We start from the raw sequence: 72,089 nt of genomic DNA, 5'->3' as shown, positions 1-72,089 counted from the left end.
ATTAAGAAAAGTACAGAATGAATGTGAAATGCTATGTTTGTGGAAGATTTGGGCACTTATCTAATCAATGCAGAACACAAACTAGCATAGGATATGGAAAATTTATTTAGAGGAATAATGTAACTTGTTATGTTTGTAACAAAATTGGACATATTGAAAATTTTTGTTGAAGCAAGAATTCATCGACAAATAATAAAGGATCCATTTTGAAAGGCAAAGAAAAGGTAGATGAGGTAAAGCAAGAATTTTCAAAACAATGGATTAGAAAGATCAATCAAAATGTTGATGAGACCACTTTTCACTGGTAGAACAAAGTATTACTCCACTGGAAGGAGATTCTTCATCCAACTAAGAAGAAAATATTTGGGGGTATTGCAGCAAACTTAATATCATGCAGATTACCCTCGGTCAATGGTGAGAAGTTAGATTTATTCTCTACCAGCAGACGTGTTAAGTTTTCACTTAACCAGTGAGCATTTAATGCGGTTGTTGAAGGAAAAGTCATCATAAATCATCATTTTTCCCTCACTTTTGATTCATCGAGCATTCAAATTAGCAGAGAGCATGAAATCCAAGCAAAGGCATTCAAGGCAGAGGTGTGAAGCGATTTCTTTCAAGCATTCAAACATTATCAGGCAGATAAAGGTATTTTTCAAATGGCTTCTTCTTCTACTTCTAAATTTATTGTGAACCCTACTATCATGGAAAATATAAAACGCCCTAGGCCTATATTCAAAATTATTCCTGAAGTAGCTAAGCAAGATGATTCCATAGGCACATTCTCAAAGATTCCTAAAGGTGTAGCTTATGTTGAAGACCCTAGGATATATATTCATTGCAACATTAAGGAATTAGGTTATGAGGAGTTGCTTAAAATGTTTAGAACCGTAACTTGTGATGAAAATGGCATTGTCAAACCCAAGCACAAAATAGTGGAGACCTTAGGTTTTGTTGATATTTTGAATATCCCTAAATTTCTGGAAGAAGTAGTGAGAATGGTTATAAGCAGGGAACATGGAGAATTTATTTGGTTAGATTCAGTCTGCAAAATTACCCGGGAAGCAATTAGGGCAGTAACAGGTTTACCCTCCATTGACAACAGACTAGACAAAACTAAGAAGGTTCCTAACAAAAAAGTGATGACCTTAACGAGAGCAACATATGATAGCAGATTTCTAAGAGTAAATGATATCAAAGACATTAATGTGAGATTCATAAGTATGGTGTTAGGTTATAAGACTACACATGCAAACATGCTTAATTTAGTTTCTAGTCTATGCATTAATAGTGCTTATGAAATGGTCAACAATAATGCATAAATAGATGTGTGTGAATGGCTGAAGGATGAACTAATAGATAACTTGAAAAAGATAAAAGGAGATAAGAAAGGGATATTTTGTTTTGGTAATCTCTTAGTATGCTTTATGTTGTATTTCACAAAGGAGATTACCGATGACAGAAAGATTTTGGAAATGACATACTGATAGGTAGAAAATTGCAAGAAGCTTTCACCGACATGGGTACTGCTAAGAAAGACAAAATCACTGAATACTTAAAAAATTTTCAAGCCAAAATGAAAACAAGAGAAAGACTACTAAAGAGTGTAGTGGATAAATATGACAAGGAAATATGTTTTGTGATCAAGAAGGATGAAACATGGATGGAAGTTGTATTGCCTAGAACTATATGGGTAACAGAAATGGATTATGAGGTAGATATCAACATAATTGAGATTTATGCTAAAGCATTATTAGATGCACTTAGAGAACCAATTGAACAAGTTTTTGGAAGTGCTAAAACCATTGAGAAAGATGTGAAAATGAAAAAACAAAGGAAGAAAAGAGAAACTTACATAAGGAATGCTTCTAAAAAGGTAAAAGAGATCAAAGAAGATGTCATGAACTTTGCTGGCATAATGGCAAGTGACTTTGAAGGACTGCAATCAGAGGCTCACATCTCACCGGTCAACACATCTTCTACAACTGATAGTGACAATAACAAGGCAGTTGTATTCAAGAGAGTTGAAAGGAAGAGAAAACCTTCACCGATACCCTCTCCTTCACCCAAAAGAAGAAGAACCTTGAGAAAGAAACAACAAGCGGTAAGGCAATCGACAAAGAAACTAACACCTAAGAAGAAATAGAAACAAGTTATACCACCATTGGATAATTTGCTTAATGAAATCATTGATGATGGTAATTTGGCTAATGTAAGCAAATTGTATAACACATTCAATGATTCAGAAAAGGAAAGTATTGAAAACACTATTATCATACATCTGGATATATACAAGAAAGTTTTAATTGAGGTTGTGGATGACTTGCCTAATGAATTATATAGAAGGTTAGATGCAAAGAGGATTGCAATAATGGAATTGGACAAGAAACTTAAAGTTGAAAAACTTCTTGCTGTACATCTTGTTAACTCCAAAGAGGAAATTGATGAACTAATTTGTGAGGCTAACAGATTAGTTTTTGCTAGTGGTCACGGGCAAGTGAGTTTGATGGCAGGTAGAGTGAATGAGATTGCAGAGGAAACATCTGATAAATAGGATATATTTTTTGTGGAAAAAGAAAAACTAGAAGAAATGAATAGGCCAAACAAAAATTTCAAAGTTTATCAGATGGATAAGGACAAAGGGAAAGGTAAAGTTGGTGGAAAACCAAACATCAAAATAATTGATAACTAACCACACCCTTGGATACTACACTGGTACATTCTGATGAACCACCTGCTATGGACACTGAAGGTATTGCATGTGATAACACCAATCTGGATTTTGAAATTTTATTTACCATGAATGTGGACACTCAAGAAGTGAACATTATTGTAGATAAAGTCAATAAAGAGGTCAAGGATAACATTGCTGACAGTGGTAACATTGAGCAACTGACAGAGACTGTAGAGGTTGAGATCCCGATAGAGAAATCATTACCAACAGAACAATCATTGGATACTAGGAAGAATATTGAAGGTATAGATGCTGACAAAGAGAAACCTATTGAGATACTGACAGTTGTGCATACAGAGAAACCGACAGAGGCACAGGTACATATTGAGGAAGTGAAACTGGTAATCACTTAGAAACCCAAACCATTGCTAGTTGAAATGCAAACTCAGACCGATCCACCGGAGATAAATACAAATAAAATGGTTACAAATATTGGAAGCACAGAGGTAGTAAAGGCCGTTGGTCACACATCTGATACTTCATTAAGGGAATTCAGGCCTACTAATGTGACAAAAGTACTCCTGAACTCTATCAAGAAGATAACTGAAAGTATTGCATTGGCTTACAAATATATTGATGACAAAATACTAGTTCTTAGTTGATTGTACCAAAATGTAATATAGATTATGTAAAGGATTCTTTAAGTCAATTGGACACATTGTCCAAATTCATTACCGACAATGTAATAATAGTTGATAAGGTGAATGAGGACACATTCAAAGAGAAAATTGAAATGGAGAAGGATAAATTCTTTGAGGATAGAATAAAGAAGTGCATAGAATATTTAAACACACTTTTACCGACACTGAATACTACAATTTTGGAATATAAAGAACTGTACAGAGAAACATGGAAACCACATCTGTTGAGATAGGACATAGAAAAGGAAATAGATGACATAGCTGATAACATAATTGGTTCATTCAAACCTATATCAGTTATTGAGTAGGAAATGACAATTTTTGAGGAGAAATTGGAGAAATATGAGAAAGAGAAAGCAAGGATTAAATCTCAAATCAGAGAACTTAAATATAAACTTGGTCCCAAGTTGGAGAATCTAATCTATCTGAGAAGTGAGATCTCTAAGGCATTATTTCAAGGAGAAAGATCACTAAAAGAGCATATGCATCATCTCACCAACACGATCTAACAAACTGAGGCAACCCTAAATGACAACAATACATTCATGCAGAGTTTAAATTTGGTCTTGGCAGACATATTTCAGATTGTAACCGGTGTAACCAACCGGTTACAAACTTTGAGGTAAATTTTTACACTCATTTGACAATTTTTTTAACAAGCTTTGTCATTGATGTCAAAGGGGGAGTAGTGGACAGAGAAAAATGACTAAACAAAGGAGATTATTTGCTGAGGGGGAATACATATTTTTGGTAACTTTTTGGACTTCAATTTTTGGAAACAATTTTTGGATTTTTCTCATGAGTGTTGCCATCAATGCCAAAGGGGGAGATTGTTGGCATTGCACACCAGAAGACACTTCACTGATAACAACAACAATGCATACAGGCACCCCAGCCGATAGGAAATAAACTTTTTTTTTATTGTATTTAAATGTAATTATCTTTTGTAAAGCCGACATGATATATTGTAAAAAGACTCATATATATGTATGAGATCTTGTAATGATGATAGAATAAGGGATAGGAATAAGAATTAGAGAAGGATGATATATGCGAATCCATAAGGCAGATTTTATATAAGGTTTTGGTTATAGAATGAGCTTAAACCGGTACTAAACCTGGCATAGTTGATGCAAAATTGAAGCAACACATTGTATTAGATTTCATAATCTGCCTTTTGTAGTTAGTGTGACTCTTATTGAGCAGTGAGCTCCGGGTAGTTGGCCTTCCTGCATGTGCAAGCCCCTTATTGTAAGTAATATTTATTCATTGACCAGTGAGTGAATATTGTGGGTCACAAATCCCACCAAGGTTTTTCCCACACTGGGTTTACTCATCAAAACATCTTGTATTATGGTGTGTTTTCTATGCTATCTTTATTGTTCCTGTTTACTGCATTAATTCTTATTTACCGGTACACTGTTATAGCATGCAAAGTTCTTAATAAGTTTAAATATTCTGTAAACTGGTTAGATACTGATTCACCCCCCCTCTTAGTATCTTTGGGACTATCATTAATCCTAACAACACAGACTGATCCACTGACAAAAATTGCTAGTAAAGTGGTTACAACTGATGGAAGCACATAGGTATTAAAAGAAAATGGTCAGACATCCGACACATCTACAAGTGAATTCAGACCTACCAATGTTATAGAGGTACTTTTGGATTCAATCAAGAAGTTAACAGATTACAATGTATTGGCCTATAAGGCAATCTATAATACTCTACCAGTTCTTAAATTGATTGCACCTAATTGTAACATAGATCATATTAAGGATTCTTTAGTTAAATTGGACACATTGTCCAAATTTATTGTTGACAATGTAATAACTGTTGATAAAGTGAATGAGGACACAATAAAAGAGAAAGTTGTAAAAGAGAAGGATAAATTATTTGAAGACACAATAAATAAGTGTATAGATCACCTGAACTTAACATTACAATTTTGGAGTACAAAGAGCTATACAAGGAGGCATGCAAACCATATCTTTTGATAGAGGATATTGACAAGGAAATTAGCAAAACACAGAGAGAAATAGATGACAACATAATTGGTTCATCTGAACCCATATTAATCATTGAGTATGAAATGTTAGTTTTTGAGGAGAAGTTAGAGAAATTGGAAAAAAAAAAGGCATCAATAAGATCTAAAGCTCGAGAACTAAAATGTAAACTTGGTCCTAAATTGGACAATCTTATTTCTCTGAGAGCTGAAATATCTAAGGCATTAATACAAGAACAAAGATCACTAGAGCAACACATGCACTATCTTACCAACATGATCCAATAGACTGAGGCAGTGATTACTGACAAAAACAAATTCATGCAAAGTTTGAACCTAGTTTTGGCAGATATCTTTCAAGTTGTAAACAACCGGTTACAGAGCTTAAGGTAAAATTTTGATACTCTTTTTGATATTTTATGACATCCTTTGTCATTGATGTCAAAGGGGGAGTAGTGGAGAGAAAAATAATAAACAGGTACAAAGGAGATCATTATCTCAGGGGGAGCATACATATTTTTGGAGGCACAGTTTTTGGAAACACATTTTTGGATTTTTGGATTTTTCTCATAAGTGTTGCCATCAATGCCAAAGGCGGATATTGTTGGAATTCTACAATCTCATGAGAATGGTGATGTTGTCATTGATGGAAACCACTGGCATTCATCTAGGAGATCAACTGGCAACCAACCGACAGACACAAACACAGGCACCGACAATGACAATGAACTTCTACATACATCGGAAAGCACTTAACTGACAATGACTACAATGCATACCGACACTCAAGACAACATGTAAATAAATTGTATTTATTGTAATTATCTTTTGTAAAGCTGACTTGGTATTGGAAAAGACTCATATATGTATGAGATCTTATAGGTCATTTGTATAGAGAATGATGTGATGTAAGGTAATAGGAATGATGCGAAATTGATAGAGACATTTTGTATAAGGATAGAAAAGGTTTTGGTTATAGATTGAGCTTAAACCGATATTGAACCTAGCAGATGCTGATTTGAGCAGTACATTGTATTGGATTTAATTATCCATGTTCTAAGTCAGTGAGACTTCTTTGTTGTAATTGAGCAGTGAGCTCTAGGTTGTTGGCCTTCTTACATGTGCAGGCCCCTCATGTAAAGTAATATTTTTTCATCAGCCAGTGAGTGAATATTGTGGGTCACAAATCCCACTGAGGTTTTTCCCACACTAGGTTTTCTCACCAAAACATCTTGTGTTATGGTGTCTTTCTATGCTGTCTCAGCTATTATTGTTTATTGCATTATTTTTGGTTTACCAGTACACTGTTTTGGTATGCAAGAAATTAATAAGTTTAAATATTTTTTCACCAGTTAGACACTAATTCACCCCCCCTCTTAGTGTCTTTGGGCTGTCATTGAATCTAACCATTTTTGGAGTAGTAATTTTCAAATTTGAGCAGTGCAACAAAGGCGATCTATCTTGCATTCGAAGAGATCCAAAAAGAAACCTTGTGCAACATTCAACAATCATCCAGAGTGGAAATAAGAGTGGTAAAGCAAGCTATTGGAGAAGTGTGGTGTGCTTGACATCGATGAAAACCCTAGTTTGGAGTAAAAAGGTATTTTTCATTGAATCTCTCTTGTCATTTAGAATTGTTTTGACATGGCTTCTACATCCAAAGCCTCATCTATTTCTTCTGTACCTGAGGATCCATCCAAATCACTTAGGAAGAGGTTGAAGTATGATGCCCTATCCCAAGTTCCTGTCGGAGTAATTGTCGAAGGGGATATTTCTGGTTATATTGATTGTAGATTAGAAGACCTAGGGTCTCTAGTAATTCACTCCCAATTGAGTTTGTTTTATGGAGAAGACAAAAGGATCAAACTGGAGTTTAGCGTGATCGAGGATAAGAAATTCCACAATGTGGTATATTTTTTCAAGGAATTTACAAAATATCACATAAGAATTACTCTTAGTAGGGTTCATGGTGACAAGATGTATCTTGAGAGAACCCATGATATAACTCCACAGGAAATCCATGTCATGACTGGTTTCTCCAATATTGGAGAAATCCTTATTCTTTGTAAGATCACAAAAAACCAAGTGGAAAAGCTCACTGATTTTGTGAGTGACAAGTGGAAAATGATGGTCAACACCATAAAAGATGACTTGGTGAAGCTTGCATGTATGGTGATCGGATACAGAGTATTCTATGCTAGCTAAATGAATTATGTTCCTACGGCTGCGGTGCATGCCTCTTACCATATGATCAAGGAAGATGCAGAGTATGATTTGTTTACCTGCATGCAAAAACAACTCATGGAGAACCTGAAATCCATCAATGAGGACAATATACTAAAGTTCAAGTTGGGTCAACTCCTTGTACGTTTGTTCTTCTACTTTCAATGGTATTTTCTAGGAGTTGGTGATGTTCAATGGTCAAGTGACCTAGCGATCTCAAGACAAATCAAGAAGAGTCTATAGGTAGTAGGACTGACTTATCCATAGATTCTGAATAGTTATTTTGATGAGTTCAAATTGAAGATGAAACAGAGGACAAGAATTTTAGGTAAACTTGTTAAGAAATATGAAGATGATATTTGCTTCACAATCAAAGTGGACCATTACATAATGGAAGTGGTAGAGCCCAGAGAAGAGGAAGTTGGGCCTATGGGCTATGAAGTGGTAAACAACATAATCATTGAGTTTGTCTCTACCCTAATTGCTTCACCACTTGATCCTAAGAAGAAGAGGACCGATACTTACATAGAAAGGGTCAATCCTACTAACGTACTGAAGCTGAAGAAGAAGAAAGTTGTTCTAGTAGCATCGGCACCGGTTAGATCTGTTGTTAGTCCTAAAGTGACCAGGAGGTCACCTAACTAGAAGAAACTAGAGGCTAATCCACCAAAGGTATTTGAAAGAAAGAGAAAAACCAAACATGGTGCACAGAATTTAGGAGACACTGAATCAGATGAAGAAGTGATAAAGAAAAGGCAACCGATTAAGAAGACCAAGCTTATCGGTAATGTATCTGCAACTTCTGCACTGGTAAATTTAGATATTTCTTCTTACAAGCCTATGACACATTGGTAAAGGACCATAAAGAATATTAGAAGGAAAGTTCTTGATGATTTAAAAGAATATTTTGATGATTTCAATGATGTTGAAAAAGAGGATGTTGAATAAGAACTTATCAGATATTTATGTGATAATGATCGGTCACCTACTGATATTAAATCTCTTATTTCTAAATCTTTGTATAACTCCTTGGACAATAAGTGGCGCATTTCCATTGAAAAAGAGCAAGTAATTAGAGAGAAAATTTTTGCTCAGTATTTTCCAGATGCCACTAATTATGAATTGCTTGAGATTCTTGATCATGCCAAAGGCACCTTTTTCATGAGAAGAAGAAGACTTCAGTTACTTGAAGGCAAAATCTCTGAAGTTGAAAAGGATACTCATCTGCGAGCTCAAGGAGCTGTCCAGATGAAAAAGGTATATGAAACAAATCAACAGGAAGAAGTCTTTCATGATCATGGAAAAGGAATTGTTAAGGAAATTATTTCTATTGATGTAGATTCACTAGATGTTGTATCAATGGATAATGCACTTGACATTCATGTAGAGAAAGAGAAGGAGAAGGAAGAAGAAGAAAAGTGGAAAGCAGAGAAATAAAATAAGGACAAAGAAGAAAAGAAGAAAGCGGAGAAGGAAGAAGAAGAAAAGAAGAAAGCAGAAAAGGAAAAGAAGAATAAGGAGGAAGAAGAAAATAAGAGAGCAGAGAAGAAAGAAGAGGAAAAGAAGAAGGAAGAAGAGAAGAAAAAGAGAAGAAAAGAATAAGAGAGTAGAAGAGAAGGAGAGAGTAGAGAAGGAGAGAGCAGAAAAGGAGAGAGTAGAGAAGGAGAGAGCAGAAAAGGAGAGAGTAGAGAAGGAGAGAGTAAAGAAGGAGAGAGTGGAGAAGGAGAAGGAGAAAGAAGAGAAAGAGAAGGCTGAAAAGGAGGCTAATGAAAAAGTAGAGTAGGAAAAGAGGAAACAAGAGGAGAACAAAGCAGAAGAGAGAGGATAGACTCCTAAGGAAACCAGAGATCACACTAAATAGATTGATCCCACCGATCACACAGATTTGACTCTGGCCTATCTTACAAAATTGGTAGATGAGAATGAGCTTCTGAGAAGAATTCAACTGGCTCAAGATAGATTGGAAGCACTGAGGAAAAAGAAAGAACATGATGTCATTCAATTTGTTTTTAACACTCTTTCCAATCTAGTACTTGGTACTAATCTCCCCAGCACCGATTCCTCATTGGCCAAGATAAAACTATTATGCATAGTAGTGGATGATCAAGTCAAATCACTGGAAGATGCTTCCTAGGCCACTGTAAAGAAAAACCATGGAAAACAACTGAATGTTGCATTGGTAAAGAAAATTGTTGAGGACAGGACCAAGCTGATTGTTGGCATTGTATGTGATTGAAGGTTTTGTCATTGATGGCAACCTTACAATCCTATGGCACCGGCAAGGCATTACACTAGCAAGGCATTACACCGACAAGTTAGTGCACTGGCATCAACAGATCACACTCTACACCGGCACTCAAGACACCAGCACTAGCATAGAGAAAGGAAGTATACCGGCATAGAGGTCGACAAGATTTTTGGTATATTATATTTTGATTATTATTGTAAAAACTTTGTAAGCCGACTTGGCAAATTGTAAAATGACTCTTATATATAAAAGAGATCATTGTAGACATTTAGGAAGCAGGAAGTAAGTAAGAAAAGTGATGTATGCAAAGTATTAAGGCAGACCTATTATGCAAAATATAGGTTGAAGGGTTTATGTAAGAAGCAGAGCAACAACCAGTACTGGATCAAGCATTATAGATGCTACTATAAAGCAATACAAGATATTGGATTTGTATAATCCACATTGTAAGTCAGTGAGACTTCCCATTGAGCAGTGAGCTCTAGGCAGTTGGCCTTCCTGCACGTGCAGGCCCCTATTGTAAGTAATATTCTCTTATTGGCCAGTGAGTGAATATTGTGGGTCACAAATCCCATTGACTTTTTTCCCACATCGGGTTTCCTCGTTAAATCCTTGTGTTATGGTGTGCTTTTCATGTGGATGCTCTTAATTCTATTTATTACATTATTTCTTGCATACCGGTACACTGTTATAATATGTTCTACATGTTTTAAGTTAAGAAATTTGAAATACCGATTAGATACTGATTCACCCCCCCCTCTCAGTATCTGTGGGATTCCTAACAATTGGTATCAGAGCTTGGTCCTCTATTTTTAGAAGCCTAATAGCTTGAGGAAGATCTTGACACTGGTAAAGATGGAAAATCTGATGAAGCAACTTGAAGTAGCTCTTTCAGACTATGATGCAGAAAAATTGAAAAATATCAAACTAGAAGATGATTTAAGGGCAGCTCAGGATATCATTCAGGCACTTCAAGAGAATCTTACTGTTGCAAGAAACAAGAGAAGAGAACTTTGTGAAAATTTGCAAAATGAGAATGATGAAAAGGAATCACTTAATGATTAGATAAGCAAGTTGAAACAAGAGAACATGACAAAAAAGAATGAGATGCAGGATATGACTATGAGATTTTGTAAAGAGATTGAGAATAAGAAGAAGAGTGAAGAAGAATTGAATAGAAGACTAAGTGATGCAGCAAATGAGAACACAAGACTTAGCTATGAAAATGACATGTTGAAGACAAATCTGATGTATACTCAGAATGACTCCAATGAACTGATGAGATAGAAAGAGGTCTTAGAAAGAGAACTAGAAACTACAAATCAACATAAAGAAAAATTCAAGAAAAGCTTAGAGGTACTTGGCACCTTACTGAAGAATCAAAAACCTAAAGGTAACACTTCTGGAATTGGCTTTGAAGTTGGTGAAAGCTCCAGTACTGCAAATACTCAGGATCACAACAAACCAGTAAGACAACCTAATGCTTATAAATTCAATGGAAAATTCTTTAACTGTAATAAGTATGGTCATAGAGAAAATGAATGTAGATCTAGAAATTATCAGAATATCAACACACCCACCGATCAATGTTCTAAATGCAACAAAGTTGGTCACTACTCTGAGAATTGCAGAATGAATGTGAGATGTTATGTTTGTGGAAGATTTGGACGTTTATCTAATCAATGCAGAACAAAAACTAGCATAGGTTATGGAAAAGATATTCAAAAAAATAATGTGACTTGTTATACATGTAACAAGATTGGCCATATTGCAAAATTTTGTAGAAGTAAAGGATCATTGGTAGACAACAAAAGTTCTAGCTTGAAAGGTAAAGAAAAAGTTGAAGAGGTTAAGCAATAATTCTCAAAACAATGGATTAGAAAAGTTGATCTAAATATTGGGAATACTCCTCCACCGGTAGAACCAATCAATGCTTCACCAACAGGACAGAGTGATGCTCCATCGACAGGACAGAGCAGTGCTCCACTGGCAAGAAGTTCTTCATCGAATTAAAGAAAGTTTCCTTGAGGGTTTGGCAATCTAATGACACATGTGATATTATTCCCGGCAGACAATGTTAAGTGAATACTTAACCAGCATACATTTAATGTGGTAGATGGCAAAAAGACACTATAAATTTGAGGTTTTGGCTCCATTTCATTTCACTGAGATTTCAAACCTACGAAGAGCGCGAAGATTCTGAGCTAAGGCATTTCAAGCAAGAGGCAAGAACACTTCAAGCAATCATACATCCTAAAGGCAGTAAAAGGTATTGTATCATGGCATCCACCTCTACAATTGAATATATAGCAAACCCTACTATTGTCGAAGTTATAAAAAGACCTAGGCCCGTATTTCAATTAGTTCCCAAGGTAGAAAAGAAAGATGATACCTTAGGTGCTTTTTCTCAAATTCCTAAGGGAGTTGTTTATGCTGAAGACCCCAAAATTTACATTCACTGTAACATTGAGGAACTAGGAGATGAAGAGATTAAGACCATATTTAAAACTATCATATGTGATGAATCTGACAATGTAAAAGATGAACATAAGATCATTGAAACCCTAGGATTTACAGAGATCCTTAGCATTCATGAATTCCCCAAGGATGTGATTAGGATAGTCTTAAGCAGGGTACATGGTGAATTTTTCTGGTTAGATACAATTCACAAAATCACCAAGGAAGCTATGAAAGCTATCATAGGGTTACTGACCACCAGTAAAAGGCTGGACAAAACTAAGAAGGTTTCCAATGACCTAGTTACTCAGTTAATTGGCGCAACATCTGATAAAAGGTCCTTAAGAGTAAATGATGTAACAGACATTAATCTGAGATTTATCAGCATGGTATTAGGAAATAAGGCAACTCATGCAAATAGACCCAATTCAGTGTCAAGTCTATGTATTAAAAGTGCTTATGACATGGTCATAGATAATGCAAAGACTGATGTTTGTGAGTGGTTGAAGGACAAATTAATTGACAACTTAGGCAAGATTAAGAAGGACAGGAAAGGAAATTTCAGGTTTGGAAATCTGTTAGTATGTCGGATTCTACATATAACCAAACAGGTTCCCGATATAGGCTACAAAGAACTTGGATATGATATACCAGTAGGTAAACAGTTAATAGAACTATTCAATAATATGGGAGAAGATAAGGAAAACAATATCCATGATTTCTTTCAAGCACTAAAGGCCAAAATGAAGAAAAGAATCTGATTATCACAAAATATTGTTGACAAATATAAGGATGAAATATGCTTTGTAATAAAAAAGGATGAGATCTGGATGGAAGCAGTCATCCCTAGGATAGTTTGGGTAACAAAGATGGGTTATGAAATAGATGATCATATAATTGAAACATATGCTAAAGCACTTCTAGAAACCCCTAAAGAACCTAAGGAAGAAATATTTGGTAGTGCAAAAACTATTGAAAGCCAAATACAATCTAAGAAAAGAGTGAAAAAGTTTGAGGTAGTTGTAAGAAAAGGTTCCAGACAAGCAAAGGCTATTAAAGAAGATGTGTTAAAGAAAACCGGTATAACAGAGGATGAGTTAGCAGCTCCACAACCTGAAACTCACCTGTCACCAGTAGGTACTTCTTTGGAGAGTGACATGCCTACAACTTTCAAAAGAGTTGTAAGGAAAAGAGATCCCTCACCAGAAACCACACCCTCACCTAGGAGGACAAGACAAAAACAACAAGCAATGAGATCTCCGGTAAGAAAGGTTACACCAAAGAAGAAGAAACTGACACCCAAGAAGAAGAAAAGGACAAATAAGGGCTTGGCCCCTCTTGATATACTATTAAATGAAATTACAGAGGAAGGAAAATTGAAGAAAATAGAGAAAATATATGACACTTAATAGCTGATGAAAAAGAACAAGTAGAAAACAGTGTTATATTGCATATGGATATGTATAAGAAATTTTTGATGGAAGTAGTAAATGAAGTTCCAGATGAACTATTTAAGAGATTGGAAGCAAGAAGACAAGCAGTAATAGAAATGGACAAGAAAATAAAGATTGAAAAGCTACTTGCTGTATATCTAGTGAATTCACCCAAGGAAATTGATGACTTAATTGCTCAAGCCAACCGGTCAGTATTTTCTACTGCACACCAGCACATTTCTTTAATGGTTGGAAGAGTTAATGAGGTGACTGAGGAGACAGAAAATGCATGGGACATTTTCCTAGTGGAAAAAGAAAAACAAGAAGAATACATGAGTCACAAACCTATAAAGGTATATTAGAAAGAAAGAGACAAGGGTAAAGGTAAAGTTGGTGGACCACCTAGTATCAAGGTTAAAGACAACTTACCCCCACCTCCTTTGATTACTCCACTGGTAAAAATAACAGTTACAAAAGATCAACCGGCAACTGAAAGTATGGATATAGAGGATGGTAATCCTAACCCTAAAGTCTTATATACTGTGGATGTTGATACTCAAAAGATCAACATTGTGGTAGATAAAGATACATCTGATAAGATTGAAATGGCTAGTGAGCCTTTGGTAGCCGAGCAAACTGATAACACACAAGAGAAACTGACAGATGACAAAGAACAAAAGGTAGAGACTCAAACTCAGACTGAGACAATGCAACAAACAGAGAAACCAACAGAGAAAAAGGCTCCTGAACAGGAACAACAACAAGAACAGGAACAGGTTCATAAGGAAATAGTGCCACTAGCAATTGGAAAAGTAGAAAAACCATTGCTTAAGGAAATGCAAACACAAACATACCTACCAGAGGTCAATATAGGCTTGGTTACTTCCACTGGCGGTACTCAGAATATAGGTTCATCATCAGAATACAAATCAACTAATGTGACTGAGGTACTATTAGATTCAATTAAAAAGATAATAGACTGCAACTCACAAGCTTATAAGGCAATAGATGATACCATACCAATTTTGAAGGTAATTGCTCCTAACTATAATATAGACAATAAAGATTCTTTAGGACAACTTGATACCTTGTGTAAATATATCACAGAAAACATTGAGAAAATAAAGGAAGAGACATTGAGGGATAAAGTAGAAATTGAAAAGCAGAAATTCTTTGATGAGCAAATAAAGAAGTATACTAGAGATTTTGACACACTTCTACCGGAATTGTGTAATTTATTGAAAGACTACAAAACTCTGTACAAAGACACCTGTAAGAGAAACCTTTTGACTTTAAAAATATATAAGAAGATGAGCAAGGTACAGGATGAAATCAATAAACTTGTGGATAATTTTGTTAACTCACCTGATACATTATCAGTTTTTGAACATAAGATAACAAATTTTGAGGAAGAATTACTTAAATTGGAAAGAGAAAAAGAGAGAATAGTGAATAAGGCAAAGCATCTAAGATTAAAACTGAGTCCAAGATTGGACTATCTAGCATCACTATGGAAGGAAGTATTTGAGGCACTAATATAGGGACATAAAACACCAACAGAGCATTTGCAGCATCTCACTGGTATAGTTAAGAGAACAGAGACAACAATAAGAGATAGTAAAAAGTTTATGGAGAGTATAAACTTGATTTTGGCGGATCTATTTCAAATTGTAACTACCCAATTACAAGATTGAAAATACAAACTCTACTGACATCTTGACAACCTTTGTCATTGATGCCAAAGGGGGAGTAGTGGGATGAGAAAATTCAACATCATAGGAATCATATGCTCAGGGGGAGCACACACATTTTTGGTAACATTTTTGACTTCACATTTTTGGATACACTTTTGAAATTTCTCATGAGTGTTGCCATCAATGCCAAAGGGGGAGATTGTTGGCATTGTATGTGATTGAAGGTTTTGTCATTGATGGCAACCTTACAATCCTATGGCACCGGCAAGGCATTACACGGGCAAGGTATTACACCAACAAGTTAGTGCACCAACATTAGCAGATCACACTCAAGACACCGACACCGACACAGAGAAAGGAAGTATACCGGCACAGAGGCCGACGAGATTTTTGGTATATTATATTTTGATTATTATTGTAAAAACTTTGTAAGCCGACTTGGAAAATTGTAAAATGACTCTTATATATAAAAGAGATCATTGTAGACATTTAGGAAGCAAGAAGTAAGTAAGAAAAGTGATGCATGCAAAGTATTAAGGCATACCTATTATATGAAATATAGGTTGAAGGGTTTATGTAAGAAGCAGAGCAGCAACCGGTACTGGATCAGACATTATAGATGCTATTGTAAAGAAGTACAAGATATTGGATTTGTATAATCCACATTGTAAGTCAGTGAGACTTCCCATTGAGCAGTGAGCTCTAGGCAGTTGGCCTTCTTGCATGTGCAGGCCCATATTGTAAGTAATATTCTCTTATTGGCCAGTGAGTGAATATTGTGGGTCACAAATCCCACTGAGGTTTTTCCCACACCGGGTTTCCTCATTAAATCCTTGTGTTATGGTGTGCTTTTCATGTGTATGTTCTTAATTCTGTTTATTACATTATTTCTTGCATACCGGTACACTGTTATAATATGTTCTGCATGTTTTAAGTTAAGAAATTAGAAATACCGGTTAGATATTGATTCAACACCCCCCCCCCCTTAGTATCTGTGGGATTCCTAACACCGATCCACCAGAAAGATGATATCAGTTTGGAAATCGTTGAAGGAAATATGATTTTGAGCAAAATATGTCAGCCCAATTTATTCTATGATGATGCTTTGAAGATAAAAGGTCAACTCTAATTAGAACTGAAGCAGTATGTGGAGACCTTCAAAGTACCATATGATTCTTTCATGGTGTATGTGCAGACCATCCCGACTTACCGACAATAGATTGCAAAGATTGAAGCAGAGATCTGCAAGCTGAGCCAACATCTGTAGGAGCTACAACTACTCCTATTACCTAAGTTGCAGGTTCTTCAAAAGTGCTTTCTAAATATGGAAGCTATTACTGTCACATAGGTGATGAGCACTATCGATGCCATGGAGGATCTAGTATTCCAGATGAAGGCCGAGAGTGAAATTGCTACCTCACTCTTAGAGTCTTGGTCTTTAGACATGAAGGACTTTTTGAAAATCTTTAAAATCATTTTTGAGAAGTTTTACTCTTTATTATCTTGAGCATATACTCTATTTTTATGTTATGCAATATGATTTTGGTTACTCTCTATGAAAAGAGGAATTTTGGATTACTTTGTCATTGTTGGCAAAGGGGGAGTGGTATATGAAAATATAATGCAAATAGAAGTTGTTCATGTTAGTATTTTTGGCAAAGGGAGTAGTGTATATGCCTAGGGGGAGTAATTTTGATTATGACATTTTATTTGTTCTGTAAACACTTAGTTGTCAAAATTTTCCTAAGTGTTGCCATCAATGCCAAAGGGGGAGATTGTTAGAATTTTGATAATGTTTGTACTGAGTTGTGATTGTCATTGATGGACACACACTTATTTTATGTATTCTCAATAGGCATTATGTGATGTATTGTGCAAACCGGTACTATGTATGTATAGTCTTTGTTTGTTGAAGACTATCGGTGTTTGTAGAAGGAGCTTACCGGTCAAAGAATGGTCGAGGACCTCAAGCGGTACGAGGACCTCAAGTGGTACAAGGACCTCAAGTGGTACAAGGACCCCAAGCGGCAGCCAAGAGATCGAAACACTATGTTCTAGTTTACTAGTCTTCATTTGTAAATCGGTAATCGGTATACTGTATTTTGTTAACCAACAAACTTGTAAATGTGTGATGAGTCTTCATCCATTGACACCATGGCGGTGATTCTATGTCACATCTCAATTATGTATTGACATGTTATACCTAGGGATTTGTAGTCTAAATCTCATTGGACTGACATAAAATTAGATTCTTATATGAGGACATCATGTCTAGGGTTTTATATAGATGTGTAGAGAGATGATAAGATTCTGTGCGAAAGGAATACTCATGATAGAAGATTGAAGGAACGAAGGACAGAAGACTGTAGTAATGCTGTGATGTATTGACTAAGAGTTATCAAGGATCTAACTAAGCATTGTGTGATACTTTGTAGATCATCAACTTATTGATTACTAATCCCTTTGACCAGTCTGAAATCCTTAACCGGGTAGGCTTAGTTAAGTTTGTTTTAAGTCCTCTAACAAGGTGGTTCATAGTTGTGGATCTAAAATCCTTTAACAAGGTAGTCTTTAATAGGACTTGTCTCTTAATAGAGATCTGGATTCCTAACAGGATCTGTTCTGGTGAAGAACATTGTAAGACCTTAACCGCTCTGACCTTAACCGGTTTGGTTGCTATTCTACAGATAGTAGACTTGTGAGTTTTACTCACCGTGGTTTTTCCCATTTGGGTTTCCATGTCAAAATATCTTATGTTATGGTGATTGTGTTATTGTGGGTGAATGATTTATTTTCTATTTGGTTTATTTGTGTATTAATCGGTTCACTGTTAAATAGGATACACCAGTCTGCAGTTAATTTGCTTAAGTATTTGTCAATTTTTTTGGGTATACTAATTCACCCCCCCCCTCTTATTATTCATCAATTCACAACTTTTTCATTTGTGCCATGGCTGATATCAGCACTAGAAGCAACTCATAGTGTTAGCGTACATACAAGACAATACAGCAGTTCATTATACCTAGCAACTTGTGGTGTTGTTGTTTATATTGGCTCTGTTGGACCTTGTAATTAAGATTCAATATACATTTTTTAATAAGATTAACTGTGAAACATAATGAAATATTGAAAATTTTGTTATCTTATTGAGCTTCACTTTGTTTCAAGAATAGTTTAATATTCTCTACTTAACAGGGCCAACCACATGAAGGTGGAAGCTCATTTGGCCTCCCCCTCCCTCCCTAACATCACTCTATATTCCTCTTTAACATATAACATTCATTCATTCTTTCTACCATTAATAAAATATAACATTTGTTCATTAGTATCACATAACGTTCATTAACACATAACATTCATTAACATTTATTAACACACAACGTTCATAAATATTCATTAACACATATCATTCATAACCATTTATTAGCACATAATTACATTCATTAACACATAAAAATCAGTATTATCAAATAAGGTAGATTACAATTAATTCTTTTTTTGTTTTTTCTTTGAAGCTATATAAAGAATAAGTGGAGCATCATTTTCCCCCTCTTTAATTGTTTTGCCCTCTATTCATGATCTTGATGTGTGCCTAGTCCTATACTGAGGACAAGGACACTGAAGCAAAGGAGGGTCCTCTGCAATAACAAAGAAATGGGTTAAATGCAATTTTTTTTATTATTGTTACAAGTATTTCATTAATTTAAAGAACATAATTGTGACACTCTTCACTTGATGGGGCCACATCATCTTCCACATCATTTTGTCTAGTCTCAACCTCAACATGTTGAATACCCTCTAGATCCTCTGGAGTTGAAATACTAAAGGTTGCATTAATGTTTAACACCAATTGTAATTAAATTTGTTTAAAGGAATAATAGTGGTCCTCTTTACCTAATTTGGGAATATCACGTTCCTGATGTTGTGTACCTAGATCATGCTCCACTTGATCACCACCAACCACATGTTCTAAAATATTAACAAAAAAGGTTACATTAACTACTACACTAATTACAATTTAAGATGTTTAATTATATTAATAATTATATAAATAAACTTGAATAGAAAATGAATACCTCCACTACTGGGATGCACATCTAGACCTTCATGTGCAGGTCATTTTTCATGATTAGCAGGCAACATTCCAATGTCATGTGCATTATTATCACTGCTTGCTTATTTAAAACAAATATAGTCACTTTATGTTGGAACTCAACACCAATTAGATTATTGGTAAAGTATTCAATTTGAAACAATTTTCATTTAGCTTATTTACCTATGTGATGGATGCACTGAAATCTTGTGTTTGCCCACTCAATTCTCATAGTCGTTCAGCCACGACTGTATAGCCTTATTGGTAGTAAATTCTCTTGTCATCTTTTGTGGGCACTCTCTTGAATTCAGAGCCCTGCATTTTTGCTTGGTATCATAAATTTTACTTGCATTGTTTGATAAAAAAAAAATTGTTTGCAATTTATAAATATTTTGATATAATATTTCATTTACTGATACTTACAATTCATGTGGCAAGTTTCATATAACCACCAGAGCCGAGTTTGTGTTGCCCATGCTTTTCTTGTCTTGCCTTGGTTACCTTTGATGTGTCACTCAGTATATGAAAAGTTTGAAATATATTAGATTATATAAATATAAAGAGAAATTAGTACATAATTACATTCTTAATAGTATCCCATACCTTCTTTTGGTGTTTGCTGGTGTGTTTCCTTTTTTCCTTTCAATTCTCTCCTTAGCATCCAAAATCAAGTCCTTCCACTCCCTCTCTAGAATCATGGGGGGACGTTCGTACTTTACATTCTTCTCTAAATGTGTCCTATATTGGTCCCTCACATACTTTAGATATGTGTCAAATTTTTCAAGGAGCTTGGTTCTGTCAAATGTGTCATTTCCAAACAACTCAACCATACGGTTTGTCAGTTCATCTTTTAACCTTTTTTCTTGGTGATTCCACCTTTTAAAGAAAAAACAAACCTGTTAGATTCATAAATGAATTGAAGCTACCTTTACTATAGTTCAAGAAATAGATCAAAAGAAAACCATTCTAGCAATGATATGCAATCAAAATAGTGGATTACGGTTATTTCACATATGATCTTCCACTTTTTACGTATGGTAGGCCCAAATATCTTCAATGCATTGTTATTAAGATTTTAATAAAAAATATCATTTCCTGCAAAAAAATCATTGGATCATTTGTCCAAAATGAGTGATCAGTAAGTAAATTACAATTAGACTATATATAATAATAATTTTAAAGTACCTAGAATGTTTTGTATCTTTAAGGGAATCAATTCTTTGTCACTTACCACCAATGTGGCCTGCAACATTTCCGTACTAGCAATATGGGAAGATCCAGGAAATGATGGTATGTTATCAGTAGTAGTCACCTCTAGCACATCCTCATGTGCATCTCTTGCTGCAGAAAATGAATCCACTATGAAATGCCCCCAGGAAAGAATGCTTCAAGGGAAATAGAAACAACAAAAGATAGAGCAAAAGAGGGATCTACCAACAGTTGGTGGGCCAACATGACATGCAGTAGAGGATGTCTACTTGCTACATGTTGTCGGTATTGTATTCGGTAATACAGGTGGGGCTAACCTCTGATGAGGCAACATTTGCACAGGAACATTGACAACACCTGAAGAATAATACATTAAATATACAAAACATTAAATATATCAAAACTACAAGAATTGTAAACAAGGATGAACCTTTATTTTGAACATTGACAGTATCAAGTATGATGTGTTTTGGGTAGTCAAAGTGATAAGACAATCAAGTTTCAATCTACTTGTTTGATCATGACAATCACAATGAATGGTAGTTTGGGTTCCTTATTTTGTAGTTTTAGAATTTGGGTTACTTATTGTATGAGTAAGTGTAGATTATGAGTACTTGGGAAGTTGGAGGACAGGGGTAAGTATATGTTAAGGTATGATGGTTAAAATAATTGGTATTTTCATAATGTTAAGGCTAATATGGAGTTGCTTGAACATGTAACTTGTCTTGTTGGAAGTTGACATTATGAGGAAGGTTGTAGATTCTTAATGGAGTTTGCATGTGTGAACATGTAAAAGAAGACTTAATTTGTGTCTCAGACAGTCAAAATAGTGGAAGGAAGTGTTTGTTGAATTTGTGAGTGACTGTCACAAAAAGGACAACAGGCTGAAACCTTTTCATTTTGTAGGACCAACCTGATTATTAGGAATGGTGTTGGAGTTTAATGTTAGGGGAATGTTTGGGTGAGTTCATTTATTTTTCAAGAACAATTGAAGGGTTAAAAAATAGTGAATGGATCAATGAAGTAAGACTATCCCATTGGTGTTTTTTATCTTTGTGAACAGTGTGAAGACAACAAAGGGTCAAGATGTTTCTTAGGGTGGTTGGGAGGGTTGAGATTTGCATTTTTCTTTCATGGGAAAGAAGTCCATTTATGTGTCCTTGGGAACCACTAGTTTGGTGTGTGACAAATGAGCATTGGGAGATGTGTCTTTAAAACATTAGTGGTCCTAATTAGAATTAGTACTGTATTGAAGTCAAATTGTGAGAGTTGGAGTGATTCAAAGAGTGGAAGTCCTCAAGATGGATTTGGGAAAGATGAGTATTCTAGTAGGACAGTTACATTAGGGATAGATGGTGATCTCATTGTTACTATTGTCTTGGCACATAGTGGAGTCAAATGTCAGAGCAAATGCACATGGAAATTTCCTTTGAGTCAGATAAATAGCCATGAAGGTATGAATGATCAGTCATGAAGAGAATTAACTAGATCTTTCTGCATCAACTGCATAATAAATATATGAGCAATAATACTAGCATTAAAAAAGCAAGTTCACAAGTCCAAAGAAGGAGTAGTTTTAATGTATATAAAATCATCATCACCTAAACTACGTACAATACCCTGATCATGGCCACCAGGTTGATGAGGATAAATAAATTTCTATAAAAACAACACATACATATTTTAGTTAATGACATAAAAGAGTATAAAATATAAACCATTATTGAACTTTTATTATAATTAAAGTTTTCATTACTACTTACTTGCAAGTTTTTTGTTGTCCGCATCATTTTTCGCACCCTCTCTTTCATCTCATCAATATGAGGCTCCATGGATGCCAAAGCAACAATCTCTCTACTAATTTTTCTAATAGAGTTTTTAATCAATTCTATAGGGTTTGTGGAATTTGTGATACCATCATCACTTAATCCTGTTGAGTCCATGTCCCTAGAGAGGTGCTTAGGTACTGCAGCTCCCTTTCCCTTTCCCTAAACATCTGTCTGTGATAAGAATATCATTAACACTATCAAAATTACTCCAAAACACTCAATAAAAGAACATAATAATGTAACAGTTTGCTTCTATCTAATTTGTACAATTACAATGAGGTTTACCTTCTTGGTAGAAGTCTCGTGCCCTACATCCCTATCTGTGATATGTGATGGATCCATGTCACCCTATGATAAAGGAAAAATATAAAAACGTTAGCGAAATGAAACCAATAGACTTAGAAAAAAAGATTAATAATAAAATGGTATATTAGAGTCATTAATTGGAGGTTGGTTAATTTGAATGGTATATAGTACATACCACCCCCATGATAGTAATTTTGTTTGTATCTATACGATTCAAATTGTAATCGATTAGTAGCTCTCCCTTGCACTTATTGATTTTATCACACATACGAATACATGATTTCCCTCGCGCACCTCAAATATGCAATTGGGTTGCTTATTAGTTGACCCACGTTGTGTACTATTTATAAAACCCACAATATTCCATGTTGCTTTTAGACTTCCATTAATGTATGCATCCACTTGTTTACTTTGATCATTATCTTTTTGTTGTATATAATTTGTTGACAATGCATACCTACACATACTTTTTTATATCGAACAATCTACATCCATTTTTTGTAATTTTAACAAGGTCTGACAAACTCCATCAATTCAGCAACTTTGTTGTAACAGACCTTTTTGTCATCCATGGAAAATAGGCCCAAACCATGTAATGATGATGGTGCTATGTGATATATCCTATCGTTATACACAAAAATTAGTGTTTATTGGAGGAAGTTCCTTGGGTACCTATTGTTTGTGTAGATGTTTGTATCTCAAGGTCACCTCGATGTTGCCTTTGGTCTCATCATCATAAGAACATGACCCTCGTTGAGCAAGGAAAAATTCCATGCGTTTATTGAATTTTCTTCTAATCTTTTGACCTCTAGTTGATCTCCCTACTGTAGACCTACTACATGTCTCACTTTCATTTTCTATTCCTGCATTTTGCTCACTCGAGGAAGACACATCTAACAAATACATATTTGGTGGTACCTGCACTCCATCAAATGAGAGAGTTAGCTGGTAATGAGAGAGATATTTTGCAAATCAGGGTAATGTTGATGAAGAAGTCGGCCCTAAAGTTGATTTTGAGATTAAAATTTGAATAATTCCAATTGGGGCCTCAAGTGTTGATAACTGTATTAGATTTGCTACTAATGTTGAGGTTTGAACAACTGAGGAAGTTTGTTTTCCAAGTAATTTTTTAAAAATAAACTATTTCTATGGGGTGTATTGACTTATACCTGTCGATCCATGAGACTGTGTAGGATCCTCGTCAAAGGGGTTCAGGTTCCTGCACATTTAATTCAATTATCTTATGTTAGCTAAAAATTGCATGATACATATACTAAAAATTACATAGTACACAACATGAACAACATGAACTTTGTAGACAAGAAGAGTAATAAAAAATAAATGTTATCATCATAATCATTGTAAATTTTTTAATTCCTTACCTTTACTTTATGTAGACTATGTAGGATCCTCAACTAAAGGGTTCACAATGTTTGTAGTCAATTACCTATTTCCAACAAGGGTGACAACATCACACAAAATATATACATGAATTTAGTACCATCAATTGAGCATCATAAGCATTACATTTGTAAGTTGGTAAACAATAAATACATATGTATCATAAGCATCATAAGCATCACATATGTATCATCATATATGTAATTGAGCATTATAAGCATCACATATGTGTCATCATAAACATGTAATTCATCACATATGTATCATAAATCACCATCCATAACATAGGTAATAAACAATCGACATTTTATAAATAAACACAAAGTTCAAATAATGTCACATGTATCATCATAAACATGTAATCCATCATATATGTATATTAAATCAACATCTATCACATGGCTAATAAACAATCCAAATTCCATAAATAAACACAAAGTTTAAAAAATGTCACATAAATAGTCACTCTCCCTATCTCCATCTCCTCGGGGTGGCATGGTTCTACTATTAGGACCTGCTAGAGGTGGAACATGAATTTAAAACATTAAAAGGTGAATCATGAATTAATTATGTAATGGCATTAGAATTCAAAACATAATGAATTAATTATGTAACCATATAAGTCAAATAAATTTCTATCAATAAATCACTATTAAATAGATAATATACTAATCGCATACCTCATACATTTCATTCATGTCATTGAACTTCTTCTCCATCCAACTCATCATCATAACCATCATGATCATCATCGCCATCATGATCATCATCACCATAATCACCACCACCACCACCACCACCACCACCACCACCATCATCATCTTCATCATCGCCATCACCATCACCATCACCATCACCATCACCATCACCATCAACATCATCATCATCATTGAGTAATTGTCGATCATGATCATCATCTATGTCATCTTCTACTTCTTTGGTATCTTCTTCTTCCATTACATTATACTTTATTGACCTTGCTCTTGGATCATGTCTAACAACAAATGACCAACCCAGTTTTATGTGGAACCTCTAAGTAAAATACATGCTCACATTAGCTTGGAAGAACATAGGGCTCATCCCCAAATGGTTCAAATGACTTTGTATTAACCATTGTAAACCCATTATCATGTTCAATAATATTTCTATCAGGATCATTTTTATTCAGTTGTAGCCTGTAACATTTGACGACAAACAAAACTAATTTGAAAGAATTAAAGTCACACTCAAGTATATCATCCAAAATGCCATAGTATCAATTTTTAAAACTCTTGAGGATGTATGTCATTTCTCGATGCAATATTTGTCACCTCAAAGACTACAGTTATCCCAGAATCATAAGTTTTCTTTGTGTCATCCAACTTTTTGATGCAAAATTTTGTTGGCATATGTGTAGAGTATGATGACATGATGATATTGTATGTTGTCATTGATGTCAATATGCTATAGTATGAACCAATATATTGAAGTAAGCAAACTAGCAAGAGAACCAGTATGATGATGTGAACCGGTATATGTGAAAAAGTGAAGCGGTATATTTGTCCAAGTGAACCGGTATGTTGGAATGTGAACCGGTATATAGAAAGTTTTGTATCAGGGTTTCATTTGGTATGACTACCGGTTGATAGTCTCAGCTTTGGGGTTTCTAGTTGATACACTCCAAGCTTGTGTGATTCAACCGATGACATCTTGTGATGAGTTAGCATTGTAATGAAGGTCAGACCATGTTGCCACATCAGTCTTGTGTGTGTGAAGGATTTCCTTGAGGATCTTGCATGAAGAAGATTGATCCTATCTACCTCAGGAATGTGCTAAGTCTCTGTAAACACTGGAGAACACATGATGGGTTATCAACCTCCAAGAAGTAGTAAAGAATGAACATTGGAGAACGTCTTGAGATCTATTCAAGACTATTGTATTCAATGCAATGTGATTAATAGTTAGGATTGAACAGACTGAATTGTTAAACCTAAATGTTTAGGGTTTAGGGTTTATGCTACCAACCTATCTGTTTCCTATAAGGTCGATGATGTTTTTCATTTTGAGGTTTTTGGCAAATGTTGTGTGTATCCAAGTGAAGAGATACATGATTCTTTCCAAACTAGAGAAGTGAATAGATACCTGTAGAGTGTGATTGCAGAAGTAAAGGAACTAAAGCGGATCTACATTGGCATTGAGTGCTATTATCAGATCATTGTATTACCTGTTGATTTCTAACCATTTTAGCAATTAGAAAATCCCTTAACAAGGTAGCTTTAATAGGCTTGTTGTAAATCCTTTAATAAGGTGACTCAAAATCATTGAGTTCTTCAAATCCTCTAACAAGGTAACCTTTAACAGTGTTTTAACACTTAACTAGGTATTTTAGCCGTCCCTTAATTGGGTGATCCTTAGCAGGATCGATTCCTAACAAAACCTATTGTAAAGTATTTAACCAGACTAGGCTCCTAGCAGAGTGAACTTCAGAAGAGTTCAAGAACAACTTGTGGGTATTCATCCCCACCGTGGTTTTTCCCAATTGGGTTTCCACGTGAAAAATAAGTGTGTTATGTGTGATGCTTTTTCATGTGATGGTTTAATATTTTTTGTCAAGTGGTAAAGCATGTTGAACCAGTGGTTATTACATTTATGATGATGTATTACTTGTGTATGTATTCGGGTGAAGTGGAAATAAGATATTAGGTTGTGTGGAGATCTAAGTGTTACCGGTTTAGGTCCTTCATAGTCTCACTGTGTGTTACCAGTAGTACCCTGATTTAGATCGGTGATATTGTTTACCAGTTGAGTACAATCTTTGCAGTCAAAGTGGTTTAAGGAAGGTTTTTGCCTATACTGATTCACCCCCCCCTCTCAGTACCGGTTTGGTACTAATTGTTCATCATTATTCATCAAATTTATGACTATTGCAACACATAATGTTGTGGTGTTTGACTTGTAATATGTTAAACATGTAAAAATTATTGCATCATGAGTTGATAAACATATGGGTGATTAATAAATTTATACATAAATGTTTATCTCTTAAACCATATGCTAAATCAATTTCTCTTTGCCTAACATTGGAATCTCCATTATGATGAGCTTCTTTAACCAATAAAGTCACCCCTTCCCATGTTAATGTGCAACCAGAATGTTGACAACATTCAATCCATACCATCATCCAATCAAGATTGTTTGCAATATACAAATGTAGTGCATCCCACTCTCGACCAACTATACAAAAAATAAATAGACAACTTACAACTGATTTATTTTGAAGATTAATAATTAATTAAGTACAATAACATCTTATAATTACCTCTCACTTTCCTCAATCTACCTTTCCTCATCAAGTACTCCCCTTCAAATTTGTTAATGGGGTTGGGATCCCAAATGTGATCCACATGGATCTTTGCTGCAAACTTAGGAAGATATTCAAAAATGTACACCATAGTTTGGTATACCATATATCCCTCCACCATAGAACTCTCAGGATGTGCTCTTTGTCGAACCAAAGCCTTCAAAAATTTCAAGTGCCTGTCAACCATCCACATTGACCTATTGTGTACAAGTCCACACAATTCAATTTCCTCAACTTGGTGTATGAGGTAGTGCTCTTGTGCATTGAAAATAGCTGAACGTAGACACTTTTTCATTTCGCACATTAGATGAGGAATTTTTCTCTTCCAATATTTTATATCTTCTTTATGGATTTCTTTACATGACAACCACCTACAAGATATTCAAGACGCAAAAATATATATTATATAACAAGTAAAACAAATCGCAAATATAATATCTATACAATGAATTGAACAAATATCACTACTTACCTCATGTATTTTCCAAGATCATATATGACTTGCTTGACATTATTGTCGAAGTGGTCTGGGAGAGATAGAGGTAGAACGTACTGCAACAATTATAAAATTATCTTTTCATTTTTTTCTAACATAATACAATGAAAAGTATATGGCCAGTATACAAATATATAGTAAATACACAAGAATATGATTTACCTTAATGAAGGTATGCCAATCATGTGTTTTCATCCCTATCCCAAATTCACTTTTCTTTGATATGAGATTGTTTATGTTCGCAGCAAATCCTGTGGGAAATCAATTTTTTTGTATGACTTCTTTTATTGCATTGCTTTGCTGGTCCATTAATAACTAAGGAAGGTCACTTATATTAATCTGGTCTCCATGGAGATTTGATTGAATGACATTTTTCATTGCATGATTGGATTCTTGAATGTCACTTCAAATTTTGACATTTTTTTCTTTGTCACACCTTCCATCCAATATTTTCCATAATGTCTCTATTATATTCTTTCCAATATGCATAGTATCAAACAAATGCACAATTTGTAACTTCTTGTAGTAGGGCAACCTACTAAATTGTTGGGGATAACTTTTTAGTCCCTTAGGAGGGTGGTCATTAATGCCTTGATGACCATCACAATCATCAATCACATCATCGGTAAAAGAAACACGATAGAAAAGATGTTTTATGACATAAACCATTAGATTGAATGACATTACCTTGACTATTAATTCTATTATATTCCAACTTCCACAAGTGAGGTGTCATTCTTTGTGGCTTTGATGTACTCTCTTCTTTCCCATTGAAAATATGTTTTTTAGTATTTCGATACTTATGATTTTTGTGGAGAAAGTGCCTATACTCATCAAACACCTACTTTCCTAAAGTTTTTGAATGACGAGATTTCATCTTTGGACCACAAATTGGACACGCAAATTTTCCCTTTATTTTAAGATCTACAAGATAATGTATAATTGGATTAAATATGTTAATTTTTTTTATTATAATTATCATGCGCAACTTGAACACTATAACATACCAAAAAAATGTGTTAGCCCTATGGCATCGTGTATTGTCCGTACAAGCATCACATGGAATTTAAATTGTCTTTGTCCTATTGGTATGGAGACATCATACATAGTAACACCATTCCATAACTCCAACAAATTTTTGATAAGAGGCTCAATATATATATTCATATCTTTAACTTGGTACTTACCTAATCGAATGAACAAAAACATTACAGAATTATTATGATCATTTTACTGCAATATTTATAATTAAATGTAGATGACTATTAAATGATAAAATACCTAGAACAATCATTGCCAACATTATGTGCTCCCTCTTTATTGACATCCATGGAAGAATGTTATTGTTGATAACAAAAACAGGCCACATCGAGTACACAAATCTCGACTCTCAAAATGGATTGACATTGTTTGCTGCCAATGAAAGCCTAAGATTACGAGGTTCTTCTTTAAAGTGTGGCCACTTTTCCTCTATGTTCATAAATGTTGAACCATCCTCAAACATTCGAATAATATCATCTTGACTTCTATTGCATGCATGGTAATCCATAAATTGTGCCAAGCTAGTGCACTTGAATAATCGTTGCATATGTAGAATAATGGGAATATAACAAAGAACCTTGCGAGGCACCTTTTTTGTTATTTGATCTATTCAATATCTACTGATATTACATTTAAGGCATTCAATTCAAAATTCATGTTGTTTGTGATATATAATATGATCATTGGGACAAGCATCTATTGCTTGATACTCCATTCCAATATCTTTCATAATGGTAGATAATTCTCAGTATGAGCAAGGTAGAATATTTGATGGTGGTAACAAAAACTCACCTATCAATCTACAAAAAAAATATAATTTGTTAATATAAAGAATATTTATAGTACATGATTCACCATTTATTAACTATAATGAGATATATGACATACCTTAACATACGTGAGATTGTTATGTTGGATAGACCATTCATAACCTTCAAGTTCACCAACAATAATATAGCGGAGAGAAGAGTTGTCTGGGAGCCTTCGTAAAGGGCCTCATATGCCTTCCCAAGTAGAGGTAAATCATGAACAACATCAAGGTCATCTTGATCATCATGATTAGCTACGCCAAGAATAAATGTGTGATGGATCAATGTATTTGTACCATCATCTCCAATTGTGTTTTGTGGCTCATGATCGTCATCTTCCATAGGATCATTATCTTTAGCTTCGATATTCACACCTCCATTTTCCTCCATTTTCCTCCACTTCAAAAACCATAGTCTTCAGGCTGTGTTGATCCATATCACGTGTTATGGGGTGCTTGACCTATATAAAAATGATCAACATAAATAAACCATGATCATGAACTCATCATCAAGTGATTTATTATGTATATAAATTGTTAAAACGATATAATAAAAACCTTACCAATGGATGATAATCATGTCCCACTTCAATGTGACCATGCAACCTACAATGTTTTTTTAATTGTTTTGATTAGAAGTCTTCTAGTCTTTAACCCCTTACAAATTTTGTAGGGACAATAACATTTTCCATCACATTTTCTTTTCAAGTTAGACCACAATCTAGCAATTGTATCCTTATTTTGTTGTTCATTGATATTATCTAGCATGGACTTTCTTCATAGGCAAAAAAATCGGGCTATAGAACTAGTTATATAGAAGTTGAAATGTTAGTTATGAAATGACATTTCATTATAATATACCGAATTAAATTACTTGAACATAGAAATAATGCAAATTGAACCAAAACCATTTAACTCTTCTTTTTCATCTCAAAACATATCTAATGGATTTGTGGTGATTTAGAGAAGGTGATATGCTAATGGATTTCTGGTATACAATCCTTACATCATATCTTAAGTTGACTATGCTGGCATTTGCATGAAGATTGTACTGATGAACTTTTATATTATCATTGATGTCAATTATAACTGGTAATGATGTTGTAATAATGTTGTTTGTAACCAGTAAGTGAGCTTGTGAAGGAAACCAATATTACTAGAGAAGAAGTGACTTCAAATGGTAAACCCTACCTGTTGATATGCTAAACCTTAACCGATGAAATTTTGTGAATTGGTTGTATTGGTTTATGATCAACTGATGAGTGGTAATGATTATGCCATGTATGCATGTTGTATGAGAAGAGTTTCAAAGGATTCTTAATGCATAGAGATAATGGTTTTTGTCTTGGGAATGAGAAATTTCATTGCATGTAATAAAAACCACATGATGAGTTATAGTGTTTGATGAAGTCGTGATCAAGGAGAGGTCGAGGTTGTCTTGAATGATGTGCAAGTAATTTATATGTAATCCAACATTCATACCTAAAATGATTTGTTTGTGATGCCCTCCTAAATGGCACAAGGTTAGCAAATGATGAATAACACAAAAGACACGAAACCGTTAGTGTTAGTCAATCAAAAACTAATCTAAAAAGGTATACCAAGAGAGACACTAGAAACATGCAAGCATTTTTAACTATCAAAGAAAACATGATGAGGCATCTCCAAATACCTCCTAACATGCTCTTAGTTTTTTCTCCCTTGTTCCTCTCCTCTCCAAGTTCCAAAATAGTGTAGCTCTCAGCAACTTTTTGCACTATGGATGCTTATGGAGGATTGAGATTGTAGTATAGCTCTAAATGTGAAATGAAAAGCTAATACTATGCTATTGATGCTAAAATGATATATTTTAACCAAAAAGACAAGATATTAGATAATTATGCTAAAATGCTCTCTAAAAATGCCTATAGCTTAAATGCATACAAGTTTTTAGGATCTGGATTATGAAGAAATGAGCTCTATTTATAGGAAAAATGGAGCAATGGATGGTTGAGATTGAGTAATCTCAACAAGGGTCAGGATTGAATGATTTCAAATCCATGTGAGGGCTTTCAACCCAATCCCAGGATGACAAGTGTCAATGTGAGATAGGTTGAGGGGGGAGGGAATAAGCATTAAATGCTTGATATGATCTTGGAAGTTAAAGTCAAGGTTGGTTGAATGAATAAACTCTTTATTCAAAGAATAAAGCTTTTATCCAATGGATAAACTCTTGTGCAAATGTGAAATGGATGAATATGGTCAAAACAATAAATATTTGGGGGGACAAGTTTGAAATAACCATAAATGGTTATATAAGAGCCATAAATGGTCATGTAAGAGCCATTAGTGGTCTTGGAAGACTTTGGGGGTTAATTTGTTGAACACACAAAGCATTAAATGCTTTTCAAAGACTTTGGAGTCTTTGAGAAGTGACTCCAATTTGCTTAGGAATGTGACAATAATTAAGGGATGGATTAGGCTAATTAGGAAGGGGTTAGAAGAATTAGAAGGGGATTAGATTTTGAAATCGGATTTGGTGGGTGAGGGAAAATAGGATTTTATTAAAATAAAGATTCATTTATTCCAATAAATGTGTGCAAGTTGCATTTGTAGAAAAATGCAAGTGGGGTGGGGATAATGATTTAAATAAATGTTTTATTTAATTTATTTAAAAGAGGAATAGGTGGATTTAATTAAATAAATAGATTTTATTTATTTAATTGATTGAAATTTGATTTAATGAATTAATTAAAATAAATTGAATAATTTATTTAATTAATAGAAGAATGTTTGGGGATGAATTAATTAAATATTAATTTAATTAATTGATGGCTAGTGGATTTTTAATCAAATAAATAGCGAATATTTATTTAATTAAGCTAGACAGATTTGTGTGACTACATTTGCCCCTCTTTGAGACGGTGCGGTTTATCGCGTCGTTTCAAAGAAAGAAAAATTGGTGTGAAGAAAATGCCCCATAAAATGTAAATTTAATGGGTGGTATGCCCCCTCGAGAGATGGGCCGAAAAATTTCAAAAAATCGGGCGATCTCTCGAAAAAGAAGGAAAAGTGGCAAGGTGGTAGAAGAGAATAAGTTAGCCATACGGGTGAAAAATAGAAGAAAACGGAGGAAACATGGAGAAAAGGGGGGCTCGAGAAGTTCACGGGGACCACGGCGGTGAGCAGGGACAAGTTACGGTGACAGTGAAGGGTATAAATGGGGTGAAAGGGGGGAAAACATGATCATTTGTGACCACGACCAGTTGAAAACGAGAGCTCTGATAGTGACGTTTGGAGGAGCAAGCAGCAGCTAGGATGCCAATTCTGATCACCGAGCACAGATTCGAGCGAGTCTGATGGTTCCAGCGTCTAGATGACTACGGACTAGCGGTACGCAAATTCGAAAACTTAAATTTTTTGCATTTTTGATAGGTTTTTAGCTAGGTCCAAGTCAAGTCAGAGCAAGAGCGCTGGAACTGTTGTTTTAGCCCTTTTGCTCCATAAACTATCGCTATTGTGCCGCAATGGTGCTATTGTGCCCTTGTTTGAGTGCTTTTGATTGGGATTAGCGCTATTGTGTGCAAGTTTTAGCGCTATTGATTAAGTAGCGCTATTGTGGGCTTAATTGAGCGCTATTGAGTTAAAGTAGCACTATTGTATAGTTGGTTTAGCGCTTTTACAGTTTGAGCGCTTTTGTATAGCTGATTGAGCGCATTTGTTAGGGTTGTAGCGCTATTGTTGAAAAACTAGCGCTTTTGTTGGTTAAATAACGCTTTTGCCTTAGGATAAAGAGATGCCCCAGTTTGGATGAAGACCAATCTCCTGATGCAAATGAATGACGGAGGGCGAGGTGAAGTGGGAGTTGTTTTGAACCATAACAACCTGATGAGACTTAGGTCATTTGTTTAGGATAAATGCCTGTTGAAGTCTAGGTGGCCATGATTGCTTACCTGTTGAGACCCGAAGATACTTGATCAAAGTATCTGATGATAGTCTAGGTTTAAACTTAAGAAAGTTTGAAAACAAACAATTGATGGTGATTGATGAATGTCCATGTGCAGGAGGATCTGCGCATGTTGCAGTTACGTGAGCGCCATCCTGTGACACAGGGGTTGCGGGATCGATTGACACAGGCAGAGATAGACTGTATTACCACGACTGGTCTTTATGAGGTGATGCACATGCCCGTGATTCGTATGAATCACGGATTGATCACAGCACTGGCAGAGCGGTGGCACAGTGAGACGTGCACCTTTCATTTGGCACAGGGGGAGATGACCATGACCTTGGAGGATGTGTGGTGCATCCTTCAGATTCCGATTCGAGGGGAGCTGGTCACATATGACAGATCCTGGGGAACTCTTTCGGTGCAGAGGATTTTTGATGAGGATGTGTTCATTGATGATGGCTCGATCGCGTGGGAGGATATAGCGGCACTGTATGAACTTCTTCCAGTAGTTTTGTCAGGGATTGTGGGAGGACTTCTATGTCCAGACAGACGTTCACATGGTTTGGTAGTGGGATGGGGACAGGTTATCGAGATGATGATGACCGAGGGGACCCAATTTGCATGGGGGCCATGCATGCTGGTGCACATGTATCAGGAGCTTCATGAGGTAGTGTACCGAGGGAGGGGTTCCTTAGCAGTGGGCATGACGCTGCTACATATTTAGGCTTGGGAGCACCTACCAGTGACTCGACCAGTGAGTCTGAGATTCCATGCAGTGGATCAGCCATACATGTTTATGTACAGTGGCATGATGAGTCAGCCCCACTTGGGGAAGTTAGAGTGGTGGCGACGGGCATTGGATGACCTAGATGCAGTGATATGGCAGCCATACTTGGAGTGTGAGCCATGGGATGATGATGCAGAGGCACTACCTTATGTGTTTATGACTCAATTCCTCATTGGGAGGATTGCATATCATGTGGAGAGACAGGTGCCCGGGAGAGTGATGAGGTAGTTCGGACGGCAGCAGGGACTGCCTAGCGGATCTGGAGAGTATGTGCGGGTGATTCGAGAGAGGTATGCATGGGGTCCAGTGCTACCTTATGATCAGGCACTGACAAAGTTTTGGACACTGCAGGCGAGGCCATGGGACCTATGACCGATGGTCATTGATGTAGGGGTGACAGATGAGTATACGTAGTACCGGGTAGCACACCCGATCCCACAGATATCGGATCTAGTAGAGCCAATCCCAGCGTTTGAGGATGAGAGGGGACGGGGACGGGGCTGGAGGAGGGTAGGAGGTCAAGGAGGAGGAGGAGGAGGAGGAGGAGGAGGAGATGGAGGTGGAGGAGGAGATGGAGGTGGAGGAGGAGATGGAGGAGGAGATGGAGGAGGTGGAGGTGGGGGAGGAGGATTGGGGATGTGGAGTCAGCGGAGAGGGAGAGGTGGATTGCCTCTATAGATATCAAAGGGACCACTGATACTAGGAGAAGTTCAGCTGAGTGGGAGGGGGATGGAGAGGGAGATACCGATGGATAGAGGGGAGGGGACTACTGGAGAGGGTGGTGCAGGGGAGGCAACGATGGACACCGGGGAGGGAGCCACTGGAGATCTGCGAGATCACATCATAGTACGCTTGCAGACCCGGATAGAGGATTTGGAGGCGGAGGTGGCAGCAAGGGATGTGCAACTATTTGCATAGGAGTCAGAGCTGACGGTGGTGCTGTGAGAGAGGGATACTGTAGTGGAGAGATTGGCGGAGCTACAGGAGAGAGTCTGGGCTGGAGTAGGAGCACAAGGGCCTACAGGGGAGGTTATGAGGCAGTTTGGATGAGCACAGGCTGAGATAGAGTACTGGCAGGGTTTATATGAGAAGGTGGTGCCACTCAGTCAGTGAGCTCTCAGTTATACTCAGATGCAGTAGACAAGATCAGAGCGATCGCAGAGGATGCAGAGCAGTGGGGGAGTGATGGGTCCTTTGAGGTGGGAGAGATCAAGGGATGCAGGAGGGAGTGGTGGTTCGATGAGGCCTCCACGGAGAGATGGATCAAGTGGTGCAAGCACCAGTGGTGGAGCAGGGGGTGCAGGTGGAGGTGTTGGGACAGCATCTGGCTAGAGCGGCATTTGAGAGAGCATTTATGCATATATGTATTTGTATCATTGTTTATTTTTTGGACTGTATCTTGGATGGCTCTTGGTAGCCGATTTTTTTTGTAGACTTCATTGTACTCTGATATATGAGATGATATATATGAGGAGATCCCATATTTTGATGATATGCATTTGATTTATATGGATGTTTATGCAGGATGATGAGTGATTGCTTAGATGGATGTGTGTATATGTATGCATTTTGATGAGATGTTTCTTTTATGCATGTTTTTATGATGATGCTGACATATGAATGCAGGTTTATATATGTATGATGTATGTGATTTTTGATGTAATGCTTTATGTATGTAATGCCATGATGATGATGTATGCTTATGATGATTTATGAATAGGATTTTGGTGTTTCCTATTGCAATATAGTGATGAGATGATTTATGTGATTATGTTAATGCAATGGTTGAATGAATGATTTTATGGATGGATATGCATCTAGATGTGTTTAGATGAATGTAATATGGATAAACAAAATGTAAAGTACAAATGTTTATATGATAATGTTTAAAAGAATGCGTATGTATAATGGATATTTATAAAATGGTAAGAACCAATGTGTTGTGGAAACAAATGGTTTTATGATTCTAAATGCCTTTAAATATGATTTAAATACAAATGACAATGGGATGATACTATAACTAATGGGTATAATAACTGCACCTTAATGCAATTAAAAAGATGATAATGAATGCAATGTGAATGAATCCTAAAATGAGCATAATATGATACTTAGTAATGAATGAATGCACCTTTTAACTATAAAGGAATGTATGCAAATAATAAATGATGAAAAGATGATAAAATGATAATGGATAATCTACACTGTATGAATGCTTAGTAAAGGATTTAAAACAATCAAAGACAATTTGATCCCATGAATGAATCTAATTATTTATGATTGATGCAATGATGTAAATGATTCAATGAAAACTAATGTCAACAATGAACTATATGCAATATTTTAGTTTTTTTTTTTTTAAATGACATGAATGTACTTAATGCAAGATGCAACTAAATGCGATGATGATATGACCATGAGAAATGCAAGGTTTTTGAGACTTTGCATGATGCATTGATGATGTATCAGAGTACTCGGTCGTGATTGTATCCAAGACCAGTTTTAATGGTCACTTTTAGCCTAAAAATTATACATATGAATGAGTGAATGGATGGGTGATATGCAACGGAATGCAATATATAAACAGATGAGATGAAATGATGATCCATAGTGCTCTATTTTCATCATTGAGTTTTAAAATGTTGGAAGAGAATACAAGCATCTTGACATAATGATTCAAGATGACCTGAGTATTCCTTTCATGGATTTGATATAGCAAGTTAATACAAACGACTTGATATAAGGGTCAAGTCGACCAGAGTATTGCTTGTAGAACAGACAAGGATTATCTCCATTCATGCATGACTTGGATCGTCCTCCTTGATCTTAGGCTAATCATATCCTGAGACAAGTGCATACTGTACTAAGAGATAAAAAAACCTTTGTCCAGTTTGGATGAGGTAGGAGGAACCAAAGGAAGAGCATTGTACCTGCAAACAAACAATATATACATAAAGAATAAAGAATATGGATCCTTGGTAATGGTTCATGCACATATGGTCGAGGTATACGTTGTAGTCAGCAAGCTGTAATGATCTATGACTGCATTTAGCATAAGATCACGTAGCTTGGTGAACCTCCCACACCATTAGTACATGCCCCAGAACTTCATCGAAAAATAATGCGCAAACAATACAAAACAATGCTGAAAGATCCCGATACAGATAAACGAATGAATTGCTCAAAAATCAACCAAGTATTTGATAGCTTAACATAATTTTCTTGTCAAAGAAAACATCACTTTTGTCTTTGTTTTGATAAGGAAGGATGCATCCTTGTTGAAGATAGTTTTGAGTGTTGATGTTGATTGTGTGATCGATTGGTAAATGGTCATTGTGTGAGTATTATGTCAATGTTTTCTTTGATATCTGCATGGATGAGTATGTACAAGGTGTTGTCATGTTTTTGTGTGATTTTTCAATGGTTTTGTCGATATTTTTGGATTTTGTGAGTCATTTTTGAATGTTTTTGGTATTTTGAATGAGACATTTTCCAATGTTTTTGGTATTTTGATGATTGCTTGAATGAAGGATTTTAATGAATCATAAGACAATGTAGAATCCACTTCCATCAATAGGTTAACAGCATTGCCCCCAGTTTAGAAATGACTATAAAAAAGTGGGATGCAAGACGCATGGAGTACTTTCTTAATTGCAGATGAATAACAAGCCATGGTTTTGGATGGATGGATGTGTGTATGAAGTAGATGTGATCACAACAAGTCTGAAAGACAATGGAGCCATAGCCTTTATGAGTGGTGCCTGTTTGCCAGGTTTTCACCATCGTACTTACCCAAGGTGCCACCAGAGTGGTTGTTCACCGTTTGGATGCATGATTTTTCTTTACTTTTTTGAATGTTTTTGTATTTCTTCAGGACATTTTTCTGAATGTTTTTGGTATTTTCTGGTATGTAGGGGTGCCTGATGCTCTGTATACCTTAGGTATAAAACCGTTTTAGGTGCATGCTGTTGATTGGATCTGCAAGTGGTTCTCCTTCTGATGTAGCCAACTGATATGCCCTGGACCCGAATACAGCAGTGACAACATATGGGCCTAGCCAGTTTGATTCAAACTTGCCTTGATGTTCTCTGTTTGGTTGGTTGCGAGGATTCTCTCAAAGAACAAGATCACCTACCTCAAACGTACGAGGTCTAACTCGGTGATTGTAACTTTTGCTCATGCACTGCTGATAGGCTTTGAGATGATTGTACACAGCTTGTTGTTTCTCATCAAGTAACTCTAAGTCCTGAAGATGGGATACTCTATATGCTTCATCATCGATGAGATTGTGCAAGGAAACCCGTAGTGATGGTATCTCAACCTCAATAGGTAAGATAGCTTCAGCGCCATAGACCAATGAATAAGGAGTTGCACCTATAGGGGTTCGAATGCTAGTTCGATATGCCCATAGTGTTGGATTCAGTTGAACATGCCAATCATGATCGACATCATTGACTGTCTTCTTAAGGATCCTTAATATGTTTTTATTGGATGCTTCGGCCTGACCATTGCCTTATGGGTAATAGGGAGTGGAAAAGCGGTGTTGGATATGAAATTTCTCACAAAGTTCATGGACATCCTGATTTTTGAAAGGAAGACCATTATCTGTGATGATGGACATGGGTACACCATACTGGCAGATGATGTAGTTGAGGATGAATGAGGCGATCTGCTTGCTGGTGACTTGGGTAAGTGGAACAGCTTCGATCCACTTTGTGAAATATTCGGTGGCAGTAATAATGACCTTATGGCCATTAGATGAGGATGGATGGATCTTACCCACAAGGTCAAGGCCCCATTGACAGAAAGGCCATGGTGTTGTGATTGGTTGCAGTTCCTAGGCCGGTGTATGTATCAGGTTGCCATGAACTTGACATTTCTTGCATTTTCTGACAAAGTAGTAGGAATCCTTTTCCATAGATGGCCAATAATATCTAGCTTGCATGAGTTTCTTGGCTAGTGACCGACCACTTGAGTGAGTCTCACAAATTCCTTCATGTACCTCTTCCAAAGCCTTGTTATCTCATCTTGTTCCAGACATCGAAGGAGAGTACCATCAAGACCGCGTCGGTATAGGGTTTCAGCAATAATGGTATATCGAGCAGTTTGGCGAATGAAGGTTTTACGTTGGTTATTTGATTGGTTTGGAGGAAGGGTGTGATTGCGGAGATAGGTGTAGAACTCACCATACCATGGGGATTCAGGACCGACAAGGCAACATATCATCTCAGATTCAGGGATATCATAAGCGGGGATCCAAAGCTGTTCTACCAAGAACTCGTAGTGTGTTGAATTTTGTGGAAGATCTAGGAGAGATGCGATGGTAGCCATAGCGTCACTAGCTCAATTCTGATCTCTGGGTATCTGCTCAAAAGTGATAGTAGTAAATGATGTCTTTAGAGTGTCCACCATTTGCTTATATGGCATGAGTTTGTCATCCTTTGTCTGATATTCATCGATTGCTTATCGAATGACCAGTTGTGAGTTGCCATATACTTGCAGTTCTTGTAATTTCCATTGTACGGCTAACCGGAGTCCTGTGATCAAGGCCTCATACTCTGCTATGTTGTTGGTGCAGGGAAATGTGAGCCTGTAAGACTTCGGGATGCTATCACCTTGAGGTGTGATAAACAGAATGCCTGCCCCCGAGCCATGCCTAGTGTACGAGCCATCAAAGTATAGTTTCCATGGTTGTGTTGTTGTGATCATGAATATCTCTTCATCTGGAAAATTGGAAATGAGAGGATGATTACCTATGAGTGGTGCATCGGCCAACTGATCTGCAATAACTTGACCTTTGATAGCTTTACGGTCCACGTACTCAATGTCAAATTCACTTAGAATCATCACCCATTTGGCCAAGCGGCCTGTCAATGCTGCTTTGCTAAGTAAATACTTGAGTGGATCAATCTTTGCAATGAGTTGTACTTTGTGTGTCAACAGATAGTGCCTCAATTTAGTAGTTGCTAGGATTACTGCTAGGCAAGCTCTCTCAATAGGGGTGTAATTGAGTTCATAGCCCACCAGTGTGCGAGAGATGTAGTATACAACACACTCTTTGCCTTCTGCATTATGTTGTGCCAGTAAGACACCCAATGCTGTACTTGTTGCTGAGATATAGAGTAACAACGGTCTACTTGGATCTGGTGGCATCAGTAATGGTGGATTCATGAGATAGTCTTTAAGCATCTGAAATGCTTGTTGGCATCGGGCATCCCACTGAAAGCGAATGTTCTTGTGTAGCAGATGTGTAAATGGGTGACACTTATCAGCCAATTGTGCAATGAATCTTTGGATGGATTGAAGTTGCCCTTGTAATGTCCTTAGTTGATTGATATTCTTTGGTGGTGGCATGTCCATGATTGCCTTAACCTTTGCTAGGTCAACCTCAATACCTTTGCTTGAGACAATGTATCCTAGAAGTTTCCCGGAGGTTACTCCAAAGACACATTTTTTTAGGTTGAGTCAAACATGGTATTGTTCCAGTCTATCAAAGATTTTATCTAAGATGTGGAGATGCCCTTCTCTAGTGAGTGATTTTGCTATTAAGTCATCCACATAATCTTCCATCATAGTATGCATCATATCATGAAAGATAGTGGTCATTGCTCATTGATAGGTCACTCCTGCATTCTTGAGACCGAAAGGCATTACATTCCAGCAGTATGTGCCCCATGGACATGTGAAGGTTGTCTTATGTTGATCTTCTGGTGTGATATTTATCTGATTGTACCCTAAAAAGCCATCCATGAGTGAAAGCATGGCATGTCCTGCTATCAAATCCACTATGATGTCAATATTGGGAAGGGGGAAGTCATCCTTAGGACAAGCCTTATTCAGATCTCTGAAGTCAGTACAAATATGGATTCCCCCTTTTGGTTTGCCGACAGGAATAATGTTGGAGATCCACTCTTCATAATCAATTGGTCTAATAAAACCAACATCTAGGAGTTTCTTGAGTTCTATTTTGACTAGCACTGCAATCTGAGGATGCATCTTTTGAAGCTTTTGCTTGACAGGTTTGGCTTCTTCTGCTATGGTAAGGTGATGCATAACTAAATCAGGATCAAGCCCAGGCATGTCCGCATATGACCATGCAAAGTTGATCTGACGCTTCTGGAAGAACTCTATAAATTTAGGCTGTTCCTCTAGAGTGAGAAGAGATGCCAGATGTATGATATGAGGATTTTCAGGAGTTCCCACATTGTATTCTTTGGTTTCCTCAATGAGAATCATTGATCGTTCCTGTTGTGTACTATCAGGGAGAATGTCAAACCCTTCATCCTCAGGTGCCTCAGAGAGGTTTTCACCATTAGATACGCTCTTTCTTTTTACTTTTGTCGGATCAAACAATGCCATAGTGTGGTTTTCATTGGAAGATCCATGCTTTATTGTTATATTTTTGCAGCTGAAAGGTTTGGCATCCACCCCGAAGTATGCTGCGCTATTAAGTTTGATGGAAAATCCTTCTTTGTGATCCCCGCTTGGTAGGTTATCCCTTAATTCCAAAAATTCAATGATGGCCTCATCATTTTGGAAGAAGTCAAGACATGGAGGATTTGGTTGGTTCCATTCAATGAGTTTAGGGTGGATAATGGGCATTACTTCATCGATTAGGTTAAGTTTGTTAGAGGTATTAGTGAGGGTTAAGACGTTATGGTGAAGGTCATTAATGGTACTCTCCCTGTCAGAATCAGGCGTAGGATGAGACGTAGGGTTTGTGGAAGATGTTTCCAGTTCAGGAACCCAAGTGGTCTTTATCTGTGCTTTTCCATAAATAGGGATGTCTTTGCATGGTGGAGGTGGTGATGTGTCTTCCTCATCTGAATTATTAAGCTACATAGAATCAAATTCCCATTCATGTGAGTTGGTCTCTGAGTCACTTTCCAACATTCGATTACTATACCATACTGGGATGTCCTTTGAGTTAAATACTATAGGTGTGATTGGTTGATGTACCTTTGTAGTGATTGGTGCTGCAGGAAGGTTGATGGGGATTAAGGAATCTGGTACGGGGAGTATCGGTAGTGTTGACTCAGTTGCTTTTGCTAGAACTGCTGGTGCCATAGATGCTGCTGCAGGTTCTGATATAGTTGCTACTGCGAATGGTGCTGCTGATGGGATTACTGGTTCGGTTGGTGGGATGATTGGCATTGGTGATAGTTGTGTTGGGGTTGTGAGCCTCGATGGGGCTATTGGGATGGTGCTTGATGGTGCTTTGATTATGAAAGGTATCCTTTTTGCAGTAGGTGGACAAAATGGTTTACTAGGTTTTCCTTTGAATTTGAGTTTAGGAAAGATCTTTTTTTCAAAACCTAAGCCTGTATTACCTTTGGGCTTTAATTCTGGTAGTAGAAGTTCATGTCATCCTTGTTTGCAATATCCCAAAGCACTCTGACCATCATACCCCATTCGTTGCATAATGAGGAGACCTTTTCCATACTGATCCGTAGGAAGTGTAACTCGCGGTATATCAGTGGTGATGGGATCTTTATAGATCCATTCCGCTAGGTCCTCATCTTGTGTCTCTTCCTCTTGACTCTTTCCAAGAATGAAAGGCATCAAAGCACATGCTATTATGTTTAGTGGTTGCTGGAGTACCTGCTGTGGTTTACCATGTGTTCTAGGAGAAGTGGGCATTTGTCCCACACAAAAGAGTTGACTCAAGTTGTATTCCCCAGGACCTTCCTCTGCTATCTTCATTTTAAGCTTTTCTTGCTTGGGTATAGTGGTGTTTGAACTGGCAAGAGAGGTGGGACTTATATATGATGTGGAAGAAATGACTTCTTTATTATTAGGAACGGTAATCTCTGGTTGATGGCTGATATTATGGCAATATGCAAAGGGATTTGCATCACCCAGAATTGTGATCTCTACGCCGTTATGTGGGAACTTGATACATTGATGGTAGGTAGATGGAACAGCTTGCATGGCATGTATCCAAGGTCTCCCTAACAATAGATTATATGGCAGAGGAAGGTCTAGAACCTGACAGATGATGTGCTTTACCATAGGGCCCACGTGGATTGGTAGTACCACAGCTCCTTTGGATGAACGCTCCGCATCGTCATAGGCTTTGATTGTGATCTTCTGATGAGGATCCACTGATTCTTCCACATATCCCAATGCTGTGACCAATTGTAGTGTGCAAATATTCAGGCCTGCTCCATTATCGATCAGGACTCGCTTGATCCTATGTTGGTTGATAAAGCCTTCAATGTGTAGCGAAGCGTTATGAGGTTGCTGGAATGAAGAGTTGTCACTTTCAGAAAAAGTGAGACAAGGTGATGACTTTAGACTTCCAACCATTGCTTGAAATTGGTCTGTATTCAGGTTTGCAGGGATTGACGCTTCTTGGAGTGCTTGATCCAAGATAGTTTTATGAGATGGCGATAGACGCAAAAGCTCTAAAATGGATATAAGCGTAGGGGTTTTGTCTAATTGTTCCACAAGATTGTATTGCTTTGGGATGGAGGTGGTGCCTTGTGGAGCTGCCTTTATGGTAACTTTGCCGCGACGCGTAACAACATTGCATTTTGAGTTGGGATTTTTGAAGGTTATGGTTGCAACTTGTTCACTGGCATCATACAGGTGATTTACAGTGTAGTTATATGTAGCTTGCGTATAATCAGTGGTATCAGTGCCTCGCTGGGAAGTGGAAGGACCCCTTTGATCTTGTGATGGAAGTGGATTTTTGAACAGCAGATGATCATTATTGGTTGTTTTTGGGTCATGTCCTTCAATTTCAATTTCTCCTCGATCAATAAGATCCTGAATGAGATCTTTCAATCGGTGACAATTACTTGTCTTGTGTCCTCTTCCTTGATGGAATTCACAGTGTTTAGTATCTCTCCACCATGCCAGTTTGACCTGAGGCTCATAGTTTGATAGTTTAGGTAGAGTGACCAAATTTTGAGAAATGAGTTGTCGCAATATTGTTTCAATAGGTTCCCCTAAGGGAGTGTATGTGCATTTCTATTTTTGCTAACGAGGTCTAGGTTCATCATGAGATGTGATGCGACCTTGATTCGAAGGAACATCTGTGCTATTCTGAGGTGGAGGATTTTGTCCTGCAAACTGAACCACAGGTTGTGCGTTTTGAATAGTTCGGGCATCCACAACCCCATCATTGATGATATTTTTGTTTTTATTCCAGAAGTTTGGTTTATCGCTATTGAAGCGTGGGCGAGGACCATCTTTTGGTACATTAAAGATTTTGATGAGTCCTTTCTTGATGAGTGCCCTTTCACATTTCAAACCCTTGGTGATCATATCATTAAAAGAGTCTGTGTCTTTGACATCCAGGTGAAATTTCATTTCTTCGTTTAAGTTGGAAATGAATATTTCCACTAGTTCTTGTTCAGGTAACTGAAGAGAACATCTGCTAGACATTTGGTGCCATCATTGTAGGAATACTGAGAATAGTTCACCTGGTTTTTGTTTAGTGTTGCACAGATCAGCCATGGTGATGTCGCGTTCAATGTTATGAGAGTAATGAGCTAGGAACTTCTGGATGAGTTCCTCAAATGTTCTAATGCCACCTGATAGTCGGGAAAACCATGATGTGGTTGGTCCTCCCAAGCTTTGGGGAAAAAGGTGCATTAGGTAGGTGTCTTCATATGCCACTTCGAGACAAGCGGAATGAAATTCTTTGACATGATCACGAGGATCTCCCTTTCCTCTATATTTTTCAAATTTGGGTGTTTCGAATCCTCGTGGAAAGGGTGGCATATAAAGATTTCTATCAAAAGGATAGGGACAAATGTCATTGAGTGAGAATTGGTTAGTCTTGACACCACTATGAAGTTGTTGGGCGAGATTCTCGACTTGTTGCCACAACATCTCATTTCATTTGGAGGAGGAGGTGGTGGGTTACCTCGAGGAATGTTATATTGGATGGGATCTCTGCCTCTTTCTTCTTCATGGTGACTTTGTCTTTCTGATGCTTGTCTTAATTGGGCAAGATCAAAGTCAGAGGGGAGTTTTGCTCCTTCTTGAGCGAGTCTTAAGAAGTGAGCATCCGCATTGCTCCTGAGTATTTCATCAAAAAGTCTGTTAAAGAGAGGGTTATGCTGAACCCTTTCTATTGTTGCAGGAGTAGGAGTACTTGGGTTTTTGTCATTCGCATTTCCTCCAAGTGCTTCTTGGAATTCATTGAGATTTTCCTCTTCTTCTTCTATTTTGATTTCTTGTTGCCTTGACTGTGATCAGGTTTGAGCCATTTTGTTTAGGAGTTTTTGTTGAAATTGCATGAAAATGATGATGAATTTGTGATGAAATGAGAGATTTGAGGATTGGCGAATTGTGTGGTATGTAGATCTCTAGCACTTTTAAGGTAGATGTAACTGAAATTCCTTCTTTGAATTGCTTGCGTGTTTGATAAGTTTGGATGTGATAAGGTGTAGAGAAATCTGAGATGTGTTACAGATTGAACTACCTAGTAATGAGAGGATTCACTCATGAACTAGTTTTAACCTGCATAGATGTGTCTCTTAGGATGAGCTTATCCTAGATGTAGAAACAATCTAAAAAGTGATGTGATGTTTTTTGATTTCAAGCAATATCTAAAAGAGAACTTGGGACAAGAACCTCTTAATGTTTTGAGAGTTGGGATGGATTGATGATGAAGTGATGATGTATGAGTGAGATGATGGATGAAAATGTTTTCAACTTCAATAAAAACTTTGTGTTACAAATGGGACAAACTCTATCTCTTCCCTTTCGGATGTTGGTGGTATTTCTCGAGCTGTGTTGTATGTGATACAGACATTTGGGAAGAAGTTGGGATTAATCTTTCTTCCTCGGTTTTTGTGATAACTCAGAGCTCTATATTGCATAAAAGATCTGCGGTTTAATGATTCGGAATCAAATTCGTTTGTTTTTCCTTGAAGGTAGAGATGCATGTGACGCAGAAAGACTCTATGTGAGACAAAGATTTGTCTATTTATATAGAAGAATTTCCTCCTTTTGATCAAAGCCTTTGAGCTCAATGGTCTTCTTTTCAAGTCGATATTCTGATGACACTTCTTCTTTCGCAAGATGTGAATAATGGTCATAAAATTTGACTCTTTGTTGTTTGCACTTTGTTTTTGATGTATTTGGTTTTTTTTTTTTTGAGAAATGTTTGGTTGGATGAATACTTTGTTTTTGGGATTGATTTTCTGATTTTTCTTTGACAAGAAAACAAAGCAAGCACACAAACACAAGAATGTTGCCCTCAAAGGCACAAATGAGTATGGGTCTAGATCAACCCAATCCTTAGACTTGTATATGACCCTTCCTTTAGATGTATTTTAAGGTGTATTTCCAAAGCCTGAAGTCAGCTCAATTTGTACTTGGTCTTTAAAATGAACACACTTCAAACACTTTTTATCCCTAAGGTCAAATGGCCAGTTGTGATAAATTTAACCCACATCTTGATATTTCTTCGACTTTGGTACTACATACCTTATGAATCCCGCCGTGGCAGGTAAGGATGTGATATACTAAGTCTTGCACGAGCATAACAAATAGATGATCCCTATGATGGGGGAGTCACCACTTTTATCAAGCCACAAGTGGCTTTTCAAAAAGTTATGTTTCTACTCAAGGAAATATGTATGGTGAGTATCTTGGGAGCAAAACCATCTATGCTTTTGCACTAAATTATATCGCAAATATTCTCAATCAATAGAACGGGTGGGCTACTACTTAAAGGTGTTTAGTCATGTTCGATGTTTTTGGACATAAGTTCATTCTGTAGTGACTCACTTAAGAGCCTTGTAACTGGTGGTGGGGCCCATTTGTCCTTTCGGCCAGTTACACTGTAGGAACAGCTATACCCAAGGCTACAGCTTTCGCTCTCACCTGATTTCTATAGTGGCTCGAAGGATTTACCGCTCGAGGTCATTCCCAAGAGTATCGATCCCTCGGTAGGCCTCTCTTAAAAAGATAAAATTTTGAGTGTTACTAACACTTTTCTCTTGCACCTAGGACCACGAAAGCCAAGGGAGAGGATAGTGTGTGTTAGAGGTAGGACCACTCGACCGACTTTTTGCACAAGCGTGCCAAGCACGAAAGACACTTGTTCTTTTTAGTCCACCATTTGCAAATGTGATCTAACTATTTGGAGATGTTGCTCCAACAGCCATGGTGTTCTTTTTAACTTCAAAGGCAATGTGTTTTGTAATCTAGAATTCGAAAATCCTGGTCAACTTAATGAAAAACACGTTTTTGCTTGAAGTAAAATTTGTTTTTGCAAAAATCAAAACAAGTGGATTGTTCTTTTTATTTGCACCCAAAATTTGAAGTGTGGCTTGTGATTTTTAAGTTTGATGCAAGGAAAGAAACTTTGTGTGTTGATTTTAAGCACCAAAATAAAGATGAATCCTAACTAGAAAGCAATACAATTTTGTGTTTTTCAAGTTTTTAAGCACCAAAAGTCAAGTTTGTGATTTTTATGGTGAGTTTTTAACCTGCACGAACAAAAACGTGTTAGTAAAATTGATGTTCAAGGGGGGCTTCCACAAGCCTAAGAATTTCCAATTTTGTGGTTACAAGGCGATTTGGATGACACTCTGTTGCAATAGCGCTAGTCTGCATTTTAAATAGAAGCGCTATTTCACACAGAAGCGCTGAAAGAAGGGGTAAAGCCAGAGAGGAAAAGGCGCTAAAAGATCTTCAATAGCACTAGAAGAAGGACCAAAGCGCTAAAATAGTTTCAAAAGCACTGAAACTTTTACAATAGCGCTATTGTAAGAACAATAGCGCTAAAAGAAAAAGTGTCGGTAGTGCTAGAATGTGTTCAATAGCGCTAAAGCGCAACCTGTGTGACACTTTCACCAATCAAACATGTTAGTAAAAAAAAATGATATGTTTTTGGTGCTTGGATTCATGTCGGTTTCACCAAATGATGCCCTCCTAAACGGCACAAGGTTAGCAAATGATGAATAACAAAAAAGACACGAAACCGTTAGTGTTAGTCAATCAAAAACTAATCTAAAAAGGCATACCAAGAGAGACACTAGAAACATGCAAGCATATTTAACTATCAAAGCAAACATGATGAGGCATCTCCAAATACCTCCTAACATGCTCTTAGTTTCTTCTCCCTTGTTCCTCTCCTCTCCAAGTTCCAAAATAGTGTAGCTCTCAGCAACTTTTTGCACTATGGATGCTTATGGAGGATTGAGATTGTAGTATAGCTCTAAATGTGAAATGAAAAGCTAATACTATGCTATTGATGCTAAAATGATATATTTTAACCAAAAAGACAAGATATTAGATAATTATGCTAACATGCTCTCTAAAAATGCCTATAGCTTAAATGCATACAAGTTTTTAGGATTTGGATTATGAAGAAATGGGCTCTATTTATAGGAAAAATGGAGCAATGGATGGTTGAGATTGAGTAATCTCAACAAGGGTTAGGATTGAATGATTTCAAATCCATGTGAGGGCTTTCAACCCAATCCTAGGATGACAAGTGTCAATGTGAGATAGGTTGAGGGGGGAGGGAATAAGCATTAAATGCTTGATATGACCTTGGAAGTTAAAGTCAAGGTTGGTTGAATGAATAAACTCTTTATTCAAAGAATAAAGCTTTTATCCAATGGATAAACTCTTGTGCAAATGTGAAATGGATGAATATGGTCAAAACAATAAATGTTTGGGGGGACAAGTTTGAAATAACCATAAATGGTTATGTAAGAGCCATAAATGGTCATGTAAGAGCCATTAGTGGTCTTGGAAGACTTTGGGGGTTAATTTGTTGAACACACAAAGCATTAAATGCTTTTCAAAGACTTTGGAGTCTTTGAGAAGTGACTCCAATTTGCTTAGGAATGTGACAATAATTAAGGGATGGATTAGGCTAATTAGGAAGGGGTTAGAAGAATTAGAAGGGGATTAGATTTTGAAATCGGATTTGGTGGGTGAGGGAAAATAGGATTTTATTAAAATAAAGATTCATTTATTCCAATAAATGTGTGCAAGTTGCATTTGTAGAAAAATGCAAGTGGGGTGGGGATAATGATTTAAATAAATGTTTTATTTAATTTATTTAAAAGAGGAATAGGGGGATTTAATTAAATAAATAGATTTTATTTATTCAATTGATTGAAATTTGATTTAATGAATTAATTAAAATAAATTGAATAATTTATTTAATTAATAGAAGAATGTTTGGGGATGAATTAATTAAATATTAATTTAATTAATTGATGGCTAGTGGATTTTTAATCAAATAAATAGCGAATATTTATTTAATTAAGCTGGACAGATTTGTGTGACTACAGTTTGTAATCTCTATGAGATAATTAGGTTTGTGATGTGTTACTAACCTATTGTTTTGTTTATAAGGTCAATTAATTGTTTTGTTGTAGTGTTGGCAATTTTGGTTGAATTTAAGAGTGATTGGTTGCCGAACCAGATAATGTATCTGCAGTATTTTTAAAGGTGGATAGGAGCATGAAAAGGATCTAATCAAGAAGAGTAGCACTATTTACCAGATCAGAAAACCCATGTTGTTCTCTAACAATTACAATAGTCAAATCCCTTAACCGAGTAATCTCTAACAAGCTTAGTGTTATCTAAATCCTCTAACCAAGTGATCCATTAGCTTGGATTTCAAATCCTCTACCGAGGTTACTCCTAACATGGTATTTCTTCTAGTGGGGCATTATAGTCAATCCCTTAACTGGGTGGTCCCTAACAGGATCTGTTTTTAACAGGACTTAGTGTAAAGCTTTAACAAGCTTGGCTCCTAATAGGGTGAACTTGAGAAGACTTCAGAATACTTGTGGGTATACATCTCCACTGTGGTTTCTCCCATTTGGGTTTCCATGTCAAAATCATTGTGTCAAGTGGTGGAAATTTTTGTGGTTATGTTTGATATGGTTAATTTTCTTAACTACTAAATTCACTTAGATATGATATGATGATCAACAACAATCTAAAATGAGCTTTTACTTTTGTCAACAAAGTATTTGGATATTTTGGTTAAAAGGTTTTGAGAGTTTCGGAGTTATTTTACTGTTATTCTATTATGGCATTCAACCGGTTTACTTGATAGTGATATTACATTCGATAGTTCAGTGTTTAAACTAGCCAGTTATGAGTTTGTCTTGAGAGGTTATTTTTGTTTGGTGAAAATTTTATATCAGTTTTCTATCTATTGATTTACCCCCCCTCTCAGTAGTTGACCAGATCCTTATTGATTCATCATACCATCAATTGGTATCAAAGCATTTTAGATCCTCTAAGGTATAAGCCTAATAGCTTGAGGTAAAAATCTTGAAGAACATGATGAAGAAAGAAGGTCTGAAGTTTAATAGGGAAAAATATAGAATATGGAGTGATAGAATGAAACTTTATATCAAGAGTCTAGGAAGTTAATACTAGGAACATGTTGGTACTCAATATGTTGCACCTTGTGGGACTATGACTAATGATCAAAAGAAAGACCAACAAGAAAATAATCAAGCATTTGAAGCCATTATCAGTTCTTTGTCTGATTCTGAGTATGTTGATGTCCATGGTCTGGAGACTGCTTATGAGGTGTGGAAAAAACTTGAAGAATTCTATTGCGGTGATGAGCGTGTGAAGATTTCCAAAGAAGGGAGTCTAAGATGTAAATTTGATGGCATGTGGATGGCTAAAGGTGAGAATATACAACAGTATGGTTAGAGAATCAAATAGATAGTTGGTGAGATCAAGAGTGATGGTGGTAAATTTGAAGATGCCATAGTGGTTAGTAAGGTGTTGAGAACCCTTCTACCGGTCTACGCTATCTGAGTTGTAGCCATTCAGGAGCTAAAGTCTATTAATAAAACTAAGATAACCCTTGGCTCCATCATTGGTAAGCTTACTACATTTGAATTAAATGGTTATGATGGTAATGTTCAAAAATCCGAATTTGCATTTAGAGCTTCAGTTTCTAACCCTTCTATGAGGAAAAGTAGAGATGTCAGTCACAGTTATTAATCTAGATCCAACAGAGAAGTTGATTATTAAGATAGTTTGATTGAGCTTGAAGCATTGTTGGCCAAGCGGTTGCCCAGAGGTACCGGTAAGTACATAAGTAAATTACCTTTGAAATGTTTTGCATGCAACAAGATTGGACACATTGTTTCTAATTGAACTAATGGTGACAATGAGCCTCCAAAAATGATGTCATTAACAAATACTTCAATAATTAGAATATCATCATCAGTGATCTTGTAATATAAATTACTATTAGCACTACCTTTAGTAAAACCAAGCTTCAAAAGATATTTATCCAACCTTGCATACCAAGCTCTAGGAACTTGTTTCAATCCATAAAAAACTTTCTTCAATCTGCAAACCATATATTTATCACTTGTCAGTGAAAATCCATCAGGTTTCTCAATATATACTTCTTCCTCAAGTTCACCATTAAAAAATGCACATTTAACATCCATTTGATAAACCTTATAGTTCTTATAAGCTGCATAGTCAAGAAATCATGTAACAACTTCAATTCTAGCTATAGGTGCAAAGGTTTCACCATAATCAATTCCTTCAATTTGAGAATATCCTTTACAAACCAATTTAGATTTGTTTCTTACAAATTGACCATTCTCATTCAGTTTATTCCTAAAAACTCATTTAGTTCCAACAACATTCTTATTTTTAGGCATGGGAACTAAAGTCCAAGTCTCATTTTTCTCTATCTGATCTAATTCATCTTCCATAGCCTTTAACCAATGTTTATCTTTACAAGCTTTAGTAACAAATGCTAGTTCAATCTAAGAAATAAAACATACCTCTTTATTTGCCAATTTCCTTCTTTTCATAACTCCCTTATTCCTATCTCCAATGATTTAATCTTCAGAATGATTTAATCTTACATACCTTGGTGTCTTCTGAACTTTAGGTTCACTACTCTGATCATCAGTCACAGTTGAATTTTATGATTGTGTTGGTGTAACTGTCTCAGTTTCATGTACCAGTTGAGGCATTATCGGTTTTGTTATGATTATTTCCACTGCTGGTTCCCTGTCATGTGATATAGATTGATTTCTGTACTGCTCATCCACTTTCACATTAGTGCTCTCCATAATTTTCTGCAATATTTTGTATAACATCTATATGCTTTTCTTTGAATTGAATAACCAAGTAATATCCCTTCATCACATCTAGGATCAAACTTCCCAATTGAATCATCCCTTTTGATATAATAGCATTTAATTCCAAAAATTCTGAAATATTTAACAATAGGTGTATGTCCAAACCATAATTCATAAGGGGTCTTACTAGTTTCACCTTTGATATGAAATTTGTTAAATGTGTAGACTGTTGTACTCACCACTTCTCTCCAGTAGATGTGAGGTAATTTGGCTTCCATCATCATAGATCTTACTACATTCAAAATGGTTCTATTCTTTCTTTCTAGTACTTCATTCTTTGGAGGAGTCTGGGGTGTAGATAATTGTCTCCTTATCCCATTTGTTTCACAAAAATAGTTAAACTCATGAGATGTGAATTCACCTCCTTGATTTGATCTAATACATTTGATTTTAAATCCATTTATGAATATAATCATCAACATCTACATCAATTTTCCCGTCAAACTTAAGGATGTCACTGTAGACACCCAAAATTGTCTAGTCTAATTAAATAAATATTTTATTTATTTAATTATCTAAGCTTAATTATTTTATTAATTAAATAAATCTTTATTTATTTAATTAATTAATTTATCCTCTTCTAATCTTATTTCTCATTTAAATAAATTCATTTATTTATTTAAATTATCCTTTTCTTAAATTAAATAAATATCTTATTTATTTAATTGATTTCACTCCTTCTATTAATTAAATAAATCTTTATTTATTTAATTAATTTATTAACCTTTTCTACCCATGACACATGTCATTCATCTCTTAATTCATACACTACCTACCCCTTTCATTATTTTATTATTTCTTTTACCTACCCTCTAATCATAGCCGACCTCCTTTTACACCTCTCAATCTTATCCCTCCATTTCGTATAGTGTCTTCTATATAAGAAGATGCTTCCTTCATTATCTAACCCTAATCAATTTTATGCACTTGACTACACTACGCTTTGCATATGCGATCCTACTTGCAACCACATTCCATTCTTTGTTGAGCTCTTGTGCACACAAAATCTGAGAGCAAATATATCAAGCAAGATCAATGGAGATACGAAGAATGGAGATCCAAACCTTATTGGACATGTGATGGTATAATCTTTGTGATTTCATTTGATTTGCATTGTCTTAGGTAATCTTCATATGTTATGGTGGATCTTTGTTGTTGTTAGGCTAGGGTTTTGTGGTTGAATTCATTTAGCCTTTCAATATCGTTATTATTGTTATCCATTTTCACCATATACAGTCACAACTTACCTAGGCTCTAAAGGGAGTCTAATTGCCAAATGACCTTTCCAATGGGGCCCACTACTTATTTTGGTTACTTTGGAGCATCAGCACAAATCCGTTCATCATCCTTGATCTTTGTTTTCCTCAAGCCACCTAGATCATCAACTTGAAGGAATTCAAGGAGTTAGTAGCTATTTCTTCAATATCATTGAATCTCGTCTTGAATTCAAATATCCAATATCTGATTGCATTTGATGGTACATGCAAGAGCAACTAGGTTGTGATAATACTTATCTAAATTAGGCTAGTAATTTGGGGAACAATACTAGTTGAGAAATTTATTGTACCAAAAGTAAAAATTGAACAAAATAAAACACAAAATTGATAATTACAATATAGCTTAACAAAATGATCTTTATTTGAATAGAGTGTGTTTACAAAATGGGTAAACTTTGTAGTAGAGATGAATGCCTTCTATTCCTTTTACATGATTCAAATTCAGCCACTATATAGCTTTGAAAAAAAGAAAAACTTACTAGAAGTAGTATATAAGGGATCTTGGTGGAACCAAAGAATCGTCACACCTAGTACTAACTAGTGTCCTTGGCGGTTGACAATCTTTTATCCTCTACTAAAATTCACACTGCCGGTTGTGTGATTACTATCTCTGATTCTTGGCCTCTTTTGTCTCTCTCTCCCTCTCTCACACAGTCTCTCAACACACTGTGTCACTCTTGGTTGCTGCCTGCTCTGCCACACCTTGTTGGTTAGGATCAACTGTAAGACTATAGTTCTGCTAGTAGAATCCTCTCACCAGTATGCTTGCTCACTCACACTGCAACTTTCTTAGAACTCTTTCTGAAGTTTTCTCCTTGCTCACTCTCACTTCTCTTCTTTGCTCAACCTTCACAACATCAACAACCATTCTGTCTTATGCTCTCTTTTCTTATATGTGGTTTCCCGCTAGAACGCCATTCAAACTCCTAAGCGGTGAGGGTTTCCTTTTTTAAACACAATCTTAATGAGATTTGTTATGCCTTGCATATCTATTTCCCCATTAGTCTCCTTTCTTTAAAATTTGGGTCCCTTGTTTTCTTTTTGTCTTTTCTTTTTCTTTTGTTCTTTACCTCGGAACTTCGGAGTTTTGGAGTCTCGAGGTCTTTTTTTTCGGTCTTTACCTCGGAACTTCGGAGTTTTGAAATCCTGAGGTCTTTTTTTTCGGTCTTTACCTCAAAACTTCAGAGTTTCGGAGTCCCAAGGTCTTTTTTGGTCTTGTGTATATATATATATATGTATGTATGCATTATTTTATTAGAACAATAATATTTTTAATACTTCATTAATTCATATATGTTTGGATGTACAATTGCGTATAATGTATATATGTGTACATATATATGTTCTCGTATATATGCATGTGCATGTATATATATGTATACATACATACATATATATATATATATGTATATGTATATATGTATATATATATGTATGTATGTATATATATATACATATATACATATATATATATACATATATACATATATATATATATATATACATATATATATATATACACACACACACACACATACACACACACACACATACATACATACATACATACATACATACATACATATATATATATATATATATATATATATATATATATATATATATATATATATATATATATAATTCATCTTATTCAAAATATAATCAATTAGAAACAAAGGGAAATCACGAATCCCTATCTAATGAAAGAATTCTAAAAAACTAACAATGAAATAATACAATCAAGGAAATAGAAATTAAAATCATTCAAATCAAACTCCCTATTCCAAGATTGCATATGGCTTCCATTGGTCTTCTCTTCTCTGTGGTATGATGGCTCTCAGATATTGCGTTGGTAACTTGCAAGTGACACAAAGATTCAAAGTTCGTGATTGTTGAAAATTAGATTGAATGCTTGATTTATAGAATATTGGAGAGGATTGATTGAAAGGTGCAATAGATTGATCAAGAGGTGGAACTCAGGTGGGCTCACATGAAAATTGATAGTTGAACTACTGATTGTAGGAGTGAAACTCAATAGATTGAATAGATTAATTGAGTCAACTAATTGATGAAAGACTTAACCGAAAGAAGAAAAAGAATGATTGGAGGAAATAAAGAAGATGATAAAGAAAGATTTATTTAGAAAAAGCTAACTAAAAGATTTATTTAGAAAAAGCTAACTAAAAGATGGAAATAGAGATTGGAGAGATAAATGATTTAATTAATTAATTGATTGAATTAATTAATTTAGCATGTGCTTGCATTTTAACTTAGATTTTCAATTTAATCTTTGCATGAGGTTTATTCAAATTTAGAATTTATTTTAATTCAATTTAGAATTTCAATATATTTATAACTTGACTTTGATTTTTAGTTTGGTTTTTGAAATCATGCACATGTAATTGAATTTGGAAGAAATTAGAAGAAATAAGAAATTAAATGAAATTAGAAGAATTGGAAGAATTAATTAGTTAATTAAATAATTTAAAGAAAATATTTAGTTATTTAGAAATTGAATTTAATTAAATAACAAAGATTATTTAAACTAAAGGATTAAATCATAATTAATTAAATAATAAATATTTAATTAATATTTAGAAAAGGGTTGAATGATTAGTTGATCAGAGAGATAGAAATTAAAAATTAATTTATTTAAATAATAATGATTATTTAAATTAGGGAATTAATCAGAATTAATTAAATAATAAATATTTAATTAATATTAAATGATGATAGAAAATAGAACAATTAGTAAGATGACGAGGAAATATGAAATTAGAAGAATAAGATTAATTAACTTAATTAAATAATTATAGAATTATTTAATCAATTAGACGAATAATTAGTACATGATCAATGAGACATTTTTAGGTGTCTACATTTGCCCCTCTTTGAGACAATGTCGAAAGGACATTGTTTCAAAGAAAATGAAAAATTCTGCCCTAGTATGCCTTGGTCCTGTTGTATAGTGTAAATATGCCCCTCGGAAAATGTGGTCAGAAAATTCCAAAATTGAGACCATGTTTTCGATAATAGCGTAACGAGCAAGTGTGTGAATTTTCGTGTGATTTGGAGATCTTTTGAGTAGGCTACGAGGTGTTTGAAACAGGAAGGGACCAAGGGCATCGAGGTTTCAGAAAACGCTAATTTTGAGCTATAAATAGAGATTTTAAGTTTTCATTTGCTCATTTGCACTTTGTTTATTTCTTTGTTTTCTCTGCAATATTTTGTGCTTTTAAATGAGTATTTGATCATTATGGCTGGTTATAGAGCTTGATTAGATCTGTTTGACCGAGTACGTTCATATCAGAGACCTCCTGGGACTGGCGGCATGGTATTTTTCCAAATTTTTCTTGACTTTTGCCTGTTTTATGTCTGTTTTTCAAAATATTTACCATGATCATTTTTTGCATTGTGTTACACAATCGCTTGTTGATTTTTATGCATTTATGTTAACTGTTACGCAAACGTTTTAAATGCTACACATGCACCATAAGTGTTAGGTATTAGTGTTATCATGCCGCATTCGTTCATTTCTTTACGCATAAGTGTTTATTGTTACGCATGCGCTCATTTCATTATGCATTAGCTTTAAACATCATGCAAGAGTCATAATTGTACCGCATTAGTCATAACTATAGTGCATTCATTGTATGTGTAATTTTTGTCATGCATTTGAAAATGTTTTTTGTTTTTGTTTTTTAGGATCCAATATCTAATATTTTGAACATTTCCTCATTGCAGGAGAACATTGGAGTGTTATATCGCTGACAGAGCAGACCTAGGTGGTGGAAATGAGGGAGGAGATGAGGGAGGAGAGGGAGACGAGGACGTAGACATCGGTGGAGACACCGAGTCTATTAGCAGTAAGGATAGTGATGATTCTTCGGAGTCATCGAGCAGCAAGGATGGAGATGATGTTGATATGTCGGAGTTGGAGGATGCACCTGTCACAGATGGTGGGAGAGAGAATTTGGGTGATGAGGATGATCTGCAGACTCTTAGAGCATGGGTCCGAAGTTTGGAGGATGAGGTCGCTAGATGGGATATCGAGTGGGAGACCTACCGTGCAGAGTTGGTGCCCTTGACGCTGAGAGAGACCGTCTCCAGAGGGAGAGAGATGAGGTAGTGTGGAGATGTTAGATCACTATGGATGCCTTTGATCAATGTTTTAGTGTAGGTACCGATGCGCATGATCAGGCAGAGAGATACTTCACTGCTATGTAGGAGGCTATTTATTATAGGCAGGCATATGAGAGAGCCATCCCTAAGGTTCAGAGAGAGCCTAGCTTCAGTGCATTCATGAGGAGGAGATTGAGTAGATCTACTTCACGATGGACTAGCAGTGGTGGCATTATGGGACCACCTCGACACCTTGGGGCAGGATCTAGTGGACAGGATCCACCTGCTGACAGAGGCAGTGTTGGTTGATCATGTTATCTAAGTCTTCGGGCTTATTTATTGTATTCACACACATTATCATTTTGAGGTTGAATATATGATATGCGGGTTTTGGCGATGATCTATTTATGTTTTTCTTTTCATGTATGTTTATACAATGCTATGAGTTTTGTGATGCATATCTATTTGATTCTATATGATTGTAAAATGCAATAGTAGTACATGTATGGATTAACGATGCAAATGAAATCTAAGTGAATACAATGAAATCTCTTATTAATGCTTAATGGGATCTATAATGAACGTAATGAAATCTATAATGAGTGTAAATGAATCTATAACGAATGCAAATGAATCTACAATGAATGCAAATGAATCTATAATGTATGTTTTTTTGTATGATAATGGTTGAATCAATCTCAGATATACCTTGAAGAAATGTTAGTTAGATGACAGAGAGAAAAATTGATGATAGAAAGAATGTTTAAAAACAATGTGATTTTAGATAGAAGATGAGAAATCAACAAACTGTCAATAAGCAAATGAGATGAGAATGAAGATGAAATTGAATGAATCATGAACCTATGTCACATATTTTATTGCGTCAATATATATTCATCGCTGAGCCTTATTAGTGAACAATGAATCTTAGCACATCAGGGTATAAGGAACCAAGATGCAAAGAAATCTCATTGTAGAAACAAACACGTAGCAGACAAGGAGTGAACCCTCCATTCTGGTAATTATGCTAGGGGTCGAGGTATATGTGGCGATTTCACCTTAATGTGAAGGCTCTTATCACAAACAACCACTAGAAAAATTTCCCTAGAATTTCATCGGTTCACACCACAAACAACAAACAAAGAAAAAGATAATGCCCATCATAGCTCCTCTAGTCACTTGTAGACATCCTTGAGTAGCATAGGAACACAATCTGTTGCCAAATGATAGAAGATAAAGACTGACCCGGATAAAATTTAGTAGCTATATTGACCTTGTGCCTTCGTTCTCAGTTGCTGGATGTGATGGTTGATAATGTCTGATCTCAGAAAGTTGCGGGCCTCGTTTAAGACTGACCTATTTGATTTTGAGTGTATCCTCTTTTGTTTAAGACAAGATAATGATCACTTTGATGTGGATATGATACGATTGATAAGACAGTTTGATCAGTTGATTGCAGATGTTTGACTGGATATTCGTATCCTTTGTTAACTTCGTGCGAAGTGTTTGTTGGATATCTGTTAGGGTATTTGTTTCGCACAAGACATTTTATTGCAAGTTTTTTGATTGATTGATTTTTTTATATTTAGTTCTTTTCGAAGAGCTTTTTCGATGTTTTTGGATTATTTGGATAGATATTTGAATGCTTTTGGATTGATATTTTTTTTTTTTCAGGACGTTATATGGATGTTTTTGGTATTTTTAGATTTTCAGTGTTTTTGAATTTTGAGTTTTTCACTGTTTTTGGATTTTGAGTTTTACACTGTTTTTGGATTTTTTCAGGACTTTATATGATTTTTAGGATTTTTTTAGGACTTTATATGATTTTTAGGATTTTTTCAGTTACGCCCCCAGTGTGCAAACTTGTATGATATGATGATCTGCAAAATGCGTGTGGAGACAAAGAATTTTGACATGACCTATGTGAATGCACCATGCATGATGAAGATGCATTTCTTATTCGAACAAGATTCACTATGTTTGTTTTAGCATTTGTAATATACCCATTGAAAATAGAGGTGCAAAACATTTCCTAGATAAGCAGTCAATCGATCCTTTAGGTCCCTTGGAACATTCAAATCAACACACCTTGTGACTAGGATTTACAAATGGAGACATGGAAAACTTCCCCATTGGTTCTTGAAACTTTGATCTTCTTTTGCCCATGTGTGTGCAAATGAGTTGATTCCTACTCTTATGTTCACTAAAGATCCTTAGCATCCTATATGACTAGCTACATGGATTATTCTGACTTCAAAAGCATCCCGAATAGAGCCTCGCTGCCAGCAAGCCTTGAGAGCTCCGATGAGGTTATAGATAATAATTTCTTAAATATTTCTCCATTGCCAGTAGGCGTTCATAGCCCTGATGGAGTTACTTGCATGTTCCCATAGTCAATATTTTTATCGCACTTGTATGCATGATATTTCAGTTACATATCATTAATCTTTTGCCTTGAGATGAATTTGGCATAGCATTTTTTTCTTTTTATTTTCTTGCCTTGACTTGTAAGTAATGAAACCTACTTGGGTGTGATAATTATAGTGGCACTGAAGTAGAATTTTAGATTTTTCACTAGTCATATGATCAACTAGGTGTCTTGAATGAATTAGAGATTTATTGTGTTTGAGATATAGAAATTGATAGATTTTGGGTTTAACAAGTCTCAAATAGTGAAATCACTACCCAACCATAAGTAAAGCGTCGTCATAGGGAAATGATGACAATGAATGACCTTAGGACCTCAAAGACTTCATGTCCAAATATCCAAGAAAGGAGATGACCCTTGTTTCCATTGAATGCAAATGAATGATAAAACTTGAACAATTGCCTTATTTTATTGATGCTGCTATATGTAAATGCAAAAACTTTACGAATGCGATGCATTTGGAAAGGAAACTATATGTAATGCAATGTTTTGAATGATATGTTATGCAATTCCGAAAGTAAAGCCTAAACTACACAGCCCTTAGGTATAATATCACTTAAGGTGCATGTTGTTCATAGGGTCAGAGAGTGGATCTCCCTCCATGGTAGCCAAATTATATGCTCCATTTCCTATAACCCTTGTTATGATGAAAGGGCCTAACCAGTTAGGTTCGAATTTCCCTAGTTTTTCTTGTTCTACTAGGTTCCTTTGATTCTCTTTAAGGACTAGATCTCCCACTTCAAAAGCTCATGGGTGAACTCTTTTATTATAACTCCGTCTTAGTCTATTTTGATATCCTGTAGATGGTTGAAAGTTGTTTCTCTTTTTTCATCAAGAGTTTCAAGTTCTTGTAACCTTTCTACCCTATAGTCTTCTTCTGATATGATGTTTTGTAAAGAAACTCTTAGAGATGGTTTTTCTGTTTGAATGGGGAGTATTGCTTTGCTACCATAGACCAAGGAATACGGTGTTGCTCCTATAGGTGTGTGCACTCCTGTCCTGTAAGCCCAAAGAGCGGGATTTAACTGGAGATGCTAGTCATTTCCTGTATCAGTGACAACTTTCTTAAGAATTTTCAATATTGTTTTATTTGTAGCCTTTTCTTGTCCGTTGCTTTGTGGGTAGTATGGTGTGGCAAATATTTGTTGTATGTGAAACTTATCACACAATTCCTTCACTTCTTGGTTCTTAAATAGATGTCCATTATCTATTACAAAGCACATTGGAACTCTGTATTTGCATATAATATAGTTGAGCATGAATTTTGATATCTGCTTCCCAGTAGTGTATGTAAGAGGAATTGCCTCAACCCATTTGGTAAAGTATTTAGTGGCTGTTAATATGAACTTGTGCCCATTGGAAGAAGTAGGGTTGATTTTACCCACTAGATCTATTCCCCATTGTGAGAATGGCCATGGTGAAGTGATGGGTTGGAGATCTTGTGTTGGTGCATGAATGAGGTCTCCATGCATTTGGCATTGTTTACACTTTTGTACATATTTGTAAGTGTCCTTTTCCATGATTGGCCAATAATAACTCATTCTCAACAATTTCTTTGATAATGGTGGACCACTTTAGTGAGCCCCACAAATTCCATCATGGACTTCTTTTAAGGCAAGGTGTGCTTCATTCTCATCAAGGCATCGAAGAAGAGTTCCATCAAAGCCCTTTCTGTACAAAGTATCAGCTATAATGGTGTATCTAGATGCTCGACGAATAAATGTCTTCTTTTGATTCCTAGATAGATCTGGTGACATGTATTGAGTATGTAGATATGTATATATTTCATTGTACCAAGGTGATTCTGGACCTACAATTGTACACACATGTTCTACTGAAGGAGTCTCATGTGCTGGTAGCATCAACTGTTCTATGATAAACTTAGACTGAGTTTCATTAGTAGGCATATCAGAGATCCTATGGTAGCCATTGCATCTGCTGCCTTGTTTTGTATCCTTGGGATTTGTTCAAAGGTGATTTTGCTGAAGTGCTCTTTGTAATCTTCCACTAGCTTCTTATAAGGCATGAGTTTTTCATCCTTTGTATTGTAGTCATCATTGACTTGGTTTACAATCAACTGTGAATCACCATAGACCTGTAATTCTTGTATTCTCCACTGTATAGCTGTACGAAGTCCTATGAGGAGAGCTTCATATTCAGCTAGATTGTTTGTGCATGGAAAATTTATCCTAAATGATTTAGGTATAGAATCCCCTTGAGGAGTAATGAAGAGAATCCCTACTCCAGACCCATGACTTGTATATGACCCATCAAAGTATAATTTCCACATTAGGGATGCTGTCAATGTAAATGCTGAATCATCTAGAAAGTCTATGAGTAATGGATGACTGTCTTGTAAAGGAGCTTCTGCTAACTGATCTGCTATGATTTGTCCTTTAATAGCCTTTCTGTCTATGTACTCTATGTTGAACTCACTCATGATCATAACCCACTTAGCCAATCGCCCGGTCAATGTTGCTCTGCTTAATAGGTATTTGAGTGGATCAAAGCATGCAATGAGTTGTACCTTATGACTTAGCATGTAATGTTTGAGCTTTTGGGATGCAAAGATTACTGCCAAACATGCTTTCTCTATAGGGGTATAATTAAGCTCATAGCCAATCAGAGTCCTACTTATATAATAAATGGCTCGTTCTTTTCCTTTGTTATCATGATGTGCCAGTAGAGCTCCTAGAGCTGAGTTTGTTGCTGATATGTATAACAATAGAGGTCTTCTTGGAGTAGGTGATACTAACACTGGTGTTTTTACAAGATAATCTTTCAAAGCTTGGAAGGCTTCTTGGCATTGTTTTGTCCATTTAAAAGTAACTCCTTTCCTGAGTAAATGTTGGAATGGGTGGCACTTATCTACCAATTGTGCTATGAATCTCCTTATAGATTGCAGTCTTCCTTGTAACCCTCTGAGTTGTTTAAGTGTTGACAAAGGTGGCATATCAATGATTGCTTTGACCTTGGCAGGGTCTACTTCAATTCCTCTGTTTGATACTATGAACCCTAATAGGTTTCCTACTGTCACATCGAACACGCACTTCTTCGGGTTTAATCTAACATTATATTTCTCCAACTGATCAAATATTTGTGCAAGGACCATGAGGTGGCTTTCTCTTGCTTGTGATTTGGCCAATATGTCATCCACATAATCTTCCATGATGTTGTGGATCATGTCATGAAACAATGTTGTCATAGCTCTTTGGTATGTTGCTCTGACGTTTTTAAGATCAAATGGCATCACATTCCAATAGTATGTTCCCCATGGGCATGTAAAGGCCATTTTATGTTCATCTTCTGGTGCAATTTTAATCTGGTTATATCTTGAGAAACCATCCATTAAGGATAACATTTCTTTTCCAGCTGTTAGGTCAACTATCGTATCAATATTAGGCAGCGGGAAGTCATCCTTAGGACAAGCTTTATTTAGATCTCAGAAATCTATACATATTCTTATTCCTCTCATGGGCTTAGTCACAGGTACTAGGTTGGATATCCATTCCATGTAATCAATAGGTCTTATGAAGCCTACATCCAGCAACTTTTGTAGTTCTATCTTAACCAATAATGCAATCCTTGGATGCATTTTTCTCAATTTTTTGCTTGTAAGGTTTGACTCCTGGTATTAGAGGTAAATGATGCAGTACTAATTTAGGGTCTAAGCCTGACATATCTTAATAGGATGAAGCAAAGTTGATAGGTCATTGTTTGAAGAAATGAATGAATCTATCTTTTTCTTCTTTACTTAGTGATTTTGCCAGATGGATGTTATGTACAACCTCCCCTTCTACTATGTTTACTTCTTCTATTTCTTCTATAAGCAATGCTCAACTTTCTCTTTCCATAGGGAGATTACCCAAGTTACTCTTGCTATTATGGGTGATTTGATCTTTATCTTCTGGTATAGAAGCACTTTTTTCTCCAAAGTATGTTGTTCTATTCAGGTCTACAGCAAACCCTGCTTTGTGTTCTCCTTGTAGAAATCCCTCTCTGACTCCAAGAAATTCTAAAATTGCTTCGTCATTTTCAAACCAGTCCAGTGTTGGTTTTCCCTCTTGCCCCCAATCAATCAAGTGTGAATGTATGAGGGGCAAGTCATTACTCCCTTCTTTAGTACACTCTGATAACATGAAGACTTGATTGTTTGAATGATTTTGTGTATTTTCATCTTTTGTAAGCCTTATTTGGTACCTTGATGTTACACTTTCTGGTGGGCTAGAATCATGAAGAGATAAGAATTCATAGTCATGAGAGTCTATCTCGCTTTCCATACATGTTTCATTGTGTAAGCTATCATCACTTATTTCTTCTTATTCTTGTCTCTGATTTTGGTGAAGATTAGCTAGTCTTATGTGCACATTTGTTACCCTTCTCAAGCTTGGTATAAGTCTTTGCAGTCTTTCTTCATCTGTTTCATTTGGTCGAGCCTGAGTAGTTTCTCATGGTAGAAGTAGTGACAACAACCATGGATGAGATTCGGGTGGTGGTGGTAAACCTGCATTTGTTGCTACATTATCCTGCACTGTTGTGTCCATAACTGCATCATTTTGTAACTTAGTGGTAGGTTCTTGCAACAGTTGTCTCATGCCTTCTCCATCTGATTCTACACTAGGTGATGTGGGTACTTGATTACTTGTTTGCAATGAAAATGGAATCGCCTGCATAGACAAATCCCTTTGTGATATGTAGTCTGATGGTTTTCTTGGTCGATTTGGTATATCAAGGGTACGTTGTCTTGTTTCTGTGATATGTTGTACATGTTTATATCTTAGTCCTTGATTCCCTGGATTATCATTTGGAAAAATAGGTTCTAGCCTTCCTTGTTGTTGTATTCCCAAGCCTGTGGTACCATCATATCCATGTTTTTAGAGCATTTTGAATCCATTGCCATACTGATCTGTGTGTATTTTGGGTATTGTCATATGATCTTCTTCTCTATATATCCAAAGATTAATATCTTCATTCAGAGATTCATCTTGTAAGTCACCCCATCAAATGAAAGAGCATGAGTCTGTGTATCAGACAATTTATTTTCCTTTGTCTTGTTTCTGTACTATATTGTGAGGTTTCCCGAAAGACTTAGGAGAGAGAGACAATTGTTTCCCACTCAAAGTATTTACAATATAATACTCTCCACAACCCATATCTTTTATCTGTAAGGAGGATGTTGTAGGCATGTCCTATTTTGTTTCTATGATTTTTAATGCCTCTAGTTATGTAGTGAGAGGTGCTTCTTGATTGATAGGTACCTGATTATCCACACCTTCTTTCAAGTGATTGCAATGTTGGAAGGGATTTGGATCACCCCTTATGGTGATTTCAATACCGTTGTATGGGAATTTGACACACTGATGAAATATGGATGGTACTACTTGCATGGTGTGGATCCATGGGTGACCCAATAACATGTTATATCCCAGTTCTCTGTCCAAGACTTGAAAAGTGATCTCTGTTGTTATGGGCCCTACTTGTACTGGTAATGTTACAATGCCTTTTGATGGACGTTCTTCATCATCGTATGCCTTTATATTTATCCTCCTGGAAGAGTCAATGTGAAGTTAAGAATATCCTAGTGTCTTAACTAGTTTTAAGGTGCAAATGTTCAGACCAACTCCTCCATCTATGAGTACTCTTCTGATTATTCTCTTATGAACGTAAGCTTCTAGATGTAGTGGGTCATTTTGAAGCAGTCTATCACGAGGAATATCTTGTTCTGTGAATGCAATACATGTGCCTTGTGTCAAATTCCCTACCATAGATTGGAAGGTATTTTCATCTATATCCTTGTCCACTACTGAATCTTGAAGTGCTTTATCTAGTATAGCTCTGTGAGTGGGTGAAATATGCAAAAGTTCAAATAGTGATATCTGTGTCAAAATTTTCTTAAGTTGTTCAATAACATTGTAAGTCCCTACTGCTGGTGGATGATTTGGTGGTATCCCTTGTAAAGTTATCTTTGATTTGTGAGTAACAACTACACAGTCTCTGTCCCTAGGGGTTATGGTGATTGTAACAACTATATCATTTGACTTACAAGGTTTGTCTGTATCATAAGCTATCGTATCAAGATTTATGTTAAATCCTTCTTCATAGTCTTTAAGTGTATGTTTGACATCCATGATATGTTCTATGATTTCATCTTCAAACCAACCTAAGTGGGATGGTTGATCATGCCTGCAGTCTTTGAGACAAAGATTTCTATCATCATCATACTTTGGTGCCTTTGATATCATGTAAATTTGGTTATCATCTGTGTGAGTATCTTGGTTTTGCTCAACTTGATCAAGTGTTTCTTGTGAATAATTATTTGCTATATCTCCTGAGCTAATGGCATGAATAGTGTAGTCATATGAGACCTTTGTGTAGTTAGCTATATTGTCTTGGGTATCTGATGTGGTAGCTATCCCTTTGTCATGCTTAACAAAAGGATCCTTAAAAATCGTATGATTTGTGTTTGCTGAAGTTTTATTAGTATCAATTGTGATGTCTCCTTGGTCTATCATATCTTGGACCAAGTTTTTCAATTTATAGCAACTGGCTGTTTTGTGACCTTTGGTCCAATGATAATCGTAGAAATCATTATCATTCCACCATGTGGGTTTGAAAGGACCTGGTTCATACACTCTTACTTCAGGTAAGGTGATCATGTTTGTCTGTATTAACTTTTTGAGCGCTAACTCAATAGGTTCTCCTAGGGGTGTATAATTTCTCCTTGGAGCATTTACCCTGGGGTATCTTGTGTTAATGTTATGTGTAGCATTTACATTTGTTGATGTTGTGTTATTCCCTGTATGTAGACTAAATGACTGTCTTGCTCCCAAAGATAACATAGGTTGAGTTATGTTTATTGTTCTGGTGTCTACAATACCATCATTGGTCACATTTTTGTTTTTTGACCAAAACTTAGATTTGTCATTGTTGTTGATGTTGCCATACTTTATAAGACCTTGTTCTACTAGTCCCTTTTCACATTTGAGATATTTTTCTGTGATTTGTTTGAATGTGGTTAAACATTGCATTTGTATTGGATATTTCATCTTGGGAATCAAGTTTTCTGTGAACATGTCCACTTGTTCTGTTTCTGGGATAATTGTTTTGCACCTTCTATAAAGAGCCCTCCATGGTTGTATGAAGGAAGCAAATAGATCATTCTCATATTGTTTAGCAATACACAAGTACATCAAAGTAATTGGGGTGTCTATGTTGTGCAAGAAATTTGCAAGAAATTGTTTAGCTAATTCTCCCCATGATATGATGGTTGGTGGTAGATGTGAAAACCACTCTAAAGCCAGACCTCCTAGACTTTTAGGAAATAGTCTCATTAGATAAGTATCTTCTAAGGTGACTTCTATACATGCCGTAAAAAATTATCTCATATGATCTCTAGGATCAGCCTTCCCTCGATATCTATCAAATTTAGGTGTTTCAAAATGTTGTGGGAAAGGCGGCATGTATAATGTGTGATCGAATGGATAAGGACATAAATCCTGCATTGTGTAGCTTTTCTTATCATTACCGGTTTACATGGTTGTCATTTGTTGTTGCAAATTCTGTATTTGTTGTGTCAGAACATCTGTTTATGTCAAAGGTAGACCTTATGTTTGTATATGTCCCACAAATGGATTCATGGTTGCATAACTAGGAGGTTGTTGGAAGGTACCAAGATTATAACCTTGTATGTTGTGTGTTGCACTAGGTATTGTGAAATAGTTGATATGCGGACCTATGTTTGGTTGAGTTGTACTTGTTGTGTTGGCAAGACCTAGATTTTCATTTTGATGAGTATATGTTGACCCCATAGGATATGAAACTAGAGGTTGGGTAGCACTTGTTGTTTGTGTTTGAATAGGTGTTGAGACACTTGATGTTATTGGTATGCTCTGTGTTGGTATGCTAGTATTGATTGCTAAAGATGACGTACTCATTTGTAAGTTTGTATTTGTGTTGACATTTGTTTGGATAGGTACGTTTTGAGGAAAACTGGAAGTCGGTGCTTGTATTTGTGTCACAGGTGGTGTTTGAGTGTTGTCTTGACCTAAAGTTTTTCCTGGTAGTAAAATATTTGTGACATCAAAATCCTCAGGTAGTTTTGCCCCATTTTGTATTAACAACGAAAGATACTTGTCCCTATCACTATGTATAAGTGCATCTAGGATCATGAGGACATGTGGGTCTTGTTGTGCAGACTCAATTTCTTCCTTTGTCAAATGCTATTGTAATTTGTTTAGGGTGGACATTGTCTGTGCACTTGATTGTTGACCTATTGTCATGTCCATGTTCCAAGTAGGGTTTACAGACTGTGTGTTGTTAGGGTCCATTATTCCTTTTGCTTTCTATGTCCTTGTGACGGGCATCTAAAATTTCTTATATGAGGGTGTTTCTATGCTAGACGATGACCTAACACTAGACTGTATGGTGCAAATATGAAATATGCAAGGCTAGACTAGACTCTCTATTGAGGATTTTATTGTGAGACCTTTTGAGCATTTCTAGATTTCTCTAATGCAAGTCTTTCCATTTGTTGATGAAGTTGTTCAGCCTCAATCTCTCTATCAATTATATGGGAAATCCTAGACTCAATGTTTATCTCATGTATGACTCCTATATATTGAGGTGCGCTGCTTCTTAAATCCCAAGCTAAGTTAGCTAGACCATCAATGATTTCTTATTGACCACCATTTGGAACTAAATTAGGTTGCTCAAAGCGGAGCAAACCATCACCTGGGAGACCCATGAAGGCACATGCTATGAACCCATAACTAACAATGGACTTAGACGTATATAAGGTCTAGATGAAGACGTATATGAGGCCTAGATGAAGACGTATATGAGACCTAGATGGTGATGTATATGATAATGTAGGACTATGTAACTAAATAATGGATGATAAAGTAAAAGACCGGGGACAATAGTGACAATGTAAGTGGGACTATGCAAAAGACTATGGACGATAATGAGGACGTAAGTGGGACTATGCAAAAAGACTATGGATGATAATGAGGACGTAAGTGGGACTATGTAAAAAACTATGGACAATAATGAGGACATAAGTGGGACTATGCAAAAGACTTCCTAGGGTCACAAGTATGTAAGGACTTTTGAGTTTTGATTTCAAAATGGACTTTGTTTTCTATAAATTCGTGTGTGTGACAATGTTTTGTAGTTTTCCAAATCTAAGAACAATTGCTAGTAGGTATGTATAGCTGATTGACTCAATTTTCATACAATCTCAGAAAATTCAGAGATACGTGGGATAGGGCCTGAAATAGCCCAAGGGACTAACTCAATATTGGTCTATAACAACGATACATAAAAAATCACAGAATACAATCTTAGGCTGGAAAGTGGACACCATTCAATGAGGCCCCCACAACAAAATACCAAAATAAGACAGATAGATAGAGAGTCTGGTAGCACTGGCTCCACTCCATGACACACACTTCTCGGGCATGCTAGTCTCTCTTACCCCGAAGAGCCAAAGATCTTATCACCATGGGATTTCTGTATCATAGTGTAAGGTACATGAAGGGTATCTATGGGGTACGATCCTCACTCCCAGAATCATTGAATGTAGGGTTTTTTGACAACTAAATTGGTTCTTAGTATTAGGTTTCGAGGGGTCCTGATCCAACGATGGATTCTCAGAGAAAGCCACTTAAGACTTTAATTGAGCTTATCGGTGCAGGGAAGGCCCCCACATACGTCGAATTCACTCAACACTCTAGTCTCTTGACCAGTATATTTATATAGCGGCTTGAAAAACCTGCTCGAAAGTATGCTGGGGGAGATGATATCCCCAACGCATCCCAATTTGAAGTACCTCTGTGGGGTGATGAAATCCCCAGTCAAAGATACCCCTCACTACATAGAATAAAAGAAAATTGGATGTCGTTGTCACCTTCCTTCTTTCTCCCAAGACCTTGAAGGCGGTTGGAATGTCAGTTAGTGCAATAGTAGGTCCACCCCAGACACATTAAAAAATTCTTTACTTTAAGAAAAAAAAAAGAAAGAAAAAAGACAATGATTTAATCTAATGCAACCTGATTCACATTTGTTTTATAGTCCAAATTTAGGTGTTAGATACGCATGTGCATGTCCATTTTAAACACCAAATCGAAAGATGAAGGCATAAATGTCAATTTTAACCATTTGTTGATTTTAAGCACCAAAAATCAAGTGTGAGATACATGCATGTCAATTTTATCCAATGTTCATTTTAAGCACCAACAACGAAGTGTGAGATTATCCATGCATGTCCATTTTAACTGTTGTTGATTTTAAGCACCAAAAAATAAAGTGTGAGGTTATGCATGCAAAAATAGTAATCTAATCCTTCTGTAAATCTGCCATAGGCTATAAACAGAAGATTAGTAGAAAAACCAAACTAACAGAAAATAGAAACTCAAAATTTGACAGAAGAGATTGTGTGATTTTACCTGTGCGATTGTGTGATACTTACAGACCGAATGCGTAAATCTAACAAAGTGAATGCATAAATCTAACAGACCGAATGTGTGATGATATCTGGTCGATTGCGTAGCACTAATAGTCGATTGCATGATAGAAGGCAGACAACAAAAAAAGAAGATTAAAAATTAAAAGAAAACTAAACCCGATCACGAATCTGCACAACCAATTGTGAAGCCCTAGCCAAATCCCTCATCATCCATTCAATAGTGATGAGATCATATTTAACTTGATAAGAAAGAACTAAGCTATTATATCTATCAAAGGCCAAATGTTTTTCCGAATCCTGTAGCAATTTTTCTGCCTAGAGGACCTTTTGATAGCGTTTGGCTTCTCTCCTTTGTTGTTTCATCTTTCTTGCACCTGAAATCCTAAACTAAACTTTTCTTGCCATAAACTGTTATAATCAAATCATAAACTAAAAGCAATTTGATCCCAAATCAACCCAATTTGAGGCAGAATTAAACAGAAAATAACAGACCGAAGAAAATATTAAACAACAAAGCTTCCTACGAATGCGTGCACTAGAAAGGGCGATTGCATGATCTGGATAGGGTGATTGCGTGACCCTGTCAGAATGAATGCGTGACCCCGAAGGGTCGAATGCGTGATGCTATCTATGTGATTGCGTGACGATGTAAGTGTGATTGCGTGATTGAAAATATTTTCTCAAAATTTGTGCAACCTGCAAAAAGAAATGAAAAATCCGTAGAATCTACAGAAATCATAGAAAAAGAAATTAGCTGTTGAATCACGTCAGGTTCACCAAAATGTCACATGTAAAATTCATCTTATTCAAAATATAATCAATTAGAAACAAAGGGAAATCACGAATCCCTATCTAATGAAATAATTATAACAAACTAACAATGAAATAATACAATCAAGCAAATAGGAATTAAAATCATTCAAATCAAACTCCCTATTCCAAGATTGCATATGGCTTCCATTACTCTTCTCTTCTCTGTGGTATGATGGCTCT

The sequence above is a fragment of the Cryptomeria japonica genome, chromosome 7, assembly GCF_030272615.1.
Source record: "Cryptomeria japonica chromosome 7, Sugi_1.0, whole genome shotgun sequence".
NCBI lineage: Eukaryota > Viridiplantae > Streptophyta > Pinopsida > Cupressales > Cupressaceae > Cryptomeria > Cryptomeria japonica.
The sequence above is the reverse complement of the archived record's forward strand: the minus strand, read 5'-3'. Positions refer to the sequence as shown.